The 68,999-nt window shown below is 33.1% G+C and overlaps 3 long non-coding RNA genes across 7 annotated transcripts in view; all 3 read right to left on the bottom strand.

The window, feature by feature from the left end:
- Positions 1-12,124: 12,124 nt before the first annotated feature.
- LOC129760345 (uncharacterized) lies at positions 12,125-32,306 on the bottom strand. 3 transcript variants are annotated; one of them, XR_008740338.1, is made up of 8 exons: positions 32,056-32,306; positions 30,942-31,133; positions 30,754-30,883; positions 30,090-30,330; positions 23,509-23,882; positions 23,229-23,450; positions 17,014-17,332; positions 12,125-12,703 (listed from the first exon to the last, which is right to left on the bottom strand). It is a non-coding gene; the product is annotated as an uncharacterized LOC129760345 (long non-coding RNA). The 3 variants fall into 3 exon arrangements; XR_008740329.1 differs by having other exon boundaries at positions 30,942-32,306; XR_008740346.1 differs by having other exon boundaries at positions 17,014-17,264; positions 30,942-32,306.
- On the bottom strand, positions 18,255-19,079 carry LOC129760474 (uncharacterized). Its single transcript, XR_008740354.1, has 3 exons — positions 18,850-19,079; positions 18,705-18,770; positions 18,255-18,648 (listed from the first exon to the last, which is right to left on the bottom strand). It is a non-coding gene; the product is annotated as an uncharacterized LOC129760474 (long non-coding RNA).
- A 20,765-nt stretch (positions 32,307-53,071) lies between the features above and the next one.
- LOC129760239 (uncharacterized) overlaps positions 53,072-68,999 on the bottom strand; it is a 22,055-nt gene continuing 6,127 nt past the window's right edge. The window contains exons 4-7 of one of the 3 annotated variants that reach the window (XR_008740320.1): positions 66,649-66,959; positions 66,371-66,592; positions 59,198-59,512; positions 53,072-53,666 (exon numbers count right to left, since the gene is read on the bottom strand). This is a non-coding gene — a long non-coding RNA (uncharacterized LOC129760239). Of the gene's footprint in view, positions 53,667-59,197; positions 59,517-66,370; positions 66,593-66,648; positions 66,960-68,999 lie in introns of all 3 variants that reach the window. The other 2 variants (XR_008740313.1, XR_008740311.1) reach the window with 2 other exon arrangements.

The raw sequence follows: 68,999 nt of genomic DNA, 5'->3' as shown, positions 1-68,999 counted from the left end.
ACTCTCGACCGAACCACATCGCTACCACAGAGTTTGACGGACCAAGAGGCTTCACAGTCACAGCTTCACGCCTCATGACGATGACTTTTGCCGAGCTTGGGTATACCACATGCGTTTTTCGAAAACCGCAACACTTGGAAAAAATTTAAAAACGCAAAAATACTTGCATTTGAAAAATAAAAATAGCCCTGTCGTTAAATTGGCGAAAAAAAAATTATATAAGGCGTAATAATCCTTCAAAGTTTGAAAACCGTCATTTGACCGCCTCCGGTACGTTTAGTGTTAAGTAAAATTTTAGAACAAATGTTAGTTACTAGGATTTCAAACTATTTTCAAAGGCAGAGCATTCTATACATCTGCCAGTATGGATTTAGATCGAGCTCGAGTACAACAACAGCTACTTATGAGCTTTTTGACGATGTTTACGGAGCTCTAGACCAGAAAAACACGTAGGACTGCTTTTTCTTGATTTGAAAAAAAAAAACTTTCGACACCATAGACCACGAGATCCTGCTTGAAAAGCAAGCCTATTATGGCATACGCGGCAGACCTTTGGAATTGTTAAGAAGTTTCCTTACTGGTAGAAGTCAGTTTGTATCCATCAACGGATTTCGAAGCAGTATTCAATCGTTGCAAGTTGGAGTACCACAGGGAAGTAATCTCGGACCACTACTCTATTCTTGTGTATGTAAACTGCCCAAACTAAATATTACCGGAAAGCCCCGCTTGTTTGCTGACGATACGTCGCTGTTCTACACTGCCAACAAAGTCTCAACAATTATCAACAGCATGCAGAATGACATGGTTGCAGAGGTGCAAAGAGATCCCTACATGTAGCATGCAGCGCACAACTTTTAGCCGATTCTAACAGACCGACGTCAGCCACGAAAGAATCGTCTTGCAAAGTTGCAGACTGATTCTTTCTCCCTTATGTGCAGAACGTCGAACGTGTCTGCAAGTAAAAGCCAACCGCGCGGTAAAATCCTTTGACTGCACGTTCCGAAAATTTCAAACCAGAGGTTTGCAAGCCCGAAGATAAAATCCCTTGAGCCGAACAGAAAGAATCATTTCCGAAGATAGCTACAGTCTGCAAGTTGCTTGCATGCAGCGCGATGATGCGATGTACGTTTGCAAACTTGCAAGTTACAGACAAAATCGTAGACCCGTTCTTGTGCGGTTCGATTTGATCCACCCCAACCCAACCTAAAACCGAACCGAATCCATGGCATGGAGGAAGAAAATGATAGGCCGAGGTGCCGTCGACTATCCATTCAGTTGCCGTTCAGCCAGCGAAGCGGCATGCCGTACGACAAGAGCAAGGACATGTTGAAGTTGTTGTTGTTGGTGCCTTCGTGTTCGTTTCGTTTTCTTCTAAGACGGATTCGAAAGGAAGTGGTGCCCAAATTTTATTTGAATTGTCAATTATCATACCAGGGTGATTGATAAAATCATCAAAGCAAATACAAGCAAATTCGTTTTGATTATAACTTTGTCATTTTACAAGTTATTTATGAACACAAAGTTGTTAATTAAAACTGATCCAAACTCTGTTGGAAAATCATCTATATTGTTTTATAACAGAGCTGCCTTAAAATTCTTTAAAGTTTCGTTCCGAAAAATTCAATCGATTCTCCAAAGGCAGGATCACTTGATTAGTAGGATCACAGATTAAAATGTGTGAATTTCAATTTTAGAATTCAGTTTCATTTGCTTAGACATGTATAAGAATCACGTCATCTTTACCAAGTTATCTACAGTTTTTACAGAAAGTTTTTACAGATCGGTACAAAACTCAATAGAAATTCAGTGCTTGCTCGTCGTCATTCCAACCTTGAACTCAAAAACTTCACACACTGTTTGATTCGAATCTTCTGTCAAAGTTTTATAACTTGTTTTTAATTAATTTCGCGTCCTGAACTCGAATTTTTGCTCAGATTTTGTCTATCGCATCCAGTATTACTGATAAGGCTTTTAAAAATCAGTGCTATGATAAATCAATCACTGTCTATATATTATTTTTTACTTCTTTGCTGAAGACTGTAAAGCGTTTTAAGTTATACTTTGAAAAATATCTATAATTCATTTTGGTATAAAATTTCATCAGAATTTCGTCTCAACAGAAGGAAGAAAAAATTTCTTTTACTTCAAAGCCAAAATTACTTGCAGTCTTCGTAGAAACTTAAATTTTAAAAATCTTACTCAACGGTTGCTATTTAACTCAGATATTACGAAACTGCTTATAAAAAGCTGGACGTTTCACGGTTAAACATATCACGCTTTCGCCCATCAATCAGTCGATTGCATAATCTTCAAAATAAGAAGTATGGAAACTGAATAAATTATTGATTTATGTTTCAAAGTCAGCAACTTATGTACTTTTTATCAAAATAAATTGACTAAAGGATTAACATGAATGAACATATTCATACAAATCGGAATTTTTTATTCAAGTTTTTAAAACTGTTTGCGTATCTTTCGTAACGAACTTTTGAAATCTGCCACTTTTAAGTTTAACTTCGCGAGAACTACTATGAAGAATTTTTGCAAAAGGCTTTGATAAGTATCTCAAATATCAAAATTTAAATAAAACAAGTCCAAAAAAGTAGATTTTCAAACAACTGCTGAATCACATATTTGAAAAACGCTGAATCACATTAAAAAAAACGCTTTGATACGAAATATGAATTAATGGCATGAAATCAAATAACATCGCGTTAAAAGGTTGAAGTGACAGTGAGCACTTAGCTTATTTAATAGAACTATGAACGGTAATGTGTATCAACTCCATTTCATTTTACAACGGTGACCAAAAAAGGCACTCAGCTCGATCATTTTATGTTAACCTGATTTTCTTTGATTTTTCTTTTCAAGCTCCTTCAATTTGTGAATGTTGGCAACCCTGCTCTCAATACTGAATCTTTAATATGTGATTCTATTTTATCAAGTGATCTTATCCATGGAGAATGGATTGAATTTTTCGGGCCGCAGCTGTGTTATAAAACAATAAAGATGATTTTCCAACGTTTTTAAGATAAGCTTTTATTAACACTTTTGTATTCATAAATAACTTGTAAGATGACAAAGTTATAATCAAAACAAACTAGATTTTATTTGCTTTGATGATTTATCTTAAACACCCTAGAATGATCATTGAAAACTCAAATAAAATTTGGGCACCACTTCCTTTCGAATCCGTCTTAGAAGGAAACGAAACGAGCACGAAGGCACCAACAACAACAACAACAACTCCAACATGTCCTTACTTCTGTAGTACGGCGGCGCGCCGAGTGTTTTGCAGACAGCCATGTACATACGCTCCACACGCACGCTTCGATGGCTGAACGGCAACTGAATTGATGGTCGGTGGCTGTGGCTCTTCGGCCTATCACTTTCTTTCTCCATGGATTCGGTTCGGTCGGTCCTAGGTTAGTGGAACGAATCCAACCGCACAAGAACGAGTCCACCGTCCTGTAACTTGTAAGTTGCAACTTGCAAATTTGCAAACGTACATCGCATCATCGCGCTGCATGCAAGCAACTTGCAGACTGTAGCTATCTTCGGAAATGATTCTTTCTGTTCGGCTCAAGGGATTTTATCTTCGGGCTTGCAAGTTTGAAATTTTCGTAACGTGCAGTCATCGCGACTTTTACTTGCAGACACGTTCGACGCTCTGCACGTAAGGGAAATAGAATCAGTCTGCAACTTTGCAAGATGATTTTTTCGGAGCTGACGTCGGGCTGTTAGAATCGGCACTGCATGTTTCATGATGGGATCTCTTTGCACCTCTGCATGGTTGTCTTAAGCAGATATTTTAATGAAAATCTTCTGTCTCTGAACCTGCGAAAATCGAAAGACATGATATTATCAACACCCAGGGGTACTGATGAATCGCATGAGGAACTAGTAGTTGACTCCATACCAATAGAAAAAGTCAATCACTTTACATATCTTGGCCTAGATATCGATTGTAAGCTGAAATGGAACTACCACATAGAGAAACTGCAAAAACGAATCAGTGCAACGTGTGGTTTATTGTGGAAAATTAAGAGCTTTGTCCCACGAAAATAGATGACCTTACTGTACCAAGCGTTCATACAATCAAAATTACAGTACCAAGTATTCATTTGGGGCGCTGCCGCCGTTACGCGTCTTAAAAAACTGCAAGCGGCTCAGAACCGCTGCCTAAAAGCTGTCTATAACCGCCATAGAATGTATCCCACGAGAAACTTATACTCTGAAGCCGACAACTCCATATTCCCAATCCAGGCTCTTAGAGAGCTTCAATCTATCTCAATAATCCACTCCCATCTAAATGACCAGCATGTACACCACAACATGGTATATGAGCAACCCGACCACGTGTACGAGCTCCGAAATTCTGCCACCCTCTACTTAACCAGGCCGTACAGTAAAATGTCAAGGAAAGCCTTTCCATACTATAGAATCTGTATAACGCAATACCAAGGATCCTCAGAGGAGAAAGAAATCCGCAAAAATTTAAAAAGATGCTGAAAATGTACATCAGACATAAAATCGATTCCTACTTTCATTAAATCCTGATGTTAGAACATCCAATAGTTTAAAACTGTGAGCTAGAGACGTCAAGAGCTTCCTTAACAGAGATTCATTCATCTCGCTGGAAGCAAAATTAATTTTTACCTCCCTTCATCCGAAAGTGGCATAATAGCCGCAAACATTCCCACCTCATTTGTTTAATAGATGTCTTGTCTTGTTTATCTCATTTCCGCCTAATACCGCCGCCCCCAACCACCGCCTCCGACAACCGCCTCCAACCGTCGCCTCTACCGAATAAAATTCCAGCCATAACAAGTGATTTGAAAAATTCGAGTGTTCAAGTGAAACGAAATTATTGTGCACAAATTATTGTTGAAAAATTGGAAAAAAAATTAAAATAAAGAGTGATGAGGAGGTTTTGCGCCCACTGGAGAAGGAACATGAAAAAAGGGTTTTCCCTGCTCATGTTTAAAAAAAAAACTGAAATCCGGGTACAACCTGACGGTGGACCACAAAAACAAATGAAATTTCAATTTGTAAAAAAAATCGCGGAAGTAGTCAACTTTGAATAATTCCTGTAAATTCAATTTTTGCTGCATCAAAAATCTATAGACAACAATATGTTAGAATTAGAATAAATTTTGTAGTAATATTTTTTCAAAAACTTTACCGCCGCTCAAACAGTTTTTACTAGAAATCAAATGAGAAGTAGGTTTTTCAGACCACTTTTTTAACATTTTGAGACCCTTTCATTTAAAAAAATTTGAACAAAAATATTTCTTGGCTTCATGATGTAGACATTAACTTCAGCTTTCATATGCATAAGGCAAATATTTTTTTGGACGTATGTGAACTACAGCAGTTTTCCTGAGGCATGTTTTTTCGGTTTTTTTTCTGTCATGCTGAATAACGACAAAAATAGTAGCTTGAGCTTAATATAATGATCTAAACATATTTTACTGACAATACAAAGCTTCTATTGATATAAGTTTTATACGAGATTCATAATAAGTCACACGACTTAGATAGCTTTTACTTTTGGAGTGTCATATTGACAGTCGGAAAAGGGAGTTTTTTGTCCAGGCTTCCAGGGTTTGTCCATAAAAAAAGGAAAGGTGCAATATTAAAAAACTTTTGAATTCATTTAGGGTCTCCGAAGATATTTTTCTTTTTTGAAGCTTCTGAAAAAGTTACAAGTATTCAAACTCGCAATAGTGTCAAATCAACACTCAAATGCGGATGAGGGTTAAAAACTCTTGGTATTAACATTCAAATTACAAAAATCATGATGAAGAACAATCCGACAAAAAATTTGGTTGGCATATTCAGTTTAAAACTTCCATTTAAAAAAAGGTGGATTTTAAGCAAAATGCTAAGAATTTCATTTAATTTGGACATATTTTGAAAGAATCCGGTATTTAGTAGAAATTTTGAGAGTAAGATAAATAAACTGTATGTATAATTAAAGTTTAGATGATCCGTTACATTATCATTGTTTTTATAATTGTGATAAGTGCAAAATAACGTCACAATCAGTCAAAATAAAACGGTATGATAACATTAGGCACACATGCCAAATAAGGAACACCCACCCTATGAGGTTTTAAGCTTCATTTAATTCAATTTCAATGGTCAATTTAAAACTTTTGGGTTATTGTTTGTTGGTCATCAATGTGTTCAATATTACCATCAAATCATGAAAAAACTTAAACCGTTTAGTACTGCGAATTCAAATAAATGATATCTAAAAAATTTTACATTGACCACTCTTCACAATAATTAATGAGATAATTGTGTACAAGAACGGAAACATTTAAATGTGCTCAAATAAAACCTTTCTCAAAACATTATAAAATGGGCGGTTTCTGATCGGAGATAATTTGTATTCGGAAGCTTGAAAAACTATTGATGGATCTTTGAACATTTTAGAAGAACTAATTATAAAACAATGGGAAATTACTCAGTGGAAACAGTTCACATATGATTGAAAGCATGCAACGTGAGTCTTCAATCAGGTTAAGAAAACTTGAATATACCATTGTACGGGGAGATCGTCCATCTTAAAAAGAATGACACGGTGTAATTCTAGAAGATGTTTAAAAGAAAAAAAACAGTAACTCTATTTTTTTCAGAAATTGAAAATTTGGCCTTTTCTAAGTCATTTCCAGGCAAAATTAAAATATTTGGTCGGTGAGTCTCCATACGATTTGTTTTTTTGAAGATTTATAGTCTAAATTCATAAATTTTCAATCTGAAAAATTATTCCAGTGCAATGGTATTGCAATGTTTTTCTTTAAAAATTTAGTTTTTTTCGTTTTTATTCAAGTTTTTATTATTCTGAAACAAAAAACAAATTTCAACGCCTAGAAAAATTAGTCATTTGGATTGAAAAACTTATTTTGTATGAAAATTTTATTTCAAATATATAATTTGGAATATCCTCGTTATAATTGGTGCTATCGGAATGTAACTTAAATTTATTCATATGGGTATATCTTGGAAGACTAATTCTGGCTAAATTAAATTAAAAAATATAAATTAATAACAACAGTCCAACATCCTTTGATTGGTGTCTAACGAAATATTAAAAAAATCTTTTTTTCCCAAACTTGTTCTTTGAATGAATTACACAATATTTGTATGCTCAGATGCATATGAATACGCATTTAATAAAAACAAAAAAGTTTTGATGATACCACTCGATTATGGTATTTTTCAATTTCTTTTACCTCAGATTAAAATTTAAATAAATCTTAGCAGACCAGTTTTCAACAGAATTTAAAATATAAAATTTGGTTAAAAGTAAAATTAATTGCTTTGGAATCCGTACATCTTCGGCTACATAACAGCAAATTCAAATTACTTTTTCACATATTGAAGGTGAATAATTTTTTTTTCAATTACCTGAACTTCAGATTTGCGTAAGAATTTAAATACTGTTGATATTTTTGAACTAGTGAATTAAAGATGAAAACCCCGTTTTTTCAGGAGAAGTTCCAATTTCATCAACAGTTTCAGTCCAGATTTTTGCTTCTTAATTTTTTTAGTTTTTATGGTTTTCTATGGGTAATTCAAACTTATTATTTATAGAGGTTTTTACCACAACTGGTATAAAATTGTAGAAACTATGATTTTTTTACTGTTACATTTATGCTTCATTAATGTTCTAATAAATAATAAAGAAAAACTGCAGTGTTTAGTAGAATAACTAAAATAAGTATGGGAGCAACAAAATATGATGAATCTAACGCTTTTCAGGCTAGATTGCTATCGATCATTTGCAATTCACTTTTGCCAACAATACTGTTGATATTTATAAATTTAATATCGACAAAAGATAGAAATGTTTTTTTCTTGGAATAAATTCAAATTTATCACAGTTCAAACTAGATTCATCCATTTTTTTTTTTTAATTCCTAAGAACTTTAAAATTTAATCTAAAACAAAGATTTCAAGAGATTATTATAATAATATAGTGGGTTGAAAACTGTAGAAGCTTGGATTATTTAACCTTGCATGTAATGTTTGCTCTTTGAATAAAATTTGAGAATCACAGTGTAGAGGAGGGTTACTAAAATTGGGCTTAAAAATGGAAATAAAACGTTTGATAAAACACTCCAGGCTTATCATGATCATTTTATCAAACGAAAGTAACATGCAAAATTTGGGGCAAGATTAAACTGCTGTAGTGACTTGTATTAAGTCTGAAGTGCGAATGGGATTTTAATACAGGAAAAGTATAAAAACTGAATTCTCATCAAAAATTGTTTTTAACGGATCGTTTACTTTTGGATATTGATTTTTTTTTCATTTATTTAAAGTTCAAATTGAGACACACGTTTCTACTCCAGATCGCATACGTTAAGCGTTATCACAAAAAATTTGAAGCGGTTACTAGTATTAACTAATTTTCTTAATCATTGAAGTTTTTCAAATAAAATACCCTCCAGTGTTTCTACAATCAGAATATCTAAAGATATTGAATTCAAATGGATTAATCTTGATCATTCTGATAATTTTAGATAATTAAACCCTCTCAGACTGCTGACAGAATTTGCCAGCTGATTTTTAAATTTTAGGATTAGAAGATATTTTTTAAAATTTCTTCGTTTTAATAGCTCTGTAACTAGTTTGTAATAATTTTAAAATTTTTGTTTTTATGATTGTTGAGCTACCAGTTCAAATAAAAAATATTGAAAGTAAGAACTAAGAGAATAAGCACCTCTGAAACTGAAAACACTTAAAATATATGTTTTTTTTTCAAATTTCAAATAGAAAATTTTCAAAAAAAATTTGTATGGGGAGTCACCGACCAAATATTTTAATTTTTGATGGAAATGAACCGGAAAAAGATCATCTTTCTGCCCATGCAAAAATTAGCGTTACTGTATTTTTTTTCTTTAAGTCCTTCTACGAAACACACCGTGGTGATAAAAAAAACTTTTAGAAGACTTATAAAGGTAATATGGCCAACGATATTTTCAAAAATTCATGCATAAACTCATTTAGATCTCTTTTTCAAATCAGCTATGAAACATTAGAAATCTTACCTTTTTCGGAAAAAAAAATCCTTCGGTGGATAGAAGCTGCTCTGTGCCACAAAACTTCACGATAGAAATGGCGTATCGTAGGGCTGCATCAGAAATACGGGAGAGTATTTCAAAACTCACACATATTATGATAGAAAAATCAGCTCAGATTCGAATAGAAAGTGAGGTGAATTCGAATAAGAGAAACCAGTAGATATCTATCAGGAAAAATAATCTCGAAACCTTTTAGTACTCACCCTGTGACGTTCACTCTCCTTAGTGATGATATCATCTAAAATACAGGGATGAGTAAAAGACCCCTTTGTGTGACCGCGAAGCTTTTCTCAAAATGAATTTATTTTTCGACTTTTCCTACGATATGTAGTCAATTATCTTGAAATACGAGTGTAAATTAAACATAAAAAAATGATACGTCGATGATTTCATCAAATAGGCACTTTACTTGTGCGTATTAACATTCTTTCCTAAACTCAACGAATTCGACACATTAAGGCTAGGTGTCAGCTTATATAGATTTTAGCAATTTGTTTCACAATTGAAAAATATGTGTCGCCTCAAATACCCAAAAAAAAGATAGTAAAGATTTGTATGCGGCAACACATGAAAATAATATGTCGAATCAAATGAAAGTTATGAAATGCAACACTCAGAGCCTATATGTTAGCCATATTAGTTTACAAAACCTTTTTTATTTGTTTCCAATCAAGTTTTCGTTGATATCAAATATATTGATATTATTTGATATCAAATTAGAAGAGAGTCGAATTTGAGCAAGATATCTTGAAAAAAGTTGTTCAAAAGAACAGTTATCTTTAACCTTAACCACGCTACCGGGCAATTTCAGACAGTTTTTGGAAAATAATGGGAAAAAAATGACAAATCTGAGCAAAATCTATGCCAAAACATACAAATTGAAAGACAACAGCCTGAAATTTGAAGTTTTCATTGAATCACAGCAGCAGTGTTGAAATCGTATCTGAGGATTAAACAAAAAATTATGTTAATTATAAAATTCTTCAAAAACTAATCAAACTGAAATCAAAGTCTTGAAATTTTCAAAAAAAAATTAAGTTTTTTGTTTGATTTAGCAAATAATTTCAATTAAGGAGGAAGTAGGGTCTAACGGGTAAAAAACACCATTTTCATGAATTTTTTTTAGAGCTATCGTTCAAACAAATGTATTCAATTTTTTATTGCATTATTCAAAGCATCGCTAAAAGAACAGTTAGTAATTTTTTCGTAGAAAAATATTTAAAAATGAGCCGGTTACGGAGCACTTTCGAGGATGCCTTTTAGAAAACAGGATTTACGGTGGACACTGTATCTCAGCACAGAATCATCTGAAGTCAAAAAACTAGAGCAAAATATTTTTAATAGATGTTTTTCTGGACCTCAAAGATTTTATTTAACTTAAAATTTTTTTATGAAACTTTTGTGGCTGTTTGAAGTAAAAACAACGATTTTTCACAAAAAAAATCCGCCATTTTTTATTTGTAAAATCTGCCCAAAGTAAAAAATATAAATGAAAAACGTTGGGGTTTGGTATTTTATATGTAGAAAATTTGTTCCAAATTTGAAAAGAATCGGTGAAGTAGTTTTCAAATGACGATGTCCACTGACTTTAAAAATGTGCTTTCGAGAAAAACGCGTTTGAAGTTTCTGCTTGCTGGATACTTGCAGTATTAGATAAGAGAAGTTAAAGGCCTATAATTTCTACAGTTTTGCTTCGCTTGACTTGAACATTTGACGCAACATTCTTGAAATGTTTTACAATAAGAAAATAAAAAAAAATAAAATCGATTTTTTGAAAATGTTAGATCCTACTCCCTCCTTAAGTCGGGCCAAATCCGGAAAGTTTTGAACAATAACTGGGCATCCCGGACAGATTTTATTTATCTCGAATAAACGATAATCAAAGTATAAAGCGATACTTGTCAGCATTCACTCTAGAAAGAAACACGGATACGCCTTAAATGGTTTACTCAAACCACAATTTTTGATGATTGTGCAGCATTTTCAATATTACTTTTGGTTATTTTCCAAATTATTCTAAATCGTTTGAAAAATTTGACAATAATATTATTGCATTAATTTGAAAAATAAAAACCCGGCCGATTACTTAGCTCGACTTTCGGTGAGCCAAATATTTGGTTTAACGGTTTTTGGCGCTATTCGGCGCCAAATATTCGGTACATCTCTAGAAATAATGAATCTAGATTGAAACGCAAGTTATCAAATATAAAATAAAAACTAGATTGATGATGGAGGACTCTGAAACAAATTTCAATTCTTGGCTCATATCGAAATATTCGAATTATTGATCTGGAATCTATATTTAGAAATAGTTTTTTTACATTTCAGCATTGGGATAAAAACTTTAAAATACATTGTCTGGCATTAAGAAGCGTTTTTTTTTCGGGATTCTGAGCTCAATTTGGGATATGTAATTTCAAAATTTTCTTTGTAAGACATAAAACTTTTAATTCAAAAGAACTTAAAAATGGTTAACAAATAAGAAATATTTCTTTAAAATTTATTTTAATTTGCCATCAAAAAATAAGGGGGGGGGGGGATTTGGCCGTTTGTAACACTGAATCGATTATTCATTTGGTACTTTTCAAGATATATTGATTTATTGAACCAATGTAATGTAAAAAAAGACAACATATAAAAAGGTTCTCATCTTTTCTTCTTATTGTTTATACTTGAATTTGAATTTTTATCGATTCTGAATGATACAAATTGTCGATTTTCCTGGATTTTTATAGAACAAACTATCCCCGGAATGAGCGGTTTCCCACAAACAAAAGCTATTGGTTCGCAAGATCTATTAGAATAAATAAATCATATTATTGGAATCGTACGGATCGAGCATTTTTTATGCCAAAACAACTCGTTTTCGGGCCGACACCAAATGGATTTTCAAACCATTTCTGGATCTGGACATTTTCATGATTGCCATTTTTTTTAGTTTTTAAGTTCTCCTCCAAAAACATCTAGAATTTAATTTTTTCAATGTTTATTTTTATTTGCACATAATTCACGAAGACAATCTAGAGTGGGGAAGAATGCCACAATGTGATAAATTCCTGACAAAAAAAAATAAAATCAATAACTGTACAATATTGTTACTTATTTGTAGGTATCGAAACAGCAATAATTAAAGCTATCCATCGGATTCAAATTATTTGCTTGGTAATAAATACTTAGTTAGAAGTCCTGAATCCTTGCCTTTCAATTTGAATCTGTCACGACCGAGTTGCTCAGCATTACTGTCTTTTTTCATGTTTTTTTCATGTTATTCCTTTAACAGAGAAGCTTCTCTTCTTCTGTCACTAACGTTTCGTTGTTTTTGGCGTTTATGAAAAATGACAGTCCTAATCCCATTTAATAGTGCTTCAAATATACCTAAATTTGAATGCTCGGCCTGCTCTATTCTTGTTTAAATACTTCCATGCTACCAAAAACAATATTTTCCGACTATTTTCACTCAGCATCGTCCAGCAATTATCTCGATTTTACACACAATAAATTGGTTGCGCCGAAGATTTTTCGGTGGATTGACTCCTTGGCCGCATCTGTTTTCTTCCATCAGGAAGCCGTGGGCCAGATTTGGAATTTTTGCTCCTTCTGTCAACCTGTAAAATTAAAATTTGAAAGATAAGTATCTAAATAGTTTTTTTTTCAATCAATAAAAAATTTGCACCGAAATTGTTCGAACAACTTCTAGTAGAAAATTTCTCAAAAATTGATATTCAATGATTTAATTAATGAAAACTGACAAATGGTGGTTTTGTAATTTTATTCACAGAATCACTAGAATTCAAAATGAATTTAATAGATACCCGCCAAATATATAAGGTTTGTATTTCAGTTACCGTCAAGTCGCCATCTTCCGCCCAGTTTAGCGGTTTTTCAACTTCAAACTTGCGCAATAAAATAAAACGATTACAGATTTTAATTCACTTTCCTTTCCAGAACATCTCAAAATTGCTCTACTTTCAATAAAAAAAATAAGTGGAATACGAATATTGTATACATACTTTCAAAATTACTTAACGCGCCCTTAAAATACCACCCACTCGTCTTTTTCCAGTACCGATAAAGTTTTCTTAAGGAAAAACTATCTCACAAGACGAAATGGTTCTTTTTAGTATTGTCCTTGTAAGTAGTAGTCAAAACTATATTTTGGATCTTAATAAACAAAGAACAAAGAAATTGTGCGTGACTAGTCATTAAGAACAAACACTTTTGTTTACATACCAATTTTCCAATTACCAATTATATTTTAGATAAATACAGCAGGGGGGAGGGGGGGGGTGTGGTTTCCAAATTCAAATTCAGCCGAAAATAATAACAATACCAAAAATACACAAGAAATAGGTAAATTAATTTTAAGCTATTTTCTTACTTATAATTATCACACAAGCTCAAAATATAATAAATTCGAATTTTCGATAAATGTCAGATCACGTTAAAAATTACCCATGATAAAAAATTATGAATAAATAATAATGATTGTTTTTTATAATTCATCTTATTTCACATTTCTTTTCTTCATTTTTAACAGTTAACATCCCAGACAAATAAACAACATTTCTTCATTTTTAATGGGAGTTTTGATTTAGAAATCCACTGTAGTAGGTATCTTGAATTTGGGATAAAAAATTATCCCGATTAGCAATGTGAATCTTGAGTAGGAAAAATACATTTGGAACTTCAAGAGTAGGTAATTGAATTTTATTTGATGAAAAGAAGAAAATATTTAATTTTGATCAAGGCCAACGATAAAACCCTTTTCTATATTAAAATTCATTTAGTAATTCAAACAAAAGGCAAACAAGTTCTGAAGTTCAAAATAATAACTTTTTTCATATCTTTTAAATACAACATGTTCAGTTATACTAACAAATAACAGATTTGGAAATGATCAATAAGAAACTGATAAAATAAAAATAATGAATTCCAAGTTTTTTTTTGTAAATATTCAAACCACAAAAATAATACAAATTAAGTTAAAATTGTGCATTTAAATTTTACTTTAAAGTTAGTACTTCGAATCAAATTGATTGAAATTCATGATCGATTAAAAAACATTATTTAATTTAATGAAAATAAGATAAATTTTTAAAAATTTTCATTCGAAGTTTAAAATTTGAAGGTCTGAATTTTTTTCGCAATCAATTGCAATTCTGGGTCCTGAAAAGGACAGGAGATGGAAACTATGTTTTTCTTATTACAAATTTAATTTCAAAAGCTGTAGATTATGTTTTAGGACACGAAAATTCGGATTTGAAAAACAAAGAGAAACTTAGAAAACTATTTCGTAAAACTTAAATAGTTTTTTTTAGAATTCATTAAATTTATTTGAAAATTAAATCAAAATATGAAGAAGAAAAAGATTAATTTATCAAAATTTTAGAAGGATTTTTTTTTCATAAAATTCGTCCAGAATTTAATTGACAACTTTAAGGAACAGCATTTTGATGCCTTTGATTGAATGATTGATTTGGTAGATTTAAGCGTTCTGAACTCAAAGCTTTTTTCAAATTTTGTCCATCACGTTGCGTTTTGGTGATATGGAGTTTATAAGCTTTAAAATGCATCAGTTTTAAGCGAAATCAATCATTGATAACTGATAAAGCAAGACATCTACGGCTACAGAAATTTTGAATTTGTTTACTATACCCATTTAATTGAATAAAGGAATAATATTTCAAAGATGATGATGCATAATCTAAAAAAGTTAAACTCTACAGTTTATAAAAAACTGTTCAAACCTGCAAAACGATTAGATTTTTGCTTTGAAAATATTCAAATTTCAATTCAACTTAAAAAAAAAATGATGAAAGGTACACAAATTGAAAATCTATATAACTTTTTCGCAGAATTCAAAATTACTTGAAGTCTTGAGGAAAGTTGAAAATTGATTTAAACCTTGATTTTTAGATCTCGTGTTTTGGTTTTAAAGTTTTGTCAAAATGCAGAAATTTATAAAATTATTTTTAAATATTTGCAAAAGTTATTCAAAAAACAAAAGCTGATAGTAAAACTGCATCTTTAGATCCAAGGCACCTCAATTGAACGAAAATAAGCTTTTAAATTCTTTGCACCTCAAAGGATGTTTATTTTGGGGCCTGGTGTAATTTATCACAACGTTTTTGAATGTGATGTTGAACACTTAGAAGAGCAAAAAACACAAAATAAAATTGAGACCGAAATTGGGTTGTTAAAGAATATTTCATATCAGCACATGTTATTGTAAATAAAAATTTGAAGTAAAAAAGTAGAGAATACTAGGTTAAAGATTTTAATTTGCTAATTCTGATGACCATCCTGAGTCATGATACATGGCTTCCAACTTGTTGATGCAGAAAATTAGTATTCGGTGAATTAATTTTGAAGATAAAATGTTTCAAATTCTGAATTTGTTTGGTTACACTTCTGGAATAAAAACCCATTCTAAAGACGAGGTTGGGTTTTTGTATGTCAGGTTTAGAGTTTCCATGCTAAAGGTTGATTGAAATGCAAATTGAAATTTACTATTGAAAATTAGTTCCAATTTTTGAACGGCATATATGTATGTAATGTCGTAAAATAAAATGTCTCAAGCCAAGGATGATTCAAGACAAATTTCCGCCGGAGGCGAGAAAAATTTCTGACTTCTTGTTAACACTTATTTAACACCTTTTAAGATGAAGTGATTTTTCTTAACTTTTTCGAATATTTTACTTGGAAAAAATCTTCATGGGGAGGGGGGGGGGGGGGGTTAAACCCCTAAACCCCCCCCCCCCATTCGCACGGGCTTGGATGAAGATAAGTAATTTTTTTTATTTGTTAACGGTTTTCTTGGTAGTTAGATTAGTCTCAAGGCTGTTGTCAACTATTGAACAGATGTTAGTAATTTTATGATAACCAATGATCAGGAACAATTCAATGAAAAATGTATCATTTTCGGCTCTAGGGATCAGTTATACCCATAATATACATTTTAGAAAACTTCTTCTAAAAAAAAAATTGAGAGTTAACAAGTGCTTTTAAAATATGGCATTATGAAATTCATATTATACTCTAATGATTGAAGTATTGGAATAAATATTTTTGTTTTAATTTTTTCATGTGATAAAAATTTCAAAGTGATAGAAAAGGATCATTACATCAAAATTTTCAAACAAAGTTCAATAACTCGAAAAATAATTTGTTGAGATAACAGCATTGTTGTTTTGTTCTTTTTAGCACATTTTTCTAGAACATTCGATATTTGTAAGGCATTCCTGTTTCGAGATATAGCAAAGGAATCAAGTATCCTCATTTTCCCCTAATGTTTTTTCAGTGAAATGGTAGAACTTTGATGCCAAAACAAAGAAGACGTGAGATTGTTGCGGAAAACATCCCATTTAAAAAAAAATACACAATAAATTGTGATTTCGGGTTTTAATTGGTGTCTGGGCTGTAAATAACCATCCAGCGATATCTCATTTTGAATCAAATTAAAGCTAGGTACTCGAAATTTTTTTTTCGGGATTTTCATCCCAATGGTAGATTCATCCCATTACGCGAGATTATCAAAGTATTTTTGAGATTTTATCTGCAGAAATTTTCAAGTAACAAATTCCAATCATTTTATTCAAAACCGAATAAATGTACGTTTTGTTCATCGAAAGCCTGGACACTGGAGATTTCATAGCAAACTCCGAACATATATTTTAGTGAATATTGGTAACTCTACTTATTCGAAGAGTAACAATATTATGATCCTAAACGTTATTATGCAACGATGGTTCAAAAACATAGAAAGATGTCTCAAATCACTTTTGACTTTCTGAAACATGAAAGCTTTTCCGTGAATCTCCATTTGGCTTGATTGATAGTTGATAGTAATCGTTAAATTTTATGCTATAGGAGCGTAAAATCGATCATTTCGTCTAAAAAAAGTGAATTTACGAACCTTAATAAGAGTCCGTCGACGTACTTCTTGTGCTAACATGGATTCGGGTTCTGCACTGCTTTGCTATCACTTTCCAACTTTTGTTGCTTCTGGGGTTACTCGACTAGTTCAAATCGATGTAAAAAACCAACCTATAGTGATTTGATTAGGTTACAAAGATTTTTTCGGCATTGCTTGGTAGTCAGTTTTTCCGTCCCCAATAGTTCCAACGATTTATTCGGTGAAATCATCTATTTGCCGCAACTATTTCCCTTAACCAAGATAATTGCAACGTCAGTATGGTTTTTAAGCTCGAAGATTGATGGAAAGTCATGCCTACCTGAAAAAATAATATAAAAAATCTTGAGAACAAGAATAAAATTGGTAATTTATCACCTAAAATTCAATTCAATCATCGTTTAAATGAAATTCAATTCAGGGATCAATTCAATGAATCAAATTCAATAATAATAATTAATGTTTGTACGTAAAATGCACTCTAAATATTCAGACTTGAACAAATGTAATGTTTTTTTTTTCTAATTAAGTGACATAACAGGCAGCAACCATTGAATTCACTATAAATTTGAAACAACATGGAGGAAAAAGATGACTGTTGTTCTACACTGCAAAAAATCAACACTTATTGTTTATGTTCCTTCACACATAAGCTCATAAATATCTTCTACTATGTGATTCAAATAAGTTTTATGGTTAAAGTTTTAGCTCATATGTAATCGAAATATGATGTTCATTAGTTGACACATAGCTTTTATGATCATCATCTTTGAAAAATTTCACACTTGCAAGATGGGTGCTATTGAGAAAAAAACACGGGGTGCTTATGATGGAAACTTTATTAAGCTTATTCTGGTGCATAAGGTAAGTACACAGCAAAAAAAGTTTGTGATATTACATCGAAAACGTGCACATAACCTGAGTCGCAAATGGTATCTAATATTACATCATTTTGATGTACAAGAAAATTGAACGAGTAAATCTAGTAGACAAATTCGAGCTCGAAAATTATGTACCGACAACTTTTGATGAAATCGTTAGCCATTTTCAATCTACATTGTCGTTTTGAATTTCTATTTTTCGATGATAACTGATCATTTATTTAGATGTGACTTAGAATTAAAATTAAAGATTCTCCTACGTGTGAATATTAGGATTAGGTAATGAAATCAGGTTAAAATTGCAATTTATTTTCGAAAAAATTATTCAGAGGCTTGATGTATACTTATTTTTTTTATCTTTTGGTAAATTAAATTTATTATATTTCACTATATTATTAATTATTAACATTTTCTGATCAAGATTGTCCTAAGCGGGGAAAAAGTCTTCCCTTTTCTGGTTATCCGAATACGGATCCGAACTCCTTTTTAAGCAAACCGACTAAAATTTTAAGAAGGAATGCATTCACAACAACCAAATCCAGACAATCTCGCGGTGCAGAAACTGCTCAATTTACAGATTTAAAGCTTCAGGAACTGAATTCCCGGATACCAGCATCTCGATGGAACGTTAACGCGGTATCCCTCGTCAATATTTCTACGCGTAACAGAATTCTAGTCGATGAAACTTCGTGTTTATAAATGGATGTCCCTTGGGTGACCATGCCACTCCGTGGTTTCATACCGAAACACTTCAATTCTGTAAAAATTTAATCAATAATTTCACAGGGTGGAAAAGAAATAAAAAATACACACCTTCACATCCAGTTGTTTAAAGGCTCCGGATCTTTTACTTTGGCTGATGCATTAGACCTCAATTTCCTTAAAAACGACAAAAAGTGGAAAAAAGTTAGGATCTATGATCTTGCTATGATTTTTTAGGAAAATTGATATGACTTACCGGCAGGAAAAATCCCTCTGAGCTCTGCAATCTTCTTCAAACTTTTCGATATTGAAATTTGCTTAAACGTCAAATTAGACGAACTTGGCTACTTGATGTAATATTGCATATAAGGTTGTGATATTACACTACGTGACCTGTTCATGTCTTGTACAGAGTTTCGATGTAATATTAAATCAAAAATCTTCGGAAATACATTGATTGACTAACATCTTCATAAATTACATCGGGTATCGTTACATTTTTTTTTGCTGTGTAATTGACATAAAAAAAACTCCGAAAAGATTGTTTATCATGCAAAAACTACAAAGTGCATGAATGTATTTCTATCTCTCTCCCACAGCGAATATTGGCGGCTGGCGCAGATCGTGGATGGCCCAACCATAATGGAACGCTGGATACGGATTCGGTAAACAAATCTCGGATCATGAGCCCCCGGAAGGAACCGTTTGGCGTAAAAATTGGTTTTAAATAAAAAATTGTGTGCTCAAAAGTCTGATCAATCCAAAATTCATATCATTGGGAATTAAAAAATCACAATTGTCCATCTAATTTTCAAACACCCAAATTATAGCCTATTTTTAGGCGTTTTTATCATATATGAGCGATTTTATAATTTTTATGTGTCGCACATAAGGCTGAAATATTTCTTAAATCCATGTGAGACACATATATTTTATGTGGGAGGCAAATTGCAAAAATCTATACAGGCAGACACATACCCCTAATGTGTGGAATTTTTGCAGTGTAGGTATTTCAGCTGGCCATACGAATCATCAAAGTGAAGGTAATTTTTTTGCATCCAACTGTAAATGTAATAGACTCAACTGATGATTGACCTTACGCAATTTACTATGAATATAAAAGCTTCAACTGTTGTGGTATAATTGATTTAATTGCTAATAAGATAGATTCAACAACAATTGCAGTTGAATCTAAGGCATTCAACTATAAGTATAATAGATTCAACTACACATTTCTGGTTCATCTCTAACATTTTACTATAAATATGATATATTCAACTGTAGTCATATAATTGATGCAACTGTAAATATCATAAATTCACCTTCAAATTTTTCATTGATTTAAGGTATCAAACTATAAATAAAGTAAATTCAACTATACTTTCATGATCGATTGTGTGATACTTGAATAAAGACATACAAATCCAATCACTACGTGTTTTACATAAAAGTAGTTAGTGTGTCTGCTGCAGGCAGCTGGTGTTTACCAATGGTAAAAACAGAAGGTAAATAATATGTTGAGATATAATTGAATAGCATACGTTTGCTTATTTCAATAAACTTGCGACAAAATTTTTCCTCCGTTTCGGTCAATTCCTGCCATATGCGGCAACAACTCAATTCCAAACGTAGGAATCGATGCCGCTGGCGGAATTGGACATCCCCGTTTTGGGTGGCACGAAATGGTGTTTCATCGGAAAGATCAATTCCAAAATCAATTGAATTGTTTACAAAATCATGTTTTCTACCATTGGCTTTTATGTGCTTTCAGCTAACAACAAATAAACAAAATATGTTCAAAACCAATACAAAAATAAAGATTGATGCAGGAAAAATACGAAAAAAAAATTATTTAAGTATGATTGATTCAATCATTATTTTAAATTATAAATCAGCCATAGGACTATAGTTGAATCTACAGTTCACAAGGTTGAATGCCCACATCCAACAGTTTATAATAGTTGAATTTATCAATTTTATTACTGTATCAATCTTACAATTGTATTTGAACCTATCATATTTTAAGATGAATGTATAAAACCAATCATACAAATATCTGGTCAGGGCTCGATAAGACCTCACTGAATGCCATGAACTTGATTTCGAGAGAATTTAGTCCAAAGTTCACAAAATTCTCTAAACTCAAAATTTTAATTTCCTAATAAAATCTCGAAGAACGACTAAAGTTAATCAAGAGTAATAACCTCGACTCAGCACTAAAGCCAAAACATCGAAATCTTATCCCAGGTCCACAATTCTACTATAGATTTTCAAAAAATTTCTCACTTGTTGATAGAAACTGACTGTACTCGAAAAACACTATCAAAAGTTGTTTACAAAATAAGTTGTACATGAATTTTGGGTACAGTCCGGAGTCTCTAATATCGAATTTTCAATAAGGCTACCTGCCTACCTTTTCAATAATTTAAACTGCGTGATAACAATTTTGTATTTTGCGACCAAAACAATTTTTCAATAAAGTTTATTCAAATAAACTTGCTGATGTGTTTCCATGAAAACAAACTGCTTTTCGAGTTTTTTCTTCTTGATTTTATTTGGAGAGTTTCTAAATTTTCCTGGATATTGTCCAGATTTTGGGTTGATAGCTTTGAAATCGAATGCCCGGATTTTGCAAGGTATTTAGATAAAATTTTCCAGATTTTCCCTGCCCGGATAAGTGCGGAAAAATATCTAGTTAGCTCAGGTTTGAATAATTTCCGATGGTCTGGTACCATTTTTTTTCATAAATCTCAATTTGTTGCTTGTGACCGGATTGTGGAATCTGAATCCAGTTTATAGTTCTTGATTTTCAGTTTGGTTCATCATTGTGACAAAATCCTGATCCGAATCTCATCAAAAACTCATAATTCCGGAATATTAAAAAAATATTTAAAATAACAAACGATTTTTGAAATTTGGATTTGAAATTTTTCTTTTAATTCTTATGACGAATTGAAACTTTAAAAAGTTCCAATGGTGATCCAGAAATGAAATATCAGAGCTTCATCATTCGGAATTTTCAGTCGGATAAGAATTCAAAATTTGTATTCATGTTCGAAATGTAGAATTCAGATTCAGCATTAAAATTCAAAATTTCTCAAAACAAAACACAGGTTAAAAATCCTTGTTATCAAATACATCTAAGCTCTTTTTCAAAATTGCGTTCACTGAGAAATCTTCAATTTTTCGCAGGATTTCAATAATGAAATAAATCATTAATGATATTTTATTGTTGATAAGATAATTTGTACTTCATTTTCGGGTTCAGGGAATACATTTTATTTATTTGTCGTTTAACATTGTTTATAGTGTGGCTATTTAAAAAACAAGTTTTTTTTTCAAATAAAGCTTTCAAGATCCTTCATTAATTTTTTTTAAATTAAAAAAAACTTATCATGTTTAGGACTTATTTTCGAAAGTAATTAATAGAAATGAATAACTTTTAATATATAGGAACTTAAACCCGAATAATAAGATACTTTTAGTATCACATTTTTTCACTATTCTTCATATACGCATTTTTCAAACAAAAAAGTTCTAGGAAAAATTTTTCCCCAAAACCCCCCCTATGAGGTAGTTCTTCCTACGGCCCTGCCATGTTTAGTAGCACATTGGACTTTAATAACGATATGTTTGCCCTCAGGTCCCTCTGCTCGAACCAAAGTATGGAAAAATCGGCCATGCTATATCATTAGACTGGGCAATTTGTTCTAAACTTAGGGGCCTTCTAAAAGGCGCTTTATAGGCAGCACACAACGAGTATGACTAGTGATGCTTGGGAAATTTCCTTTTTCGTCCAAAGCCTACTTTCTAAATGAGAAATATTTTAGATTTTAACTTATCGGATGTGTTCTGAATGATGGTAAGCATTAAAAATAAACTTCATTTATCATTGAAAGTTAAAAATCCTACCAATCCATTAGAAGAAATTCATATTAAAATTCAAAGGATTCAGTTCGGTTTGGCTGAACGAAAATTTATTTTCGTCATTAAAATAATCAGTTTTCATTCCCCACCAAACCGAAGAATAGTTTTGAATCAGAAAACCGAACAAACTGCAAATTATTCCGTAAAAACAGATTTTCTTGAGCAAACCGTGCATTTTATTTTTCCTTTCAAGGTGCGCTTTGGCTCAAAGCATTTTTGCTATTTCCCCTGCCTGCAACATTGATTTTTTAAACAAAATTAAAAAAAAAATTATGTTTAACATGTTTTGCATCCGCTGCAATAGATAACTATTTTTTTTTCAATTTGGCGTTCAGTTCGGTCTAGTCGAATCTCGATTCCCAACCATCTCTAGTTGAATATAGTTGGTCGAGAGTCAATCATCAATTTGATTGGTTATAGGCGATATATTAATGGTCAAACTATATTTTTTGCTCCGTGGAGGCAAAAAACACCGTCAAATACGGTATGCATTATTAAGAATTAACCTTGGTTTGATTTAAGCAATTGCATTTGACATTCTCGTGATTGAAGTAGGGGAGATAAGGGCATAACGAGCAGCCGGGGCATAGTAAGCATTCCTCTTTTCTTTAAAAGTAGGTACATTTTAAAATGAACGCACGCTTTTCAAGGAATGAAAATCCTACCGAAGCTTAATTAATAATATGAATGATTCCTAATTCTTGATACCTTCAGTTGTATTTTCTAAGACAGTTTTTTTTGTCATAGATATGTTTCTGGGAGACGTCCATCCATCAGTAAGATATTTTGCTATCCCATGGTAGACCAGAGCAAGAGCCAGTCTGATATTACTGATGTATCTCCCTAATCCTTTAGGTCATCAATAAACCACGGGTTGACGTTCCGTAGGGAAATCTCACGCGGTTTTGGAATCATTAACATTTCCATAATCTGTAAAAAAGAAAAATTAATGTTTTGAACTAAAACTATACTTTTCTTTATCCCTTACAAAGGTTTTCTGGTTTGATGATAGACTAGGCAGAAAGACACATTATAATCTTTCGCCATCCTTCCGAGACTCTGTAAAATCTGATTTGGCCACCGGATCTGTTTCAATTTATGTTCCACGCTAGGTCACGTCGAAAGTGAGATTCCTTCTTATGTGAGCAGCTGCTTTCCTCAGGAACTAAACAGGAATTCGTGCAAGTTCTGGTGGCATTCAAACAGGGTTCATTGTTGATTGTTAAACCAACGGAATGATTTGCAGTTGTTCAACATAGAGGACTCGATTACAATTATTTGGTTGTTGGAATTGTCCATCCGGGTTTCTGATTGATTGTCCGGAAAAATACACCAAGGGGTTCGCAATTCGTTGTATGATCACTGGAAAGATAGGATAAATAAAAAAAATCATACTAGAATCGAGAAAAAAAGGTAAACTTTAAGTTATGCTTGAAAATATTTGCTTTAGACTTGTAAAAAATTCACAAAACATTTTTTGTTAACTTGAATCAAGTATTGTGAATTGTATTCTATTACTTAAAAGATGATTAATGCTTCTTAAAGGATGATACGGTCAAAATTTGGTCAAGGGAAAACGCGTGTAAATCGGTGAAATCGTTTATTTAAAAAATCAAATTAAATTTCTTTTTCAAATTTAATTAGTATAAAATTCAGGAAAAATATTCAGTTAGGCTTTCGCTTTCCCAAATCCGAAATGCCGGGCTTACGCTTAACTCCTGCCATCAGATTTTGTACAGCCACCTTGTCCACCTTTTTCGCCGCAGAAAGCCAGTTTGCCTTGAACTGCTGCTCGTCCTTAGCAGTTTTTTGGTCTTCTTTAGGTTCCGCATGACAATAGCCCAGTATTTCTCAATTAGACGGAGCTCTGGCGTGTTGGGAGGGTTCTTGTCCTTGGGAACCACCTGCACGTTGTTGGCGGCGTACCACTCCATGACCTTTTTACCGTAATGGCAAGATGCCAAATCCGGCCAAAACAGTTCGGAACAACCTTGTTTCTTCAGGAAAGGCAGCAGACGTTTATTCAAACACTCTTTCACATAAATTTCTTGGTTGACAGTCCCGGAAGCTATGAAAATGCTACTTACCAAGCCACAGGTACAGTTGGCTTGTCAAACCAGATATTTCTTCGCGAACTTTGACAGTTTCATGTGCTTGAAAGTATCTGCTACCTTTCCCCTTCCTTTTGCCGTATAAAACTCCTGTCCCGGAAGCTGCTTGTAGTCGGCTTTGACGTAGGTTTCGTCGTCCATTACCACGCAGTCAAACTTCGTCAGCATCGTCGTGTACAGCCTCCGGGATCGCGCTTTGGCCGTCGTATTTTGTTTATCATCGCGATTTAGAGTCACTACCTTCTTGTAAATCGATAGTCCGGCTCGTTTTTTGGCTCGATGGACGGTTGTAGACGATACACCCAGCTTATTTGCGGCATCTCGGAGAGAGAGGTTAGAGTTTCGCTTGAAACTACCAGCAACTCTCTTTGTCGTCTCAGCGGCTTGCGGTTTTCGATTTCCCCTCGATCCAGACTTCCTGGCTGTTGACAAACACTTTAATTACATTTGCAACGGTTGATTTGGAAGCTTTTAGCGAATTTGCCAGCTTTGCGTGCGAGTAGCTCGGATTTTCGCGATGCGTGAGCAAAATTTGGATACGCTGCTCTTCTTCCTTGGAAGGCATTTTGACAACTGAAGAGTGAATTCCAAAATCAAAATAGGAGCAACATTCTACACACACACACACACACACCTTCAAAATGAGGGGTGCTCTGGTTTTTTAAATGCAAAATTGAAAGAAATACGTCAAGTTGATATTGACCAAATTTTGACCGTATCACCCTTTACTTCCCCAAACTTAAATTTACAGTAATTATTTTGAAGTTAATATTACCTTTTTGATGTTTGGATCTCAGTTTGCAAGCTTATTGATAGATTGCAGGCCCGTGCGAAGGAGCCACCCATATGGGGAGGGGTTCTTAGTTTCGAAATTCAAATTAAGTTAGAAACGATAACAATACCAAAAAAAACACAATATACCCATTACCATCACACGAATATGAAAAAAATTATATTTACTGAAAATACTTAAAATAAATAATAAAAACAGTTCAAATCAATGATATTTCTTAGTTTTCAATAAATAATTCAAAATTATGATCCTTATTCTGAACTAAAATTTTTAAATCAATAATTTCGAAACACAAAAAAACAAAAGCTAATTAAAATTAAAACAGAATTTAAATCGTCGGATTTGAGAATCAATGTACACTTCACATAAACATAATCATGGCCGTAGGAACGGGGGAAATTTTTATGGGTTCATCCTTTCCTCCCTTTCCATGAGGATCCTAAAATGCCAAGCAACATGTTCTTCTCTAAATTTTAAATTACAAATTCCTAATCAAATTGTGATGAATGACTAAAATGATTCATAACTCAGAACTAAAGCCAAAACTTCATAATCTTATCCCAGGTCAATTATTTCCTAAAGTTTTTCAAAATATGTCCAACTTATTGATAGAAATGAAGTCTTGAATATCGAATTTTGATAAGATGTGATAAGAATTCGGATTCGGATTGTTGCCGAATTTCAGTTTGGATCATCATTGGAAAAAATCCTAATTAGAATCTGGGTTTTGCATTTCAAACTTCTGTTATCGAAATTTATCACTTTGGAATATAAATAGAAAATATTCAAAACTATAAACCATTTTTAAGATTTGAAGTTTTTAATTTTAATTCTTATGCAGAATTGGAACTAAAGAAAGTTTCATTGAACTGGAATAGCTGAAACTGTTTTATTATTCTCAATTTTCATTCAGGTTCACAAGTTGAATTTTGAAGTTCACTGAAGAAAGAATTCACAATGTACGCCAAAATTTCCGAATTCAAATAGAGATTTCTTGTAGACTTTCCGATCCAAATTTCGCCTTTTGGCTCATTATTAGAAGAAATTAATTGAGCTCATAATTAGGAGATTCAAAAGTCGTTTTCAAATTTGGAATTCAAATTTCGAACTCAGGTTCAAAGGGCAGTTCTAAGATTCGAAATAAGAATTAAAAATTCAGATTCAGCTCGAAGCTCAGTTTTTCAAACCAAGATTAAAATTTAAATGTGAGAATTTTACTTAGGATTAAAATTAAAAGCGATCACACATACACCAACCAAAATATAATCACGAATATAAAATTAAATTTAAATTTTTGAGAAACAAAGACGTTATTTTTGTAAAATTTTACAGGATTCTAGTCATGAAATAAATTTTAAATGATAATTTATTTGCCGCCAAAGAACTTGTTCTTTATTTTCAAGATAAAATTCAACTGAAAATAAAGTTGAAAACTGAAATCTTTAATTTTAATCGAGTTCACAAGAGAAAAAAATAAATCTGATTTGAACCGCGAATTTATTTCATAATTTTTTAATACTTGTGGTTTAAAAGAATTAGCTTACTACTTTCTCATTTTAGTAAATATAAAAAAATCAAATCCAAATTCAAAACTTCTTGAAGAAAAAATTGGCAACTTCTAAGATTTATTTTTGAAAGTTGGAAATTGAAATGAATACCTCATTTTTAGTGAAAAATATCTCAAACCTGCATAATTATAAAGAAGCTTCAATTTATGTTTAGTATTCTTTATGTATTCATTGTTCAAGCAAAAATGTAAAAGGAAAAATTTTGTCACAAAAGCTCCCCCCATGAGTCGGTTTTTCCTAAAAAAAACATCAAATATTACACCAGTTTTGAAAAGAAACTGAATCCGAATTCTTTAATTAAATTTTGATCAGGTCAGAAACTACCCATGATTAAAAGTTGTAAACGGTGATGATGAATAATCAAAACCAGTAAAATTGTACAGATTTTAAAAATTTGGAAGACAAATATCTCTGACACAATGTTAAAAATGGTTTTATCTCATTTAACAAATTAATCTGTTTAGGTTTTTTCAAGTCAATACTTCTTTAATAATTCGTTTAAAATCAATTATTTTATGGAATTTTAAAAAGCAAACTAATAGAAATCATCGATAAGTATTTTAGAAGGAGTCCAAATAATTTCCGGTCTCGGGAAAAGTTGACAAATACCTTAATTTTAAAAATTTTTGGAATGTTTTAAAGTTTTCTCAGAAAAGTGAAGAACTTTCTTAAATAACTTTTAACTTTTTTAAAAAAATTGCAGGGCACCAAAGTTGATCGAATATTTTTCTATAAATTCTTTGAATTACCTACCTTAGAAAATGTGAATTTTGTGGACTTGTGTTAGTTATCAAACAATTTTGAACGTGGAGTTGAGCAAAAGTCACAAAATAAAATTGAGGCTGTAATTGGTTTCTTGAAGAATATTTCATTTCAGCATAAAATTTGTTACTTTAAATGATTTTGTTGTCAAAGTGTTAAGTTATAAAGTGAAGAGTGAATTTGTTTCGATACACTTCTCAATTTGAAATTTGAGTTTCAATACAAAAGGTTTATTGTGTTGCAGATCTTAATTGATCATTTAAAATTAGTTTCAATTCGTGAACGTTATATAGTGTCGTAGAATTGAATGTTTTAGTAGACTGAGTCAATATGGGGTCATTTTCGAATTTCTCAAATCCTGGGGTCTGAAAAGCTTCGTTTTGGTTCAAAACCGATTTTTTTGCAGAATTTTCAGTATGGGAAAGTGAGGATACTTGATCCCTGGGCAAACTTGATTCCATCGCTATATCTCGAAACAGGAATGTCTTACAGATAACAAATGTTCAAGAAAAAAGTTCCAAATAGAACAAAACAATAATGTTGTTATCTCAAGAAATTTTAAAAATTTTATTTTTCAACTTATCGCTCTTTGTTTGAAAAATTTAACAAAATGTGTTTTTAAGATTTTTTTATTACTTTCAAACGTTTCACATGAAAAAATATACTAAACATTTTTGTTCTAAAATGTCAATCGTTAGAGTATGACTTGAATCCCATAATGCCTTATTTTCGAAGCTTTAGGAAACTCTAAGTTTTTCTAAGAAGAAGTTTTCCAAAATGAATGCTTTGGGTTTAACTGATCCCTAGAGTAAAAAATGAAATTTTCTCTCTCTGGATGGATCGTGATCATTGGTTATTATGAAATCACTAATAAATGTCCAACAAATAAAATTTATCCAGTAATTATCTGTTAAAAAAGAATAAAATACTGTATTTATCTAAAAACCAAAAAAGTGCGCCTTTAAGTATGCGATGACTCTAGGGTAGTAGAAAAACCTTCGGAATTCTCTTTATCTGATACTTACAAACTGTGAAATGAGAACTAATATGGCAAACAAAAAGTTAACGGATCTTTAATCTTCGGATTATACTAGATTTTTGCCTAGGCTCAGGGCACCCTGCTTCAAGGATCAAGTCTCCTTTAGTAAAGGATCAAAGTCTCCTGTAATTTAATTAATATCACAACTTTTTAAGCCTCACCAAAATGCTTTAAGCTTATCAACAAGTTCATGTATCGTTCTAACTTTTGGACCATATAAATTCGAAATTACACGCTGTAAAAGAAAATACAAAATGCGGCGAGTTGCAAAATTTTCCCAAAAAGATATGATGAATATAAGAAAAGGGGATCAAGTATCCCCTTTCCACCTTAACGATTACATGAGTGAACTTGAACTTTCATGTCTGTATGGCAATACTGTAAATTTTGTACTGAAAAATCAATTTCATTTTTTTTTCTTCTGTGAAGCCAAGCCTGTAAATGGTTTCTGTGAAACTTTATAAATTCTCTTAAGGGAATTTTCCGCTGAACAACTTTGTCCAAAACCCTTAATTCGTATTTTATTAGGCTTAAAAGTTATTAATTGTTTAAAAGGGGCATGTCAATAGATTCAATTGACATCACTGCTGGGTGCCTAGAGCGGTATTGCATGACTTCTTTGCATAAAACCTTCGCTGTGGCCTCAGCTGTGATGTCAATTGAATTTATAGTTTTTCAATGCCAAAAGACATACCCCTGTTCGACAGCTAATAGCTTTTATGCCTAATAAGATACAAAAATACAGATCTCAACAAAATTGTTCAGCGGAAAATTTTCTTTAGAGAATTTATAAATTGGCACAAATACCATTTACTGGCTCGGTTTCACAGAAGAAACAAAACTGATGTTGATGTTTCAGTACAAAATAATTAATTTTCCCATACCAACCTAAAAGTTTAAATTTACTCATGTGTAAACGTTTCTTCAAAAATCTGCAGAAAATCATGGATGAGTAATGAACCAAAACGAAGTTTTGAAGACCCCAGGGTTTGAGAAATTAAGAAACTACCCTAAATCGTTTCAGTCTAATATCTTGGTCATAGAGTGATATAGGACTAAATAACGCCAGAGTCGAGCAAATTTTCTCACATGTATGTTGACACTATTTTTTTTAACCCAGGTAATTTCACGTAGCTACGGTAAATTATTTTTCTCGATCTAAAAGTTTTCTTTGGAAAAAATCTTAAGGCCCATGGCTTTGATATAACATTTGTACTTGTTCCTAGTTCCGTACCGACGACTCAAAATCTAAAGCGAAATAAATATCAAGCATGCTAATTAGTAAAATTTACTTACATTGAAATTCCTAATTGCAGAAAACTTCAGGTTTCAGCTGTTTAGCTGGGGATGGGAGGGAGGTGTCCTGGCATTCCTACAATAGGTTGTATGAAACTCAATTCCCAGGAAGGGGGAAAACGGCGCTGAGAAACTGAGATATTCTCTCCAAATCCCAGTGACTTGGACTGACCATCATCACCACTTTTTGGATCGGTATCAACTTCATGAATATTTTGGCCCCGTTAGCATTGATACGTTGCTGTAGAAAAAACAAAGAAAAACACAAAAATAATGCTTTAAATCATTTTCAATGAATAAATAAATTTTTATGCACATTCCAAAATATTGTGCATATTTTGTTGCAAACGAAGCTGACCATCGATCTTTTCGAAGTTTTCTCATCCGTATTAAATATCAAATGATGTTTGCGAAATATCCAATTGGCGTAGCAACGTGTTGTCTTGTTTATACTTGGGTCGTAGAAAATATTTAAAATGAATACAAAAGGCTAAATCAAAACTATTCAAGACCTCTGAAGCCTGATCAGGTAATTCAAGAAATAAAGGGCAAAAAGGGTCCGTTATTTCATAGAAGGAAGAGTGAAGGCAGAATGGTGTAGATTAAACATCTTTCTCTTCCGATTCAAATCACTAGGAAAAAAAAATAGAATTTGAGGGAATACCTATCATTCGCAGCGGGAAATTCCATAACATTTGTAGTCCACCGCAACACCTTCTTCCGGTCAGATTAGGGCTCAGAGCTGCAGCCTTCGAATTACTCCACCAAGCTCGTTTCTTTCCTTCCTGGCAATCCTAAATAAAATGATATTATTCACAACAGTACATTCAATTAAATAAATATAAATTTTACCTGGTTATTTTATGATGGTGAGAGAGACGTGAACGTGATTATGATGTTGAAGATGTTGACACTTCCCGAACTGGAAAACCGGCACAAATCGCTTCTGAAACCTCCAGATTAACTTCCGCTGGAGCTCCTATCGCTGGAACTGGAATCCGAAAAGCTGCCGCTAGTCATCTCAGTCTTAATCTAGTCATCGGTCTTTTGAGCAGACAGCGCTCAGTTCCGACGATCCAATTGATAGCCAATCCAACCGTAAAGGGAATACAAAAAAGAAAAAAGAAAATATGAGTGATCTTAGCGATTTTATTGCTAATAAATAAAAACACAAATGGTGGCTTCGATTTAACCGTTCGAATATTCTGTCTAGGATTACGGTTTATTTATCCCTTAGAGCAAGTTCACTGGTCTTGGGAAAATGTGGTAGACATTTTGACACTTACGGCACATTTTGAAAATTTTGCCATACAAAAACATTTTTAAGATCTGTGGCCTTCTAGTTTTTTTACAACACGTGTTGGATTTTCGCATGCTGTGATGCAAAAATAGCAATATTTTATCACATACGGCTGAAATAGAAACAGTGTTGTAAAAAAATACATCGCCGCAAGATCTTGAAAACGTTTTTGCATGGTAAAATTTTCATAATGTCAAAATTTCTACCACTTTTTCCCAACACCAGTGAACTTGTTCTTAAGAGTAAACAGTTAGATATCAAAACTATTGGAAAAATACTAATTTGCAACATATTATCAGCGAACTATTAGTTTACACGAGAACGGGAAAAAATAAATGGAAGTTGTCGCATTTTTTCGTTTTGCCCTTGCTTTACAAAAAAAAAGTCGATGGAAGTCGAACCGAAAATGTACCCGCATTTGTTGCTCTTCTTGTAGGAAATTGTTTGTCTGTCGCTTTTATTTTTTTCAAGTGTTCCAGTCATCACCCCTCGGAGGTAAGCTTTGATTGTTTGAAAATTTGGAAAAGATGCTTTAAATATAATATTCGAGATCAGGACGTCAAAATATTCCAGAATTTGTGATGAAAATAAGATTACAAAAATGTTATAAAATGTTCCTATGATATTTATGTGGAGTACCAGTTATTTTTCCAAATTTGTACTCACCCGTCCTTCTTTTTCCCATCGAAAGTCCTACTTTGCTGTATTTCATTCTGGTAAGCCTACGCGTAAGGAGCCCCCTATCTCAGTTAGCATGCGACCAAAGCATCCACCGGGGTTGGGAACCCGATCTTCGCTAAGGTTTTTCGCACCCCAGCCAGCACCACGGGGAGGTTGAGAATCGGAGTTGTAAGATAAGAGGTGATATGACCACTACCCGAAGGTTGGGTGTATGGGGTCTCGAGTTGCACATTATCTACCATTCGCCAGCCATTTTTGTAACATAAACTATGTTACAAGGGAAAACAGCGCCACTACCCAAATCAGTCCAGTAGTCAACCAATCGATCAATCCTCCTTAAAAAGGTCTGCCTCTTCTTGGCTGCCAGGCTGGCTCTGCAAACAAAAAAAAGTAAATGAATAATGAAAACTACACGGACTGCAAAAGTTCGTACCAAGAAGAAGTTGTGGATTACGAGGGACCGATCAACAGTTTCTGGACAGACTCGGCTCCTCCTATCACTCAATATAACACCCGCTCGGCTGAAGTTGTGCTCGCTGTTAAAGCTCGAAGCGGGTATTGTGAGGATACGTTTTGCTAGGGAGGCCAGTGTCGGAAAAAGGCAGGCATGTTGCTTCCACCAAGCCAACAGTGTTTCGGGTGCGTCGTCAATCCTTTGACGGGTTTCCAGGTACAGTTTCAGCTCTTCCTCAGGCGCAAGATAAACACTACTGCTACTACATTCATCCCACAGCCCAAACCGACTTCTTTTAGAAGTGGGAGAGTTAGGCTCCGACTCCGACTCTGGCACCGGCTCCGACTCCGGCTCCGACTCCGGCTCCGGCAATGGCTCCGGCTCCGGCTCCGGCTCCGGCTCCGGCTCCGGCTCTGAAAAGAATGCAAAAATAGGAGGTACGTTTTGTGATTTAGTAGACTATAATATTTCAATTGCACTGCGGCGAGGTAAATTCTAAGGTAGAAATTTTAAGACTTTGTGAAATATTTAGCTGCACCCACAAACCAGACTCTACTCCAATAATGAACTTCCTTGGATGTGGAATTATCGGTATAGGATTATGAATATGAATAATTATTTTAGTTGGTCTTACCTTCAGAGCGACGGATATCTTCCATCCTTGAAAGGACCAAGGAATGTGCATGTTGCCTCTCTTGGGGTTCACATCTGACCAATGATCGAATGTTCGGACAAAGTACAGCGCCGATGTAGTGTTCTTCGCGGAGAAGTAGCCTCTCTTTCAGTCGTCGTGTGGCCTCTTCCTTGACAGCAGAGATTTCCTGAAAATTAAAAAAACAATAGTGTTGAAATTTTTTATTGTAATTTTTGAGATTAAAGTTATCATGCACACCTCGTTGTCGCCTTCCATCGGTTGACATTTTTCCAGAAGATCGTAGAACTTCACCACGACGAACTGAATGGTTGGAACCATCTTGGCTTGAATATTCCCGGAAACCTCCTTGAATTCAACCAAGACTTGAACTAATGCTTCCATTAGTTGTTCGTCCCAACCATCCAACATCTGCTGCTCACCGTTCTGGCGAAGAACATCCGCAATCGGTGGAAAAACGTCGACGACATCCAGTAGCATATCCACATCTGAATCCCAGCGGACTTCGATCTTAGCTTTCGCAGTTGGAGGCAACAAACTGGAAAAGCCTGTCCGGTTCAAGTAGGCCACAGCGTTTCTCGCTACTTGCAGGCATGCCAAGATCGATGGAGCATGGTCTCTCAAAAAATTGCCATCTAATGCATGGATCAAAACTGAGGCCAGATTATTGGCCATGCAGGACAAACGGTTTCGATCGGCAAATGCATCGGCAATGTTTGAGCGCTGGTCCGTTACGTGGGTCACATCGGCAATGTCCTCTTGAGAAATCTGGAGTTTTTCAAGTGCGGCATTTGAAAAACTCCTAACATTGGCCGCGGTTTCGGATTGGTCCGCTGGGAAGTTAGTCGTGAATAGTACCAGCGATTTGAGCTCGAACTCATCCGTGATGTATAGGGCTGTAGTTGTGAGGTACGCTGTTCCCGAATACTGATCCGACCACAGATCAGCATCGAAAGCACAGCGTTTTGCTCGCAAAGCCTCCTTCACTTCTGGCAACTGTTCGGCTCTGACCTTCTCAGCAACCTTGCACCGTTTCCTTGAAACGCTCGATGGGTCTGGCAGGACACTTTCGACGTCCACATTCCCATACCTCGCACCAACTTGGATGAGCTGCTGCGCCAAGTTCTTGAAACCTGGTCCATTTAGCGCGCTAAATGAACACAGATCCAAGGCTTCCCATTTCACGAAAGCGTCCGTGATCTGGTCCTTGACGCGCTGTGGTACGTCTCTGGGACGTGAGGTTCGGGTTCCTCTGGTTCGAGTTGGTGCCTGTCGCGGTGGTGCTGGAGCAGGTGTAGCTGGTTGGCCACTTGACTCGCCTTCCGGAGTTCTCTCGACTCCCCCTTCTACTCCAGGCTCGCCTCCAGAAGCTGGAGCGTTGGAAGAAGAGTTGGCCTCGCCTGCCCTGCAACTGACGTAGTGGCGATTAAGGTTCGACGTGCTGTTTCCCCTGCCGAACCGGAAAAGCGTTTGGCAGTTCACGCACTGCACAAACCCGACACTCTCCCTCGTGGTGCTTAAACACACGATCCTAAAAATCGTCCATGCTCCGCATGATCGGACCCCTTCCTTTGCGCATAGGATGTACTCTCCTGAGCACACCCGAGAGCGAACCGTAGCGATGTCAAGGACGGAGTTTGCCATTTTAGGTGGGTTGGTGGTTTGAGTGAAACGCTAAGTAGAAAGAGAGATTTGTTTTTGGTAAACTCAACTAATAAATTCAAATTATGAAAATAATGTTTCTAACTTTGTTTTCTGGATCATCAATAATAATTTTTTCATTGTGTTAAAAAGATGGTTCAATATTAAAATTTAACAAATTAAGATGTTCTTAAACATCTTTAATAAATATAAACATAAAGTTTGATATTTAACCATACCCAAAAATGAACAAATTGGTGTTACCAAGAAAAAAATATAACTGAGAAAAATACAGAGATATACATACATTGGATTGAGATGAAAATTTGCACACGGGAGATTTAAGGAACGAGAAATTGGTTCCAATCATAAATTTTTGAGGCAGGGGTCGTCCATATTACCTAATCACTGTTTTTGCGATATTTACGTTTTTGGCTTTCTTACAGAAAGGCATAGCGAACGGTCAGTTGGGGATATCACTATTTAAGCGTCAAAGACCCCACTTTATATATACAAATCGACTCAGCTCGACGAGTTACGATGATGTCCGTGAATTTGTATGTTCCATTGAAACGTTCTTACCACATTAACTCCTATTCCAGGTATCACGATTTTGATGAATTTAGTATCAAAAAATTCGATTTTTTTTTCCTGTAGGTCATATCGCAAAACCAAAAAAAAAAACAAAATTGTTTAAAATTTGTCTATTCCATAGTAAATATCATGCTTATGTCGGCTCCAAAAAAGGAAGCCATTTGCTCAGCAGCAGTAGCCAGCAATCGCTAAATTAATTATGGGGCCGATCGAAAATTTGACAAAAAATTCATACATCAGCACAGAATCGATCCCACGCCATCTAACATGAGAGTTGAGGAGGTTAACCCCTTGACCACTAGTGAGCGTCGAGAAATGAGACTCTCAAACTTAAACAGTTTGAAATATTTTTATAGTAAATGAACTCCTTGAATATCAGTTCGCTTATTCTCTAAAAAACGCACTGGCCTCCTTTTTTAATATTGAGTTTAGTAATTTTTGCTATCGATTTTCTTTAATTTTAATCTTTTTTTAGATTAATAATATATAATTAAGAAATAAGGAATCCATTATTGTGTCATTTATTTCCAAAGATAATTGACATTCTGTAAGAAAGCCTCCAATCCACTGAGAAGTGTATTAAATCGGGTTTTTTTTAATGGAAATGGATGAAAATTGACACAGAGAAGTTTTCATGGAGGGATAATCGATTTCAGGTATCAAATTTTGTGTAAGGGGTCTGCAAAAGGGGTCGTCCATATTACCTCATCACTGTTCATTGTTTATTTTGCAATATCGACGTTATTAAATTGAGATGAAGAATTGGCACACGGGAGTTTTTAGAAACGAACAATTGATTCCAATTATACAACTTCAGGGAAGGGGTCGTCAATATAATCTGTTCCCTGTTTTTAATTGCATTAAGATGAAAATCGGCACACGGAAGTTTAGGAATCAAATTTGCACATGAGTGTTTTGGAGGATGGACATTTGATTCCAGGTATCAGATTTTGTGCAAGGGGTTGGCAAAAGGGGTCGTCCATATTGAATGTTCACTGCTTTTGTGATACTGACGTTATTCTTAATTGCATTTCAATGAAAATTCACGCATGCGGCTTTTACAAGCCGGGCAGCCTTATTCAGGTGTCAAATTTTGTATATCGAGCCGGTCAAAGGGGTCGTCCATATTCCCTAATCACTGTTTTTGCGATTTTGACAATATTATTAACTAGATTTAGATAAAAATTGTAACCCAGGAAGTTTAAGCGACGTTCAATTGATTTCGGGTTTCAAATTTGGTGTAAAGGGTCAGCAAAAGGTGTTGTCCATATTTACTGTTTATGGTTTTAAGATATTGACATTTTTATGCATCGGATTGGGATTTAAAATACCACATCAGGATTTTAAGAGACGGAGAATTAAATGGATGTAAAAATAAGCACACGGGGTTTATTTTTAGGTAAGACGTATCGATCCGTATAGTGGAATTATGAGTTAGAAGTCAATGCATAGGATCGAGAGAGCGCCGATGTGGTCTAGCGGATAGACTGGCGCGAGTCTGGTTTTGGTATGCCAGGCCTACTGGGTTCGATTCCCGGTAACGGCAAGAAAACTTTTAGGTTCGAATCCCATAAGTAGCCGACAGGTAAGATGTGTTTCCTCTTATAACTGACTATATGATAAGAATGTTCAATCAGTTGCCAGCTGGCCAGGTATATACACGGATGTCGGAGTACCTGCAAGTGAACTAGCCCACCTGATTGACTTGATCTTCCAAAATAAACTTACATCAACACAATAAATTCACTCCATAACAGTTCATACGAAGCCATGAGGTCCGGATACGGTGTACGCATTGCATTGGACATTTGTCGAACTTAATAATCTAAAGAATGCATGTGAGCACATAATTAGGCAGGAACTACGGTGAATCCGTGCACCCATGGTGGATAACAAACAAACATACATACATACATACATACTCAATGCATACGATCGATGAGAAATATTTGTGCACAGTTATTTATTGAGAATTGTTGGTATAGATTTTCGGATAGTCATGTAACGAAAAAGCGTCATTTTCATGAACCAGCTTAAGTTTTCGCGACATTTTCGTTGAATTTAAACGGTAAACGTTCAAATTGGAGAATGGGTTTTGGAAAGAAACTGATACGTTGTTAATGTGATGGTTTTCTATTTTTTTTTAAAAAGAATGCTCTTACTGAAAAGTTATTGTTTATTCAGTGTAAGGAATATCATAAAGGGTGATACGGTCAAAATTTTGTCAAGGGAAAACGCGTGTAAATTGGTGAAATCCTTTATTTAAAAAATCAAATTAAATTTCTTTTTCAAGTTTAATTAGTATAAAATTCAGGAAAAATATTCAGGTAGGCTTCCGCTTTTCCAAATCCGAATTGCCGGGCCTAACGCTTCACCACTGCCATCAGATTTTGTACAGCCACCTTATCCACCTTCTTCGCCGCAGAAAGCCAGGTTGTCTTGAACTGCTGCTCGTCCTTACCAGTTTTTTGGTCTTCTTTAGGTTCCGCATGACAATAGCCCAGTATTTCTCAATTGGGCGGAGCTCTGGCGTATTGGGAGGGTTCTTGTCCTTGGGAACCACCTGCACGTTGTTGGCGGCGTACCACTCCATGACCTTTTTACCGTAATGGCAAGATGCCAAATCCAGCCAAAACAGTACGGAACAACCGTGTTTCTTCAGGAAAAGCAGCAGACGTTTATTCAAACACTCTTTCACGTAAATTTCTTAGTTGACAGTCCCGGAAGCTATAAAAATGCTGCTTTTCAAGCCACAGGTACAGATGGCTTGCCAAACCAGATATTTGTTCGTGAACTTTGACACTTTCATGTGCTTGAAAATATCTGCTACCTTTCTCCTTCCTTTTGCCGTATAAAACTCCTGTCCCGGATGCTGCTTGTAGTCGGCTTTGACGTAGGTTTCGTCGTCCATTACCACGCAGTCAAACTTCGTCAGCATCGTCGTGTACAGCCTCCGGGATCGCGTCGATAGTGTAAGTCGATAGTCCGGCTCGTTTTTTGGCTCGATGCACGGTTGTAGACGATATACCCAGCTTATTTGTCGGCATCTCGGAGAGAAAGGTTAGGGTTTCGCTTGAAACTAACGGCAACTCTCTTTGTCGTCTCAGCGGCTTCCGATTTTCGATTTCCCCCCGATCCAGACTTCCTGGCTGTCGACAAACGTTCCCCAAACACTTTAATTACATTTGTAACGATTTATTTGGCGACTTTTAGCGATTTTGCCAGCTTTGCGTGCGAGTAGCTCGGATTTGCGAGTAAAATTTTGATACGCTGCTATTCTTCTTTGGACGGCATTTTGACAACTGAAGAGTGAATTCCAAAAACAAAATAGGAGTAACATTCTACACACACACACACACACACCTTCAAAATGAGGAGTGTTCAGGTTTTTTAAATGCAAAATTGAAAGAAATACGTTAAGTTGATATTGACCAAATTTTGACCGTATCACCCTTTACTTTGTTTGAAAAGCATAATCTTATTTTATCACATTTTTGTAATTGCTGGCGAAACGAAGCTCGTCAGTTTGTTTAGGAATTCAAAGTAATTTAGTTTCTATCGTTACAAGAAACATATGAAATATAATAATAAAATGTTTAATAACCTGTTGATAATTTTTTTTTTGTTTCGATTATAGTCGTTTTACCATCTTTATGGCATTCGCGACTTTATATCAACGTTGCAGTTGGCGGACAGTTATTGAAAAACTTATCCGGTACAACTGTGTTCGATGTTTTCTCTTGGGCTCGAACTCGTGGATATCGGCTCAGGAAGCAACTGTCTTGCCAACTGAGCTATATCACAAGCCACTGTTGATAAACGTTTACTCAGAAAGCAACTAATTTCTTTATAAAAATTGCTGAAAACGATTTTTTGCAGCAAAATGAATCGCTTCCAGTTCACAAAGTATGTTTTCTTCAGAGGAGGATAGAATCATACTTACCACATCGGAAAAACATCGATTATGTGCTTGTGCATAACTGTCCCGTTAGGGCAAAAATTATTGCTTCTAGGAAAAATCCCAAGGTTTCCAAAAAAGTTTCTTCTCCTCCTTCCTCTTTTTCGTCTTCACACGTTAGGCCGGCAAACAATCTGCCTGTTCGCGGTCAGCCTTGGCCTACATTGGAATCACAACTTGGTAATGCTCGAAGTGATTTTAATGTTACCTGCGCTGATTCTGCGCCACATACCTACTCGTTATTTAACGTTCTCAAAGGTGGTTGAAAATGGGTTGCCTTCTTCAGGTTTATCAAATAAAAATAGGAAAAACCAAGTCTTTACGTTCATGTGAAGGCTTGGGAAAGTCCCCAAAATTCAAATTCAAATACCTGTAATTCTCCTTCATTTTCTGATCCTAACAATTTTGTTGATTTGGGTGAGATTACTGAGGAAAAATTAAAAATTTTTCATCAAAATTTAATGGAAATGGTCCAACTTATGTTGAAAGCAAATTCAATGTTTGAACCTTTTCAAACTTCTTTTAATTATGCTAACAAAATTATCATGACTTTACGGTGTTTAAATATTATGAATTGGAACGCCAGATCTTTGCTGTCTAACCAAGATGACATAGAAAACATACATATTGCTGCCACCACTGAAACTTTTTTAAAGCCGGACAATAACTTGAAAAGCAATGCTTTCTTTAAAATTTTGCAAAATGATCGACTTGATCGACAAGGTGGGGGTGAAGCTATTGTCATCAATAGTCGTCTCAAATTTAGACTTCTTCCTTATTTCAATACAAAAGTCTTGGAAACAATTGGAATTGAATTAGAAACTTCTATGGGAAAAATTATAATTGTTGCCGCATACTAGCGGTGAACAGAAAAATAAAATCTAAATTTTTTATTATTGGTGACTTTAATACAAAACACCGATCTTGGAATAATATTTCATCAAATTCGAATATTTTACTAAATGACTGCTCTGGAGGTTATTACACTGTTGAATATCCTAATGGGCATACTTGTTTTTCTTCAATTAGAAATCCTTCCACAATTGATTTGGTTCTAACGGATTTAGGCGAGCATTGCAGTCAATTAGTTACTCATGCGGACCTCGATTCAGACCACCTTCCAGTAACTTTTTCTTTATCCCAAAGTCCCATTGAAAACCCTTTAAAATCAACTTTTAACTTTCAAAAAGCTGACTGGGAGCGGTATAGGAATTTTATTGAACGTAATTTAGATGTGAACGTTCCACTGAATTCAATGGAAGATATAGATTTGGCTGTAGAAAATTTGACATTTTCAATAGTCAATGCTAAAGCCGCTTCAATACCCAAAGTTAACCCTAAAACCCTCTTCAAAGCCATTTTGGAAATTAACTAAAATTCTGAAAAAGACTCCGAGGCCAATTCCTACTTTGAAAGATGGAGATAAACTTCTTTTAACTAACGCAGAAAAAGCTCAAAAATTTGCCCAACAGTTTGAGTCTGCTCATGATTTTAATTTAAACGTTGTAAGTCCAATTGATTCTCAAATTTCCCTACAATTTGATGATATTCTTTCAAAACAAAATGTCTTTGAAAGTTCTTGTGAAACAAATATTGATGAACTTAAATTGATTTTCAAAAAATTTAAAAATATGAAAGCTCCGGGGGAAGATAGGATTTCCTATATTCTTATTAAAAAGTTGCCTGAAAGCACTTTAAATTTTAAATTCAAAAATCATCAATAAATGTTTTCACTTGGCTTATTTTCCCAATAAATGGAAAAATGCCAAGGTAACTCCAATTTTGAAACCTGGAAAAAGTGCTTCAGAGCCTTCAAGTTATAGACCTATTAGTTTGCTTCCTTTCTTAAGTAAACTATTTGGGAGAGTTATTTTGAATAGAATGATGATCCACATTAATCAGAATTCTATTTTCCCTGATGAACAATTTGGTTTTCGTCATGAACATTCTACTACACATCAACTTTTGAGTGTAACTCTTATGATTAACGCTAGCAAATCTGAAGGTTATTCAACTGGTGTTGCTCTTCTAGATATTGAAAAAGCTTTTGACAGCGTTTGGCACAAAGGTTTAGTAGCTTAATTAGCTCGATTTGATTTTTCTGTATATCTCACCAAAATTATTCAAAATTACTTTACTAGCCGAACTTTGCAAGCAAGCTATCAAAATTCATGATCTGCATGGAAACCCATTAGAGCTGGTGACCCTCAGGACAGTATACTTGGGCCAATTTTATATAATTTTTAACTTGTGATCTTCCTGATGTTTTAGAAGGAAAAGGCAGAAGATTATTTGCTGACGACACTTTGATTTCAGCCAAAGGTAGGAATTTTCGGGTGGTACGCAGTAGATTGCAACAAAATTTAAATTCCTTTTTGAGTTACTTGAAAATGTGGAAAATTTCTCCTAACGCTTCCAAAACTCAACTTATTTTGTTTCCGCATAAGCCAAGAGCTCAATTTTCAAAACCTAATGAAAATCATTCCATAACTTTTAATGGGGTTTCATTAGAATGGTCTGATCACGTGAAGTACTTGGGACTCACACTTGATCGAAATCTTACTTTTAAAAATCACATTGAAGATATTCAATCTAAATGTAATAAATACACTAAATCTCTTTATTCTCTCATCAACAGGAAATCCCGACTTTGCCTGAAGAATAACAAGCAGGTGTGCCGGCCTGCGATAATGTATGCAGTTCCGATTTGGTCTAGCTGCTGCGCGACGAGGAAAAAAGCCATCCAGAGGATTCAGAACAAGGTTCTGAAAATGATTTTGCGGCTTCCACCTTGGCACAGCACCGAAGATCTTCATCGGATTGCGGGCATTGAATCGATCGAAGAGATGGCCAACAAAATCATCTCTTACTTCAGAGGCAAATCGATGCAGTCTTCCATCGCAGAGATTCGCTCTCTCTACAATTAGTTTAATTTTAGGATAGCTTTAGTTTTTAGTTTAAAATATTTTTTTTTTTCACTACAGGATGAATAAAAATGCTTGATTGTGCTCAGCAAATTTAAGTCGAATAAATAAATTTTAGTGATTATTAAACTATAGGGCTCTGAAAGTTCATTATTGAACTGAACACCTAATTTAATGTATTAATGTAATATAAATGTAATGATGAATTGGTACTAATAAAGATATATTAAAAAAAAAAAAACTTATTTTAATTGATGATACGGAGATATCAGCAAAAGCTATCCAAGAGGCGACTGTGACTGAAACAAGGGAGATATGCTGTAACAGTTGCACATCTAAGAAGTCAGGTATTTATGCTCTAAAAAAATTATTTATTGAGAATGAATGGAGATCTGAAAATCTTAACCAAATTCTGTATTTTGATTGGAGCTGGCACACATGAACATTTTGGTTAACCGGGGTTCTAGCTTATCATTCCCGTTCAACTAAGAGAAAAAATGTGAGTATTGGCTAACGATGATCAGTCTAGTATAAAACGTTGGTTGAGAGACCACTATTGGTGGCCTTTTGTACGTTAAGAAGCTTAAAGTTTATGAAAAATGTACGGAGGCTGTCATTTAGTTCAGGTTTAAGACCGGTTCGAACTCATGGAACGTAGATTTCAAACTTCTCATCTATGGATATTTGAACGACAGATCATAATCATAGCAGGAAATATTGTCAAGAAAGTATACAAAAAAAAAAATCGGTATTCAAGCGAAGGCCGTCACGATCACTTACAAAAAAAAGTTAAATGGGATACTTTTTGAACAATTTCATACAAAGGGATTCATTTGAATCCAAAATCGAATGGAGAGGTGGAAAGGTATGGCAAGCCGAATTAATTGCTGAAACTGGAATTCATCCAGAAATGCATACCACTCCTGAATGGAGAAATTTCGAAGAAACTGCTACGAAATTGGAAAAAAACTGAGTTTTAAATTAAAGGAAACGGAAAGATCTTGAAACAATGTCTTTATAGATTGACTCTTGAGACAAAGGAAAGGAAAGAGAATACTGAAAACCTAGTGCTAAGGCAGTTTATATTGAGGCTGGTGGTACAATGCCCATGCGTATTCTACCTGTAGTGAATAAACTTAGAATGAAGTTCTACCCAGAGAAATTAATAGTTAGAGAGCACAACGGTTCAGTATGTAGAGTCAAATCCATTGAAACAGATGGATCACACATTCAGGGGCTGCGTAGAAAATATATTATATTTCAGATGAGTAACAGAATCAACAGTGAACACCAAAACCTTCATAAAAAATAATCTTTCCAGCCGAGATGATTAACGTGATCACTATCTCAACAATGTCACCTTAAAAGTAATGAAAAAAGAAATTATCAAACATCACATCTCTGTATTATAAATGTAAAATGCAAGTTCATGTTGGCGTTTAGTTTTAAGTGAATGACTGTTACATACCATAATATTAATGCTTTATTTATTTCAAGGAAAGGGAGATGTGGTGATGCGATAATTCCGCAGCATACTGTAAGTACTATGTTATATACTAATACTACTCCGAACCCCCACGAGCGATTACGACAAGCTCGCTAGCAACGTGGGTTAACTGTCTCGAGCATTCTATTGTAGACTCTCGACCGAACCACATCGCTACCACAGAGTTTGACGGACCAAGAGGCTTCACAGTCACAGCTTCACGCCTCATGACGATGACTTTTGCCGAGCTTGGGTATACCACATGCGTTTTTCGAAAACCGCAACACTTGGAAAAAATTTAAAAACGCAAAAATACTTGCATTTGAAAAATAAAAATAGCCCTGTCGTTAAATTGGCGTAAAAAAAAATTATATAAGGCGTTATAATCCTTCAAAGTTTGAAAACCGTCATTTGACCGCCTCCGGTACGTTTAGTGTTAAGTAAAATTTTAGAACAAATGTTAGTTACTAGGATTTCAAACTATTTTCAAAGGCAGAGCATTCTATACATCTGCCAGTATGGATTTAGATCGAGCTCGAGTACAACAACAGCTACTTATGAGCTTTTTGACGATGTTTACGGAGCTCTAGACCAGAAAAACACGTAGGACTGCTTTTTCTTGATTTGAAAAAAAAAAAACTTTCGACACCATAGACCACGAGATCCTGCTTGAAAAGCAAGCCTATTATGGCATACGCGGCAGACCTTTGGAATTGTTAAGAAGTTTCCTTACTGGTAGAAGTCAGTTTGTATCCATCAACGGATTTCGAAGCAGTATTCAATCGTTGCAAGTTGGAGTACCACAGGGAAGTAATCTCGGACCACTACTCTATTCTTGTGTATGTAAACTGCCCAAACTAAATATTACCGGAAAGCCCCGCTTGTTTGCTGACGATACGTCGCTGTTCTACACTGCCAACAAAGTCTCAACAATTATCAACAGCATGCAGAATGACATGGTTGTCTTAAGCAGATATTTTAATGAAAATCTTCTGTCTCTGAACCTGCGAAAATCGAAAGACATGATATTATCAACACCCAGGGGTACTGATGAATCGCATGAGGAACTAGTAGTTGACTCCATACCAATAGAAAAAGTCAATCACTTTACATATCTTGGCCTAGATATCGATTGTAAGCTGAAATGGAACTACCACATAGAGAAACTGCAAAAACGAATCAGTGCAACGTGTGGTTTATTGTGGAAAATTAAGAGCTTTGTCCCACGAAAATAGATGACCTTACTGTACCAAGCGTTCATACAATCAAAATTACAGTACCAAGTATTCATTTGGGGCGCTGCCGCCGTTACGCGTCTTAAAAAACTGCAAGCGGCTCAGAACCGCTGCCTAAAAGCTGTCTATAACCGCCATAGAATGTATCCCACGAGAAACTTATACTCTGAAGCCGACAACTCCATATTCCCAATCCAGGCTCTTAGAGAGCTTCAATCTATCTCAATAATCCACTCCCATCTAAATGACCAGCATGTACACCACAACATGGTATATGAGCAACCCGACCACGTGTACGAGCTCCGAAATTCTGCCACCCTCTACTTAACCAGGCCGTACAGTAAAATGTCAAGGAAAGCCTTTCCATACTATAGAATCTGTATAACGCAATACCAAGGATCCTCAGAGGAGAAAGAAATCCGCAAAAATTTAAAAAGATGCTGAAAATGTACATCAGACATAAAATCGATTCCTACTTTCATTAAATCCTGATGTTAGAACATCCAATAGTTTAAAACTGTGAGCTAGAGACGTCAAGAGCTTCCTTAACAGAGATTCATTCATCTCGCTGGAAGCAAAATTAATTTTTACCTCCCTTCATCCGAAAGTGGCATAATAGCCGCAAACATTCCCACCTCATTTGTTTAATAGATGTCTTGTCTTATTTATCTCATTTCCGCCTAATACCGCCGCCCCCAACCACCGCCTCCGACAACCGCCTCCAACCGTCGCCTCTACCGAATAAAATTTCAGCCATAACAAGTGATTTGAAAAATTCGAGTGTTCAAGTGAAACGAAATTATTGTGCACAAATTATTGTTGAAAAATTGGAAAAAAAATTAAAATAAAGAGTGATGAGGAGGTTTTGCGCCCACTGGAGAAGGAACATGAAAAAAGGGTTTTCCCTGCTCATGTTTAAAAAAAAAACTGAAATCCGGGTACAACCTGACGGTGGACCACAAAAACAAATGAAATTTCAATTTGTAAAAAAATCGCGGAAGTAGTCAACTTTGAATAATTCCTGTAAATTCAATTTTTGCTGCATCAAAAATCTATAGACAACAATATGTTAGAATTAGAATAAATTTTGTAGTAATATTTTTTCAAAAACTCTACCGCCGCTCAAACAGTTTTTACTAGAAATCAAATGAGAAGTAGGTTTTTCAGACCACTTTTTTAACATTTTGAGACCCTTTCATTTAAAAAAATTTGAACAAAAATATTTCTTGGCCTCATGATGTAGACATTAACTTCAGCTTTCATATGCATAAGGCAAATATTTTTTTGGACGTATGTGAACTACAGCAGTTTTCCTGAGGCATGTTTTTTTGGTTTTTTTTTCTGTCATGCTGAATAACGACAAAAATAGTAGCTTGAGCTTAATATAATGATCTAAACATATTTTACTGACAATACAAAGCTTCTATTGATATAAGTTTTATACGAGATTCATAATAAGTCACACGACTTAGATAGCTTTTACTTTTGGAGTGTCATATTGACAGTCGGAAAAGGGAGTTTTTTGTCCAGGCTTCCAGGGTTTGTCCATAAAAAAAGGAAAGGTGCAATATTAAAAAACTTTTGAATTCATTTAGGGTCTCCGAAGATATTTTTCTTTTTTGAAGCTTCTGAAAAAGTTACAAGTATTCAAACTCGCAATAGTGTCAAATCAACACTCAAATGCGGATGAGGGTTAAAAACTCTTGGTATTAACATTCAAATTACAAAAATCATGATGAAGAACAATCCGACAAAAAATTTGGTTGGCATATTCAGTTTAAAACTTCCATTTAAAAAAAGGTGGATTTTAAGCAAAATGCTAAGAATTTCATTTAATTTGGACATATTTTGAAAGAATCCGGTATTTAGTAGAAATTTTGAGAGTAAGATAAATAAACTGTATGTATAATTAAAGTTTAGATGAATCGTTACATTATCATTGTTTTTATAATTGTGATAAGTGCAAAATAACGTCACAATCAGTCAAAATAAAACGGTATGATAACATTAGGCACACATGCCAAATAAGGAACACCCACCCTATGAGGTTTTAAGCTTCATTTAATTCAATTTCAATGGTCAATTTAAAACTTTTGGGTTATTGTTGGTCATCAATGTGTTCAATATTACCATCAAATCATGAAAAAACTTAAACCGTTTAGTACTGCGAATTCAAATAAATGATATCTAAAAAATTTTACATTGACCACTCTTCACAATAATTAATGAGATAATTGTGTACAAGAACGGAAACATTTAAATGTGCTCAAATAAAACCTTTCTCAAAACATTATAAAATGGGCGGTTTCTGATCGGAGATAATTTGTATTCGGAAGCTTGAAAAACTATTGATGGATCTTTGAACATTTTAGAAGAACTAATTATAAAACAATGGGAAATTACTCAGTGGAAACAGTTCACATATGATTGAAAGCATGCAACGTGAGTCTTCAATCAGGTTAAGAAAACTTGAATATACCATTGTACGGGGAGATCGTCCATCTTAAAAAGAGTGACACGGTGTAATTCTAGAAGATGTTTAAAAGAAAAAAAACAGTAACTCTATTTTTTTCAGAAATTGAAAATTTGGCCTTTTCTAAGTCATTTCCAGGCAAAATTAAAATATTTGGTCGGTGAGTCTCCATACGATTTGTTTTTTTGAAGATTTATAGTCTAAATTCATAAATTTTCAATCTGAAAAATTATTCCAGTGCAATGGTATTGCAATGTTTTTCTTTAAAAATTTATTTTTTTTCGTTTTTATTCAAGTTTTTATTATTCTGAAACAAAAAACAAATTTCAACGCCTAGAAAAATTAGTCATTTGGATTGAAAAACTTATTTTGTATGAAAATTTTATTTCAAATATATAATTTGGAATATCCTCGTTATAATTGGTGCTATCGGAATGTAACTTAAATTTATTCATATGGGTATATCTTGGAAGACTAATTCTGGCTAAATTAAATTAAAAAATATAAATTAATAACAACAGTCCAACATCCTTTGATTGGTGTCTAACGAAATATTAAAAAAATCTTTTTTTCCCAAACTTGTTCTTTGAATGAATTACACAATATTTGTATGCTCAGATGCATATGAATACGCATTTAATAAAAACAAAAAAGTTTTGATGATACCACTCGATTATGGTATTTTTCAATTTCTTTTACCTCAGATTAAAATTTAAATAAATCTTAGCAGACCAGTTTTCAACAGAATTTAAAATATAAAATTTGGTTAAAAGTAAAATTAATTGCTTTGGAATCCGTACATCTTCGGCTACATAACAGCAAATTCAAATTACTTTTTCACATATTGAAGGTGAATAATTTTTTTTTCAATTACCTGAACTTCAGTTTTGCGTAAGAATTTAAATACTGTTGATATTTTTGAACTAGTGAATTAAAGATGAAAACCCCGTTTTTTCAGGAGAAGTTCCAATTTCATCAACAGTTTCAGTCCAGATTTTTGCTTCTTAATTTTTTTAGTTTTTATGGTTTTCTATGGGTAATTCAAACTTATTATTTATAGAGGTTTTTACCACAACTGGTATAAAATTGTAGAAACTATGATTTTTTTACTGTTACATTTATGCTTCATTAATGTTCTAATAAATAATAAAGAAAAACTGCAGTGTTTAGTAGAATAACTAAAATAAGTATGGGAGCAACAAAATATGATGAATCTAACGCTTTTCAGGCTAGATTGCTATCGATCATTTGCAATTCACTTTTGCCAACAATACTGTTGATATTTATAAATTTAATATCGACAAAAGATAGAAATGTTTTTTTCTTGGAATAAATTCAAATTTATCACAGTTCAAACTAGATTCATCCATTTTTTTTTTAAATTCCTAAGAACTTTAAAATTTAATCTAAAACAAAGATTTCAAGAGATTATTATAATAATATAGTGGGTTGAAAACTGTAGAAGCTTGGATTATTTAACCTTGCATGTAATGTTTGCTCTTTGAATAAAATTTGAGAATCACAGTGTAGAGGAGGGTTACTAAAATTGGGCTTAAAAATGGAAATAAAACGTTTGATAAAACACTCCAGGCTTATCATGATCATTTTATCAAACGAAAGTAACATGCAAAATTTGGGGCAAGATTAAACTGCTGTAGTGACTTGTATTAAGTCTGAAGTGCGAATGGGATTTTAATACAGGAAAAGTATAAAAACTGAATTCTCATCAAAAATTGTTTTTAACGGATCGTTTACTTTTGGATATTGATTTTTTTTTTCATTTATTTAAAGTTCAAATTGAGACACACGTTTCTACTCCAGATCGCATACGTTAAGCGTTATCACAAAAAATTTGAAGCGGTTACTAGTATTAACTAATTTTCTTAATCATTGAAGTTTTTCAAATAAAATACCCTCCAGTGTTTCTACAATCAGAATATCTAAAGATATTGAATTCAAATGGATTAATCTTGATCATTCTGATAATTTTAGATAATTAAACCCTCTCAGACTGCTGACAGAATTTGCCAGCTGATTTTTAAATTTTAGGATTAGAAGATATTTTTTAAAATTTCTTCGTTTTAATAGCTCTGTAACTAGTTTGTAATAATTTTAAAATTTTTGTTTTTATGATTGTTGAGCTACCAGTTCAAATAAAAAATATTGAAAGTAAGAACTAAGAGAATAAGCACCTCTGAAACTGAAAACACTTAAAATATATGTTTTTTTTTCAAATTTCAAATAGAAAATTTTCAAAAAAAATTTGTATGGGGAGTCACCGACCAAATATTTTAATTTTTGATGGAAATGAACCGGAAAAAGATCATCTTTCTGCCCATGCAAAAATTAGCGTTACTGTATTTTTTTTCTTTAAGTCCTTCTACGAAACACACCGTGGTGATAAAAAAAACTTTTAGAAGACTTATAAAGGTAATATGGCCAACGATATTTTCAAAAATTCATGCATAAACTCATTTAGATCTCTTTTTCAAATCAGCTATGAAACATTAGAAATCTTACCTTTTTCGGTAAAAAAAATCCTTCGGTTGATAGAAGCTGCTCTGTGCCACAAAACTTCACGATAGAAATGGCGTATCGTAGGGCTGCATCAGAAATACGGGAGAGTATTTCAAAACTCACACATATTATGATAGAAAAATCAGCTCAGATTCGAATAGAAAGTGAGGTGAATTCGAATAAGAGAAACCAGTAGATATCTATCAGGAAAAATAATCTCGAAACCTTTTAGTACTCACCCTGTGACGTTCACTCTCCTTAGTGATGATATCATCTAAAATACAGGGATGAGTAAAAGACCCCTTTGTGTGACCGCGAAGCTTTTCTCAAAATGAATTTATTTTTCGACTTTTCCTACGATATGTAGTCAATTATCTTGAAATACGAGTGTAAATTAAACATAAAAAATGATACGTCGATGATTTCATCAAATAGGCACTTTACTTGTGCGTATTAACATTCTTTCCTAAACTCAACGAATTCGACACATTAAGGCTAGGTGTCAGCTTATATAGATTTTAGCAATTTGTTTCACAATTGAAAAATATGTGTCGCCTCAAATACCCAAAAAAAGATAGTAAAGATTTGTATGCGGCAACACATGAAAATAATATGTCGAATCAAATGAAAGTTATGAAATGCAACACTCAGAGCCTATATGTTAGCCATATTAGTTTACAAAACCTTTTTTATTTGTTTCCAATCAATTTTTCGTTGATATCAAATATATTGATATTATTTGATATCAAATTAGAAGAGAGTCGAATTTGAGCAAGATATCTTGAAAAAAGTTGTTCAAAAGAACAGTTATCTTTAACCTTAACCACGCTACCGGGCAATTTCAGACAGTTTTTGGAAAATAATGGGAAAAAAATGACAAATCTGAGCAAAATCTATGCCAAAACATACAAATTGAAAGACAACAGCCTGAAATTTGAAGTTTTCATTGAATCACAGCAGCAGTGTTGAAATCGTATCTGAGGATTAAACAAAAAATTATGTTAATTATAAAATTCTTCAAAAACTAATCAAACTGAAATCAAAGTCTTGAAATTTTCAAAAAAAAATTAAGTTTTTTGTTTGATTTAGCAAATAATTTCAATTAAGGAGGAAGTAGGGTCTAACGGGTAAAAAACACCATTTTCATGAATTTTTTTTAGAGCTATCGTTCAAACAAATGTATTCAATTTTTTATTGCATTATTCAAAGCATCGCTAAAAGAACAGTTAGTAATTTTTTCGTAGAAAAATATTTAAAAATGAGCCGGTTACGGAGCACTTTCGAGGATGCCTTTTAGAAAACAGGATTTACGGTGGACACTGTATCTCAGCACAGAATCATCTGAAGTCAAAAAACTAGAGCAAAATATTTTTAATAGATGTTTTTCTGGACCTCAAAGATTTTATTTAACTTAAAATTTTTTTATGAAACTTTTGTGGCTGTTTGAAGTAAAAACAACGATTTTTCACAAAAAAAATCCGCCATTTTTTATTTGTAAAATCTGCCCAAAGTAAAAAATATAAATGAAAAACGTTGGGGTTTGGTATTTTATATGTAGAAAATTTGTTCCAAATTTGAAAAGAATCGGTGAAGTAGTTTTCAAATGACGATGTCCACTGACTTTAAAAATGTGCTTTCGAGAAAAACGCGTTTGAAGTTTCTGCTTGCTGGATACTTGCAGTATTAGATAAGAGAAGTTAAAGGCCTATAATTTCTACAGTTTTGCTTCGCTTGACTTGAACATTTGACGCAACATTCTTGAAATGTTTTACAATAAGAAAATAAAAAAAAATAAAATCGATTTTTTGAAAATGTTAGATCCTACTCCCTCCTTAAGTCGGGCCAAATCCGGAAAGTTTTGAACAATAACTGGGCATCCCGGACAGATTTTATTTATCTCGAATAAACGATAATCAAAGTATAAAGCGATACTTGTCAGCATTCACTCTAGAAAGAAACACGGATACGCCTTAAATGGTTTACTCAAACCACAATTTTTGATGATTGTGCAGCATTTTCAATATTACTTTTGGTTATTTTCCAAATTATTCTAAATCGTTTGAAAAATTTGACAATAATATTATTGCATTAATTTGAAAAATAAAAACCCGGCCGATTACTTAGCTCGACTTTCGGTGAGCCAAATATTTGGTTTAACGGTTTTTGGCGCTATTCGGCGCCAAATATTCGGTACATCTCTAGAAATAATGAATCTAGATTGAAACGCAAGTTATCAAATATAAAATAAAAACTAGATTGATGATGGAGGACTCTGAAACAAATTTCAATTCTTGGCTCATATCGAAATATTCGAATTATTGATCTGGAATCTATATTTAGAAATAGTTTTTTTACATTTCAGCATTGGGATAAAAACTTTAAAATACATTGTCTGGCATTAAGAAGCGTTTTTTTTTCGGGATTCTGAGCTCAATTTGGGATATGTAATTTCAAAATTTTCTTTGTAAGACATAAAACTTTTAATTCAAAAGAACTTAAAAATGGTTAACAAATAAGAAATATTTCTTTAAAATTTATTTTAATTTGCCATCAAAAAAATAAGGGGGGGGGGGGGGATTTGGCCGTTTGTAACACTGAATCGATTATTCATTTGGTACTTTTCAAGATATATTGATTTATTGAACCAATGTAATGTAAAAAGAGACAACATATAAAAAGGTTCTCATCTTTTCTTCTTATTGTTTATACTTGAATTTGAATTTTTATCGATTCTGAATGATACAAATTGTCGATTTTCCTGGATTTTTATAGAACAAACTATCCTCGGAATGAGCGGTTTCCCACAAACAAAAGCTATTGGTTCGCAAGATCTATTAGAATAAATAAATCATATTATTGGAATCGTACGGATCGAGCATTTTTTATGCCAAAACAACTCGTTTTCGGGCCGACACCAAATGGATTTTCAAACCATTTCTGGATCTGGACATTTGCATGATTGCCATTTTTTTTTTAGTTTTTAAGTTCTCCTCCAAAAACATCTAGAATTTAATTTTTTCAATGTTTATTTTTATTTGCACATAATTCACGAATACAATCTTTAACTGTACAATTTTGTAACTTATTTGTAGGTATCAACCCAGCAATAATTAAAACCTATCCTTTGGACTCAAATTATTTGCTTGGTAATAAGGACTTAGTAAGAAATTCTGAATCTATGTCCTTCAGTCTGAATCTGTCTCGACCGAGTTGCTCAGCATCACTGTTTTTTTTTCCAAGTTAACTTGTGAAAATGTATAGATTTTGATAGTTTTTTATGGGAATTTTTCGCCATCCGATACCCATATTATTCCTTTAACAGAGAAGCATCTCTCAAAACATCGTAACTCAGTTATTAACGTTTCTTTGTTTTTGGCGTTTACGAAAAACGATAGTCCAAATCCTATTTAATAGTGCTTCAAATATTCCTGATTCTGAATGCCCAGCCTGCCATATTATTGCTAAAATATTTTCATCTTAGTCAAAACAATATTTTCGACTATTTTCACTCAGCATCGTCCAGCAATTATCTCGAAATTACACTCAATGAATTGCTTGTGCCGAAGATTTTTCGGTGGATTGACTCCTTGGCCGCATCTGTTTTCTTCCATCAGGAAGCCACGGGTGATGCCAGATTTGGAATTTTTGCTCCTTCTGTCAACCTGTAAAAATAAAATTTGAAAGATAAGTATCTAAATAGTTTTTTTTTCAATCAATTAAAAATTTGCACCGAAATTGTTCGAACAACTTCTAGTAGAAATTTTCTCAAAATTTGATATTCAATGTTTTAATTAATGAAAACTGACAAATGGTGGTTTTGTAATTTTATTCACAGAATCACTAGAATTCAAAATGAATTCAAGAGATACCCGCCAAATATATAAGGTTTGTACGGTTTGACGGTAACTGAAGTCAAGTCGCCATCATCCGCCCAGTTAAGCGGTTTTTCAACTTTAAACTTGCGCAATAAAATAAAACGATTACAGATTTAATTATTCTACTTTCAATAAAAAAATTAGTGGAATACGAATATTGTATACACATACTTTCAAAATTACTAAACGCGCCCTTAAAATACCACCCACTCGTCTTTTTCCAGTACGGATAAAGTTTTCTTAAGGAAAAACTATCTCACAAGACGAAATGGTTCTTTTTAGTATTGTCCTTGTAAGTAGTAGTAAAAACTATATTTTGTATCTTGAAAGCATGCATTTTGTGAAATTATTTCCGTCAATATAGTTCAATTTTCATCGAAGTGCATTGGCTGACAAAATGATGATTCCTGGCTAACAGGCTCAAGCAATTGGTTACTTTCAGCGATAAAACATTATTTTTTAAAGTAATTCTACTAAATACTACTTATAACTTACACATTTAAAGCATTAAATAAAAAACAAAGAAATTGTGCGTGACTAGTCATTAAGAACAAACACTTTTGTTTGCATACCAATTTTCCAATTACCAATTATATTTTAGATAAATTCAGTATTTTTAATCATTTTAACAGATAATTCGATAAAGATTGGATGAAGACAAGCCCGTACGAAGGACTCGTCCATGGGGGGCGGGGGGTGTGTCAGATCACGTTAAAAATTACCCATGATAAAAAATTGTGAAAAAATAATAATGATTGTTTTTTATTATTCATCTTATTTCACATTTCTTTTCTTCATTTTTAACAGTTAACATCCCAGACAAATAAACAACATTTCTTCATTTTTAATGGGAGTTTTGATTTAGAAATCCACTGTAGTAGGTATCTTGAATTTGGGATAAAAAATTATCCCGATTAGCAATGTGAATCTTGAGTAGGAAAAATACATTTGGAACTTCAAGAGTAGGTAATTGAATTTTATTTGATGAAAAGAAGAAAATATTTAATTTTGATCAAGGCCAACGATAAAACCCTTTTCTATATTAAAATTCATTTAGTAATTCAAACAAAAGGCAAAAAAGTTCTGAAGTTCAAAATAATAACTTTTTTCATATCTTTAAAATACAACATGTTCAGTTATACTAACAAATTACAGATTTGGAAATGATCAATAAGAAACTGATAAAATAAAAATAATGAATTCCAAGTAATACAAATTAAGTTAAAATTGCGCATTTAAATTTTACTTTAAAGTTAGTACTTCGAATCAAATTGATTGAAATTCATGATCGATTAAAAAACATTGTTTAATATAATGAAAATAAGATAAGTTTTTTAAAATTTTCAATCGAAGTTTAAAATTTGAAGGTCTGAATTTTTTTCGCAATCAATTGCAATACTGGGTCCTGAAAAGGACAGGAGATGGAAACTATGTTTTTCTTATTAAAAATTTAGTTTCAAAAGCTGTAGATTATGTTTTAGGACACGAAAATTCGGATTTGAAAAACAAAGAGAAACTTAGAAAACTATTTCGTAAAACTTAAATAGTTTTTTTTAGAATTCATTAAATTTATTTGAAAATTAAATCAAAATATGAAGAAGAAAAAGATTAATTTATCAAAATTTTAGAAGGATTTTTTTTTCATAAAATTCGTCCAGAATTTAATTGACAACTTTAAGGAACAGCATTTTGATGCCTTTGATTGAATGATTGATTTGGTAGATTTAAGCGTTCTGAACTCAAAGCTTTTTTCAAATTTTGTCCATCACGTTGCGTTTTGGTGATATGGAGTTTATAAGCTTTAAAATGCATCAGTTTTAAGCGAAATCAATCATTGATAACTGATGAAGTAAGACATCTACGGCTGCAGAAATTTTGAATTTGTTTACTGTACTCATTTAATTGAATTAAGGAATAATATTTCAAAGATGATGATGCATAATCTAAAAAAGTTAAACTCTACAGTTTATAAAAAAATGTTCAAACCTGCAAAACGATTAGATTTTTGCTTTAAAAATATTCAAATTTCAATTCAACTTCAATAAAAATGATGAAAGGTACACAAATTGAAAATCTATATAACTTTTTCGCAGAATTCAAAATTACTTGAAGTCTTGAGGAAAGTTGAATATTGATTTAAACCTTGATTTTTAGATCTCGTGTTTTTGTTTAAAGTTTTGTCAAAATGCAGAAATTTATAAAATTATTTTTAAATAAATAGTAAAACTGCATCTTTAGATCCAAGGCACCTCAATTGAACGAAAATAAGCTTTTAAATTCTTTGCACCTCAAAGGATGTTTATTTTGAGGCCTGGTGTAATTTATCAAAACGTTTTTGAATGTGATGTTGAACACTTAGAAGAGCAAAAAACACAAAATCAAATTGAGACCGAAATTGGGTTGTTAAAGAATATTTCATATCAGCACATGTTATTGTAAATTAAAATTTGAAGTAAAAAAGTAGATAATAATTTACTAGGTTAAAGATTTTAATTTGCTAATTCTGATGACCATCCTGAGTCATGATACATGGTTTCCAACTTGTTGATGCATAAAATTAGTATTCGGAGAATTAATTTTGAAGATAAAATGTTTCAAATTCTGAATTTGTTTGGTTACACTTCTGGAATAAAAACCCATTCTAAAGACGAGGTTGGGTTTTTGTATGTCAGGTTTAGAGTTTCCATGCTAAAGGTTGATTGAAATGCAAATTGAAATTTACTATTGAAAATTAGTTCCAATTCGTGAACGGCATATATGTATGTAATGTCGTAAAATAAAATGTCTCAAGCCAAGGATGATTCAAGACAAATTTCCGCTGGAGGCGAGAAAAATTTCTGACTTTCTGTTAACATTTATTTAACACCTTTTAAGATGAAGTGATTTCTCTTAACTTCTTCGAATATTTTACTTGGAAAAAATCTTTATGGGAGGGGGGGGGGTTAAACCCCTAAAACCCCCCCCAGTCGCACGGGCTTGGATGAAGATAAGTAATTTTCTTTATTTATTAACGGTTTTCTTGGTAGTTAGATAAGTCTCAAGGCTGTTGTCAACTATTGAACAGATGTTAGTAATTTTATGATAACCAATGATCAGGAACAATTCATTGAAAAATGTATCATTTTCGGCTCTAGGGATCAGTTATACCCATAATATACATTTTAGAAAACTTCTTCTAAAAAAAAATTGAGAGTTAACAAGTGCTTTTAAAATATGACATTATGAAATTCATATTATACTCTAATGATTGAAGTATTGGAATAAATATTTTTGTTATAATTTTTTCATGTGATAAAAATTTCAAAGTGATAGAAAAGGATCATCACATCAAAATTTTCAAACAAAGTTCAATAACTCGAAAAATAATTTGTTGAGATAACAGCATTGTTGTTTTGTTCTTTTTAGCACATTTTTCTAGAACATTCGATATTTGTAAGGCATTCCTGTTTCGAGATATAGCAAAGGAATCAAGTATCCTCATTTTCCCCTAATGTTTTTTCAGTGAAATGGTAGAACTTTGATGCCAAAACAAAGAAGACGTGAGATTGTTGCGGAAAACATCCCATTTAAAAAAAAAATACACAATAAATTGTGATTTCGGGTTTTAATTGGTGTCTGGGCTGTAAATAACCATCCAGCGATATCTCATTTTGAATCAAATTAAAGCTAGGTACTCGAAATTTTTTTTTCGGGTTTTTCATCCCAATGGTAGATTCATCCCATTACGCGAGATTATCAAAGTATTTTTGAGATTTTATCTGCAGAAATTTTCAAGTAACAAATTCCAATCATTTTATTCAAAACCGAATAAATTTACGTTTTGTTTCATAGGAAGCCTGGCCACTAGACTAGTTCACTTTTCGGCTTTTTTCGCTGATCACAACGCCACTTACAGGGTTTGATCCTCATTCATTTTTAAGAACTCTGGCCGAATTTGAGCTCATTTGAGTAAGTTTCCAGCGTGCGCTAGAAGTTTTATTGAAAAAAGTCCATTTTTCTGGAAAATTTTCGTAGATGTGTTCTAGCAAGCTGTTGTTAATATAAAATGATAATTTTATAGTGCTCGGTGATTGGTATGACAAGCATTCGTATGGACCTGTTTTAGATAATTGACTAAATCAAACCGAAAAAATTTAAAAATTCATAAACTACCAACTTTTACAGAAAATTTACTTACAAGTTATAAGCTTAAAATCAGTAGTAAATAGAAAAAAAATATTTTCGATATAAACTTTCCATAAAAAGATAGCCTTATTTATAACCTTTAATTTGATGTATAACACTTAATTATCGCAACAGTACAAGCAAAGATATTTAAACATTCACATCACATTCTTTGAATCATAATGTTGTCTCCATTCAAGTTTTAGCATCATGCAACCTGCAAAACGTGGCATCAAGAGGACTTGCTTACAACTTGATAAAAGCGCGCGCTTTTTTTAACTCCTGGCCCCGTCATGGGGTACTTGATTGAAAAAAATATCCTTTCTTGTGCACAAGTTGGTGTGGAGCAAACTTGAATGAAAAATATTTTATTAAAACAAATTTGTTGCATAGATATTTGAATAACTTTGCTAGCACTCTTGCGATCATTAAGTGTTATACATCAAATTAAAGGTTATAAATAAGGCTATCTTTTTATGAAAAGTTTATATCGAAAATATTTTTTTTCTATTTACTACTGATTTTAAGCTCTCAACTTGTAAGAAAATTTTCTGTAAAAGTTGGTAGTTTATGAATTTTTAAATTTTTTCGGTTTGATTTAGTCAATTATCTAAAACAGGTCCATACGAATGCTTGTCATACCAATCACCGAGCACTATAAAATTATCATTTTATATCAACAATAGCTTGCTAGAACACATCTACGAAAATTTTCCAGAAAAATGGACTTTTTTCAATAAAACTCCTAGCGCACGCTGGAAACTTACTCAAATGAGCTCAAATTCGGCCAGAGTACTTGAAAATGAATGAGGATCAAACTCTGTAAGTGGCGTTGCGATCAGCGAAAAAAGCCGAAAAGTGAACTAGTCTACTGGCCACTGGAGATTTCATAGCAAACTCCGAACATATATTTTAGTAAATATTGGTAACTCTACTAATTCGAAGAGTAAAAATATTACGATCAAAAACCTTATTATGTACCGATGGTTCAAAAACATAGAAAGATGTCTCAAATCACTTTTGACTTTCTGAAACATGAAAGCTTTTCCATAAATCTCCATTTGGCTTGATTGATAGTTGATAGTAATCATTAATTTTTTTGTTATAGGAACGTAAAATCGATCATTTCGTCTAAAAAAAGTGAATTTACGAACCTTAATAAGAGTCCGTCGACGTACTTCTTGTGCTAACATGGATTCGGGTTCTGCACTGCTTTGCTATCACTTTCCAACTTTTGTTGCTTCTGGGGTTACTCGACTAGTTCAAATCGATGTAAAAAACCAACCTATAGTGATTTGATTAGGTTACAAAGATTTTTTCGGCATTGCTTGGTAGTCAGTTTTTCCGTCCCCAATAGTTCCAACGATTTATTCGGTGAAATCATCTATTTGCCGCAACTATTTCCCTTAACCAAGAGAATTGCAACGTCAGTATGGTTTTCAAGCTCGAAGATGGATGGAAAGTCATGCCTACCTGAAAAAATAATATAAAAAATCTTGAGAACAAGAATAAAATTGGTAATTTATAACCTAAAATTCGATTCAATCATCGTTTAAATGAAATTCAATTCAGGGGTCAATTCAATGAATCAAATTCAATAATAATAATTAATGTTTGTACGTAAAATGCACTCTAAATATTCAGATTTGAACAAATGTAATGTTTTTTTTTCTAATTAAGTGACATAACAGGCAGCAACCATTGAATTCACTATAAATTTGAAACAACATGGAGGAAAAGGATGACTGTTGTTCTAGGTATTTCAGCTGGCCATACGAATCATCAAAGTGAAGGTAATTTTTTCGCATCCAACTGTAAATGTAATAGACTCAACTGATGATTGACCTTACGCAATTTACTATGAATATAAAAGCTTCAACTGTTGTGGTATAATTGATTTAATTGCTAATAAGATAGATTCAACTACAATTGTAGTTGAATCTAAGGCATTCAACTATAAATATAATAGATTCAACTACACATTTCTGGTTCATCTCTAACATTTTACTATAAATATGATATATTCAACTGTAGTCATATAATTGATGCAACTGTAAATATCATAAATTCACCTTCAAATTTTTCATTGATTTAAGGTATCAAACCAAAAATAAATTAAATTCAACTATACTTTCATGATCGATTGTGTGATACTTGAATAAAGACATACAAATCCAATCACTACGTGTTTTACCAAGGCCGGATTAAAGGGGGGGCAAAAGGGGCAATTGCCCCGGGCCCCCCGGCTCAAGGGGGCCCCCCGAGGGAAAAAATGTTTTAACATGACTTAAATCATACCTAAACCATAACCTTAATTTCTACAAATAAATGAAAAGTTATCAAAATTAGAAAATCGGAATGAAAACTTGAAATATAACAACTAAATTAATATCTATATCAATTAATATCTAGGATAGTTATCCTCTCACATAAATTAAGGGGGGCCCTTAGGGTAAACAATGAAAAATTTCTTCCGCATGAGAACATCAAAATCTTGATATTGAAATTCAAAATTTTCAAAATCTGGGAAAAAAATGTGAGCCGAATTAGAAAAACAATATGAGGAAAAATACCTCAATTTTTCATTTTTTTTTACCGAAACATGTCAGTCAGGTTATATTGTCAGGATCTCATCATTTTCATTCCATACAAACGTCTTGCAGAATTATAATGTTTATTTTTACGTAAACTTTTCAAGTATTGGTTACTTCTCTAAAATAGCAGCTTATTTTGTCAAAACTGGCCCACAGTGCTAAGAGAGTACAGAGAAGCTTCATGAAAAACATCTCAGAATTAAACCCGGGAAATATCCGGGTTAATACCGGGTATTATTAAAACTTTTCACTTATCAATCATTTTTATTGATTTAACCGTTGGTTGATAAATTCTTATTTCCTCCCTATTTTTGAAAACAGAATCTATAAAAAAAAACTGTAGTTGCGTAAATTGCACCCATCAACAGTACTGAGTTTCTATATTGAATTTCCATTCCAGTTTCTGTCTTAGGTTTAAAATTCGTATTTAAACATTTTCAACTGATTTAACCAACATTTTCCCATCTAATGAAGTTAATATCCTACCTGAATCATTTTTAAATGATCATTCTCAAATTATCAATAAATCGATCTCATAGTTGAGTTGCTAATATCATTGAGTGATTCTCTTAACATGAATATTTTTTTTTGATTTTCCATCTTATGTTTTTCCAGATTCAATTCATTGAAATTTTCAAGTCTTGTGTTGTTTCTTCAGTTATTGAAGTTCAGTTTTATGGTTTGAATTTTGAGAACTTACAATCTTTGTTTAAGGTACTAAACTCATTTGGATTTCTTATCTGATTTTTTTCAATGATAACTGATTCTGTATTTTAAACATTTAATCTCTATTCTGTTTTTTTTTTTCACTTTTACTCTTTTGGCTTTGGGGCCATCGAATGAAACTTTTGTCAAATTTAGAAAAACAATTTGATAACATTTTTTTTATCTGATGAGAATCATATTCATAAACATCTCATGAAAACGCTTTTTGTGTTTTAAAGATATAAAATTGGATATGTATTTGTAATTTCAAATCTTCATTTTTTATATTGAATATATATTTCGTTTCTCAAAACTGGATTTCAAATTATGATTTAGATATGAGACACTGAATTGTGGTTGTGAAAATAACCTAATTTGAAGTTTTGAATCCTTCAACTCTTATATCTGTATCTCTATAAATTTTGAATTTAATTATTTTGTTCATTTTTTTTTAAATTTTGAGTTCTATGTTTTAAATCTTCATTATACTTCCCATTTGTCATAAGGTGAAAATTCCTCGACGTTCAAAGATGAAATGAAAAACATTTAAAATATCTATTCGGTCATTATTCTAAATCAGAGAATTTTAGTTGGTGATAAGAGTATTTAAAAAATTTAGAATAAAATTTGGCATTTGGAAGCTCCAATCAGACCTTCATCTTTTCTAAACTCTTACGCAATGTTTGCACTTGTTAAATGAACAATTTTTGTTTGAAGATACCAGAAACAAATTTCTAGAACGAAAAATACATAGCTATTTGAAGAAAATATATTGAACACATCTCCAGTTCTTTTACACGTTCAAAATGTTTGGTATTCTCTGGGATAGCATTTGAAAACAAAAAAAACGCCCCGGGCCCCCCGATGGCTTAATCCGGCCCTGTGTTTTACATAAAAGTAGTTAGTGTGTCTGCTGCAGGCAGCTGGTGTTTACACATGGTAAAAACAGGAGGTGAATAATAAGTAGAGGTTTAATTGAATAGCGAACGTTTGCTTGTTTCAATAAACTTGCGACAAAATTTTTCCTCCGTTTCGGTCAATTCCAGCCAGATGCGGCAGCAGCTCAATTCCAAACGTAGGAAACGATGCCGCTGGCGGAATCATTGGACATCCCCGTTTTGGGTGGCATGAAATGGTGTTTCATCGGAAAGATGAATTCCAAAATCAATTGAATTGTTTACAAAATCGTATAATTCTTTTCTACCATTGGCTTTTATGTGCTTTCAGCTAACAACAAATAAACAAAATATGTTTAAAACCAAAACAAAAATAAAGATTGATGCTGGAAAAATACGAAAAAACTAACGCATAAAATATATCATTTAAATACGATTCATTCAATCATAATTTTAAATTATAAATCAGCCATAGCACTATAGTTGAATCTACAATTCACAAGGTTGGATGCTCACATTAAACAGTAGGGGAGAGTGGGGATACTTGATCCCCTTTTCTTATTTTCATCATATCTTTTTGGAAAAAATAGCAACTCGTTGTCTTTGACATTTTCTGACAGCTTGTAACTTCAAGTTTCTATGCTCCAAAATCTAGAACAATACTTGAACCCGTTGATGAACTAGAAGCATTTTCGTGGGAGTAAAAAAAATGCGATTTTTCTGAAGTTAGGGGAGACTTGATCCCCTATTGAAGGAGACTTGATCTTTTATTCAGGAAGCCCTAATCCTTGTATAAAAATCAAACAAAACCCCAAGATAGAATGTTAATTGACTATTTTGGTCATGTTTGTTCTCATTTCACAATGTATAGCAGACATAAGAAGAAAATTCTATAACTTTGTCTCAACGCTAATATCATTGCATACTTAAAGGCGCTATTTTTTATAATTAAGAGAAAATTAATTATTTTTGCTCTTTTCTTCAGACAATTGTTTGATAAATATTAGTTTTTGGATAAATATTTGTAATTTCGTAATCAGCAATCATAACGATCAATTCAGAAGAAGAATATGCCGTTTGGAAGGGGGATCAATTGTACCCAACTCTAGGGGATCATATGTACCCATAATCAACATTTTAGAAAACTTTTTCTGAAAAAACATGAGAGTTTTCCATTGCTTTAATAATATGGTAATATGAAGTTCATTTTACGCTCGAATAATTGATACATTGGAAAAAATATTTTTTTCATAATTTTCCCATGTAAGGAACATTTTAAAGTGATTGAAAAAAGATCTTCAAGTTACATTTTGTGAAATTTTTCAAACAAAGTTCAATTACTCAAACAATTATTTTGTTAAAATTTTTTAAACTATAAGCATTGTTATATTGGTCATTTTGGCACATTTTTCTAGAACATTTGATCTTTGTAAAACATTCCAGTTTCGAGATATAGCTAAGGAATCAAGTATCCCCAGGGATCAAGTATCCTCATTCTCCCCTATATAATAGTTGAGTTTATCAATTTTATTACTGTCTCAATCTTACAATTGTATTTGAACCTATCATATTTTAAGATGAATTTATAATACCAATCATACAAATATCTGGTCGGGGCTCGACTAGACTTAACTGAATGCCATGAACTTGATTTCGAGAGAATTGAGTCCAAAGTTCACAAAATGTTCTTCTCTAAACTCAAAATTTTAAATTCCTAATAAAATCTCGAAGAACGGCTAAAGTTAATCAAGAGTAACAATCTCGACTCAGAACTAAGGCCAAAACATCGAAATCTTATCCCAGGTTCACAATTCTACTATAGATTTTCATAAAATTTCTCACTTGTTGATAGAAACTTATAGACTGTACTCTAAAAAAACACTATCAAAAGTTGTTTACAAAATAAGTCGTGCATGAATTTTGGGTACAGTCCGGAGTCTCTAATATCGAATTTTCAATAAGGTAGCCTGAAAAATTTAAACTTCGTGATAACAATTTTGTATTTTGCGACCAAAACAATTCAAATAAACTTGCTGATGTGTTTCGATGAAAACAAACTGCTTTTCGAGTTTTTTCTTCTTGATTTTATTTGGAGAGTTTCTAAATTTTCCTGGATATTGTCCAGATTTTGGGTTGATAACTTTGAAATCGAATGCCCGGATTTTGCAAGGTTTTTAGATAAAATTTTCCAGATTTTCCCTGCCCGTATAAGTGCGGAAAAATATCTAGTGAGCTCAGGTTTGAATAATTTCCGATGGTCTGGTACCATTTTTTTTTTTCATAAATCTCAATTTGTTGCTTGTGACCGGATTGTGGAATCTGAATCCAGTTTATAGTTCTTGATTTTCAGTTTGGTTCATCATTGTGACAAAATCCTGATCCGAATCTCATCAAAAACTCATAATTCCGGAATATTAAAAAAATATTTAAAATAACAAACGATTTTTGAAATTTGGATTTGAAATTTTTCTCTTAATCGAATTGAAACTTTAAAAAGTTCCAATGGTGATCCAGAAATGAAATATCAGAGCTTCATCATTCGGAATTTTCAGTCGGATAAGAATTCAAAATTGGTATTCATGTTCGAAATGCAGAATTCAGATTCGGAATTAAAATTCAAAATTTCTCAAAACAAAACACGAAACAGGTTAAAAATCAGTGTTATAAAATAAGATCTAAACTCTTTTTCAAAATTGCGTTCCCTGGAAAATCTTTAATTTTTCGCAGGATTTCAATAATGAAATAAATCATTAATGATATTTTATTGTTGATAAAATAATTTGTACTTCATTTTCGGGTTCAGTGTATTCCCTGAATGGGCTAACTTTTTTTACGGTGGTATTCATCACTGCTAATGAGGCGTCAATAAGTTCGACCGCCCCGACTCATTTACAGTGATGAATCCTTAAAAAAGTTAGCCCATTTTGGAAGCCTAATAACTTTTTTGTCTTAACTCTTATCGATATGCAGTCTTCAGATGAAATGTTTTTCATAGTTTAGGCTTTAAGAAAACCCGTTTTTGAAAGAAATCGGCCGACGGGAACCAAAGTTATTGATGAAAAACTGGTTTTTCATGTTTCTCCCGAACAAAATGTCTCAAAATCCCATACAAACTTCAGGTTCGTTGAGCGACCCCTTCCCGTGGTCCGATCTGGCCCAAATTTGGCATGAGATCTTGTACTAGGCCCAGGATCAATTTTAGCCTGCAGCGCATAACATTTCACAGGTTTTGAATTTCCCATACAAATTTGGGGCAGTCTACTACTGATGCTTGGAAAATTTCCTTTTTCGTCCAAAGCCTACTTTCTAAATGAGAAATATTTTAGATTTTAACTTATCGGATGTGTTCTGAATGATGGTAAGCAATAAAAATAAACTTCATTTATCATTAAAAGTTAAAAATCCTATCAATCCATTAGAAAAAATTCATATTAAAATTCAAAGGATTCAGTTCAGTTTGGCTGAACGAAAATTTATTTTCGTCATTAAAATAATCAGTTTTCATTCCCCACCAAACCGAAGAATAGTTTTGAATCAGAAAACCGAACAAACTGCAAATTATTCCGTAAAAACAGATTTTCTTGAGCAAAACGTGCATTTTATTTTTCCTTTCAAGGTGCGCTTTGGCTCAAAGCATTTTTGCTATTTCCCCTGCCTGCAACATTGATTTTTTAAACTAAATTTAAAAAAAATAAGTTTAACATGTTTTGCATCCGCTGCAATAGATAACTATTTTTTTTTCAATGGCGTTCAGTTCGGTCTAGTCGAATCCCGACTCCCAACCATCTCTAGTTGAATATAGTTGGTCGAGAGTCAATCATCAATTTGATTGGTTATAGGCGAAATATTGTTGGTCAAACTATACTTTTTGCTCCGTGAAGGCAAAAAAACACCGTCAATTACGATATGCATTATTAAGAATTAACCTTGGTTTGATTTAAGCAATTACATTTGCCATTCTCGTGATTAAAGTCGGGGAGATAAAGGCATAACGAGCACCCGGGGCATAATAAGCATTCCTCTTTTCTTTAAAAGTAGGTACATTTTAAAATGAACGCACGCTTTTCAAAGAATGAAAATCCTACCGAAGCTTAATCAATAATATGAATGATTCCAAATTCTTGATACTAACCTTCAGTTGTATTTTCTGAGACGGTTTTTTTTGTCATAGATATGTTTCTGGGAGACGTCCATCCATTAGTAAGATATTTTCCTATCCCATGGTAGACCAGAGTAAGAGCCAGTCTGATATTACTGATGTATCTCCCTAATACTTTAGGTCATCACTAAACCACGGGTGGACGTTCTGTAGAGAAATCGCACGCGGTTTTGGAATCATTAACATTTCCATAATCTGTAAAAAAGAAAAATTAATATTTTGAACTAAAACTACTTTTCTTTATTCCTTACAAAGGTTTTCTGGTTTGATGTTAGATTAGGCAGAAAGACACATTGCGATCTTTTGCCATCCTACCGAGACTCTGTAAAATCTGATTTGGCCACCGGATTTGTTTCAACTTATGTTCCTCGCTAGGTCACGTCAATTCCTTCTTATGTGAGCAGCTGCTTTCCTCAGGAACGGAACAGAATTCGTGCAAGTTGTGGTAGAAGTCAAACAGGGTTCGCTGTTGATTGTTGAACCAACGGAATGATTTGCAGTTGTTCAACATTGAGTACTCGATTACAATTATCTTGGTTGTTGGATTTGTCCATCCGGGTCCCTGATTAATTGGACAATTCGCAATTCGTTGGATGATCACAGGAAAGACAAATTGTTCTTAGTTTCGAAATTCAAATTCAGTTAAAAATAATAACAATACCAAAAAACCACAACATACTCATTACCATCACACGAACACGAAAAAAAAGTTTTACTGAAAAGACCCAATATAAACCAGAAAAACACTTCAAATCTTTCGAAACACCAAATACGAATGCTAATTAAATTTAAATATTAACTAGACTTTAAATCGTTGGATTTAAGAATCAAAGCACGCTTCACGTAAACAGAAACATGGCCGTAGGAACGAGGGAAGTTTTGGGAGTTAAACCTCTCCCCTCCTTTAATGCGGATCCAAAAATGCCAAGCAAAATGTTCTTGTCTAAACTCAAAATTACAAATTCTTAATCAAATTCTGATGAACGACAAAAATTATTCAAGAGAACCAATCTAGACCTAGAACTAAAATCAAAATCTCCAAATCGTATCCATGGTCAACACTTCTACTACAGTTTTTAAAAAAAAATCTTACTTGTTGATAGAAATCGAATTTCAATAAGATAAGGCAAAGCTTGTAAATTTCCTTGATTTTACTCGAGTTTTTGCAGAATCAACAAAAATTTTAAAGGAGTCATTAAAATAATGTATTTGCGTCAAAATTTTTTGAGAAAACTAATATCAAAATAAATTTGAATTATTTTTTGAAAGCTTAAATTATGATTTTGAATTGACTGATGGATTTCGATATAGAAACGTCAAGTGTTTTTTATGGTTTTTATTTTGAAATGTTGATATTAGCAGATATTGCAGAGATAGTCCTGAATTGGCTTGACTTGTGCAAACATATCTGGAAAGCTTGGGTTAGAATAATTCCGGATTTTTTGGTTCTAAATTTGTTTCATTATGGTGATCCAAGATGGAAAATCTGTAACAGTTTCATCATTCGCAATTTTCAATTAGGTTCGCAAGTTGAATTTCGAATGAATAACTGAAGAAAGAATTTACATTGAAAGCCAAAATTTCAAAACTCAAATAAGAGATTCCTTGTAGACATTCTGATCCAAATTCAGCCTTTTGGCTCATAATAAGAATAAATTTTTATCTGGAACTTAGATTCAAGAATCGATTTCAAATTTGGAATACAGATTTCGAACTCAGGTTCAATAGGCAATTCTAAGATTCGAAATCAGAATTAAAAATTCAGATTCAGCTCGAAGTTCAGGGTTGCTAGCAATTTTTCGTTTAAAAATTCCAAAGTTTCTCCCGCTTTTTCCCCGGATTTTTCCCGGTTATTAATGATGATTATCCCATTTATTATATTCGTTTTTTAATATAAAGTCCTGGTGAATAAAACCATTTATTGTTAAGGGCCTTGAATTTCTAACGATTGTGTTCCAAAAATTGTCAGCCGATTAGAAATCATGACAAATACTTTGTCGTCTTTTAACACGTAATCTTTTTGTATGGTATTGACAGGTTTTCATGATTTATTAAAACGAATCCAACGAAATTGGCATCTATTCGTTGTTTTGCTCCACAATTTCAATAGTGTCGCAAAAAATCGAGGTCAATTGATGTTGAAACTATAATGTAACACTTTTCAGCTTTTTTCAATACAAAACAATGAATAACTTTAGTAGAGCTGTAAGACCTGAGATTTCGATAGGACCTTGTTTTGGATACAATTTTTACATAAGACATATAAATAAAAAAAAAATAGTCAGTCCTTTCGGACTCTCACTTATCCAGGTCCGACTGTAGTTAGTTTTGTCGATAATAGTTTAATTATTAAATTTATAACATAGGAGTTATGCTTGTAAGTATAGCACACTTGCGGAGAGCGAAAAAAAATAGATATCTCATATTGTCCCGCGATTTGTTGAAAAGCGATTCAAACTTCGTTTGTTTACTAATGAACGAAAATAAACGTTTATGAGATAAATCTATCAAGACTGTCAAAACTGTTCATAAATTCCGAAATAATTTTGAAATAATTTTTGTAATACCGTGAAAAAATCTCAAGCATGAAAATTTTCCCGGT

Source organism: Uranotaenia lowii, chromosome 1, assembly GCF_029784155.1.
Source record: "Uranotaenia lowii strain MFRU-FL chromosome 1, ASM2978415v1, whole genome shotgun sequence".
NCBI classification, from domain to species: Eukaryota; Metazoa; Arthropoda; class Insecta; order Diptera; family Culicidae; genus Uranotaenia; species Uranotaenia lowii.
Note: the sequence above shows the minus strand (reverse complement) of the source record. Positions and strands in the feature narration are given on the sequence as shown.